The sequence below is a fragment of the Sturnira hondurensis genome, unplaced genomic scaffold, assembly GCF_014824575.4.
Source record: "Sturnira hondurensis isolate 20B ecotype Veracruz unplaced genomic scaffold, ASM1482457v3 Scaffold0006413, whole genome shotgun sequence".
Lineage (NCBI taxonomy): Eukaryota > Metazoa > Chordata > Mammalia > Chiroptera > Phyllostomidae > Sturnira > Sturnira hondurensis.
The window spans coordinates 8,494,190-8,566,278 of NW_028079044.1; the positions used below are offsets into that span (position 1 = coordinate 8,494,190).

At 39.7% G+C, this 72,089-nt stretch overlaps 1 long non-coding RNA gene across 1 annotated transcript; it reads left to right on the forward strand.

Annotated features, from left to right (window-relative positions):
- Window positions 1-14,515: 14,515 nt before the first annotated feature.
- Window positions 14,516-28,520, forward strand: LOC118988896 (uncharacterized). Its single transcript, XR_005066864.1, has 3 exons — window positions 14,516-14,583; window positions 23,077-23,081; window positions 28,509-28,520. It is a non-coding gene; the product is annotated as an uncharacterized LOC118988896 (long non-coding RNA).
- Window positions 28,521-72,089: the final 43,569 nt, after the last annotated feature.

Sequence of the window (72,089 nt, forward strand, 5' to 3'; positions counted from 1 at the left end):
CTCGTTGCTAGGAAAAGAAAGTATTTATTCTGTCTCTTCAAACCTGTATTTCCATGAAAAAAACCTTCCTTAGTTTTCCTCGTGTATGTGAAAGTCCACATTAATAAGCACGTTGGTGGGATTTTAAAATGTAACAGGGGTAATTGCTATTGAAATGGATGTTGGGAGACCTGGGTGAAGATGGCCCGGGTGGAGGCGCCTCGGCTGTTCTCTGCTCCGGCAGCGTGATTCTGTTGGAATTTCAAGTCTCTCTGGGGTTTTTTTCCAATCAGCCGCCTGGCTTAGAAACTCATGATGTGAATTTTTGATGGCAAAATTATAAAATAAAGTGCCCTTCTCTTTCAAAAATAAGTTTTTAATTCAAAAGTGATCTGGCTAGACACTTGTGTAAACTAATTTCGCATTCATGATGAATGAATGCAATGTAGACGAGGAGTTTCACCTGGCTCCTCATTAATATGATTCTATCCTGAGTTGGTGATGAGGTGGGACAGGTTCTGAACTTGCCTATTCTAACTAATTTATTCCAGAACGAGAACCAAGTCAAGTGTATCCACATGAGAACTCACCATGTCGCCTAGGAAAAGTGCATAATTATCCTGCAATAGTCCCTTACCTTAGGAATGGGACACAGATTCCAACGTGAGTTAAGTTATTCAACCTGGAGTTGGCTTTTCCCCAGCCCCTCCCTCCTTTGTCCAGGGCTAATGCAGACAAATGCGTTAATCCTCCCATCTTGAGGTTGGCAGTTTGCCAGCTGCAGGGACATTAGCTTCTCATTAGCCCCTTGTCATCTGCCCACTAATTCACATCCCACCCAGAACAAAAGTAAAGCCCCCCCCCCCCNCCCCCCCCCCCCCCCCCCCCGCCCATCCGAAACTTTGGCCACTTAAGGAAGGGATGTCGGTCCATGGGTTGGATCTCTTATGATTTTATGAGTCAGGAGTAGAAGAGAAATCATATCTTATATAGATTCAAGAGATTAATGGGGATGTTTGTCAGCAGATTATTTAATATGTAAGACATTGTGGGATATATACTTTCTATACATTACAATTCCAGCACCAACCTTTTCTTTCCTAATCAATTACAGATGGTCTTTTCTTTTTCTTCCAGAATATTGTCTTTGTTGATTATTATTATTACTTTAAAACAGTGTTACAAAGTTTCAGAGTAACAAAGAGGAGAGATATTTTGAGAAGTAATTGTAGGGTGTCTTGGGCGAATAGAAGACTTTACATTGTCATAAAATTCTTCACAAGATCAAACAGGTCAAGACCATCTGTGATGCAGAAAAAATTCTCATTAATACCCCCCTCTTTTTTTTTTTGGTTCATATATCTTTTCTCAGTCAATCTATGGTTGCAAAATGTGTACATTGGAGAACATGCACATCAGTATAAGCTTGACAGGTAAATGTCTCCGAATCTGTTTTTGTGGTCATTTTAGTCATTATTTTGGTCACCACATAAGCTAATTCTTTGGAATCAATGCACAGCTAACTGAAAAAAGTTGAGCATTCTGAATTGAGTGTCTTGCATTTGGCTTTGTCCTTGGATCTACAAATAACTGAGAAACATTTCTTTTAGACTTCAGATTTTCACCATTTCTTTTACCCACTCAAGGTCTGAGAGTTAGGCAATTTTAAAAGTAATGGTTAATTGTTATATTTTGTAATTTCCAGTTCAGTTCAAATTCTGGCCTGCCAACAAGCTTAGTTTCTTTTAGGGCTGATCTGATTTTGTACCTTGGATCTATGTCAATCTGTACCCTTCATACTTGATAATACAAATTGATTCTATGGAAATGATACCTTCCAAGGCACCATAAAATTTTAGGGTACATAATAGATTTATTTGAAATATGATGAAGTGGTTAACGTGGAAAGATGCCACATTTTTCTCAGATAATTGTTTGCATCCCTGAAAATATTCAGACAAGATCTGGTGCATTCGGGGTGATGTGGCCATAGACCCTGAAAATATTCAGAAGGGAAATATATAATTAATCAGTTGCAGTAGTTTTATTCCTTTCCCAAATACCAAAAGCTGCCTCTAGTCACTTCTTAAAAATCGCTTCCAACTATGTGTAATCCGTATGACTCCATGGCTCCTGTTTAGCTTTTAATATTTGTGCTGTGTGTTTATGTGTGTGTGTGTGTGTGTGTGTGTGTGTGTGTGTGTGTGTGGATGGGACCTGCGTTGGTACCTGTCCCATCCCCTTCTCTTTTGCATGGGCATTTTCATGCTGAACAGATCAAATCCAAGCCCTGCTCTTTTGAGTCTGCCTGCCATCTGAATTCCTTTAGGACACAGTCCATCAATCTGTGGTCCAAATTATATTTTTAAATAATAAATTTTCCCCAAATTAATTAAAGATAAAAATTAATTTCATGACATGTATGAGTTTCACTGAATAAGTGGTGGCTACTTAGTAATCAGCAGCATTCAAACAAAATCTGGTCCTCAGACATTTAACTGTACTGTTTTTCTAAAGGCACAGTCCCTCTGGTATCATACTTTGAAAGAATATTATGGTTTGGTGTGTATATATATATATATATGTGTGTGTGTGTGTGTATATATATACACACACACTAAGATATATAGCATTTCCAATACAGCCTATCAAATTCAGAAGTAGTTATCACAAACATACTTCATAACTCAGCAATGTATAAAAAGTTTTTGAATAATAGATTGAGATGACAGATGTCATAAAGATATGAAATAGATATAGTCAAACCTGGCAAAATTTGAGATGTGGTTTCAATCACAGTATTTTTTTGTTGATTTTTATATATGATCTTAGGCAATCTTAAATTAAGACAGGTGTCACCTTTAATTTATAGTTAGGTGGAGAGCACACTGACTTTGTACTCTAAGGATTTATTTAACTTAATGCTGTAATTGCTAGCAATATACTAGCTCATTATATTACAATTTAATATATTTGATGCCAGCTGTTATGGAGTTAATGGCAAAGTCGAAAGAAATGACATAAAGCACACTCTTACATTTAGTTCAACCATCATAATGTTACTGTTAAAAATTTCTCTTTGGCCCAGGAGTTCACTTTAGTATTGTTTCTCACTATTGCCATGATTGAAAAATAAGATTTTTTTCATGAAATATTACATTTGATATGTTGCTAAACATTAAACTTTTTAATGTTTAACGTAAAAAAAGAGCTCTTTTTTAATGTATGAAAGAAACCTCTTGTACCTATTACTTTTTTTAAAAGTTATTTTTGGTAAAGCTGGAATTTAAAAAGACTATTTTCTCTTTATTGTAATGGGGTATGAGAGGGGTCTGTGTATAAACTAAGAAGCAAATGTGCTTTTCATTGTGTTATGCATCACTCAGTATTTTCTCCTCCTGGATATAAGTTGATTATTTCCTGCTTATATTTTAATGGAGCCTGTGGTTCTTGGGAGAACAATACCAGGATAAAACAGCATAACTACTCCATATGAATTCAGTAGCAAAATTATGAAATTAGTGAAAACATATTTTTTGGATCATAAGAAATACATATAATATGTGCTGTTAATAGCTACAATGTTTACTAATTATTTCACACTTTTATAGAATATATCAGTCTTTACATTCGCAGCATCCCCATGTAAAACTATTGATATATTTGTATAACCTTTGGTTCGCTTATAAAATTGATCATTGCTGCAAAATTTTTTTGATCTGAAGTCTTGTAATTTATTTTTTTCTAAATATATCTCACACATGCACAAAAAGCAACACTTGATATATTTGTTAAAATTGAACAGATGTTAAAATGAGAAATAGGACAACAAACTGTGTTTTTAATTACAGAAATACTTAAAAATATTCATCTACCCTCTTTTTAACTGGTGCCTTGGAACTAACAATTGTACACAATTTGTGAATCCGTGTATTTAACTTGAGAAAAACTCACCATTCTTCACTGTGTGACATGTAAAAAGAAAAAAATGCGTCTCCAGGAAACAATTCACTAGTAATTTAGTCCAGCTATTTTCAGTACTTAACTTTTGTGGGTTTTTTTCCTGAAGTTCACCATGATATGACATTTCATTATTAGATTAAAAAAAAAAGTCACCCACCAGATATTAAAGGATGCAATTGGTTTCAGTTCAGGCAGGTTTTAACTGCGTTTTAATTAGCTTAAAACATATGCTTCCATTTATCGTATTATGTGGAGTACATCCTATTCCATTTAGCTGAGTATTGAGGACGATTGTACAATATTGTGCTCGGGCTAAAACAATGAAATACTAATTGGATCCAGTAAAATAACTGTAACATTTCCGATTCCTATTAGGCAGGTTACGTAAATTAGGCTAATATAAAATGGTGCTTAATAGAATTGCAAATATGGTGTGATGATACATTCAGACAGGAAAGACAGTGAAAGGGGATTTTGGAGGAAATCAAATACATTTGCATCACAATAAAACATTTCCTGCTGTGAGGTCTCTTGCAAGGCTGGAAAAAACAACACTCCAACACCACTCCCTCTTATTTACATAGGAATGCTATCCCGACCTCTCCCAGAGCCTGTGAACTGTTGTCTGTCAGTAACAGAGAGCGGCGTGCAGTTTTAAGTCTGTTGATGAATATAGCCCTTTTATTATTTCATTGGGCACCACATCTGAGTTCTTTATATTGCAATGAGGGAGCATTTCTCTTCATATACAGTATGTCTTTTTATGATTAGAATGCGCTTTCCAGGCTTGAAAAACCTACTGCAATCACTGGATTGGATTGATTAGCCCTATTTAAACTACATGTCTTGTGTTTATTTCCTCCTTTCTTTAAAATTATTAGCCAGTGGGTTGGATAGTTGTGACATTTGTGTACACTTTAATCATCCTGAAATGGATTACAAAAGGTCTAGATATTCCTCTTCTTCAATGTCTTGATCCCCTTGGACTTTCTGATAAGCTTGAATAACAGCCACGTATCACATTTTAAATGAAGAAATTTGAAAAACTGACATTGGGTGGAGAAAGGTAGAGTCATCCCTTTTCTAAAGCCCTTTTAAACCAATACTAATTTTGTCTTTGTTCGTTAGCCATCCCATGGCTTGTTTGTTTCTGGGTGTTTGAGGGGTCCAGAGCCCTTTCTAGGCTGAGCCGTGCTTCTAGGGAGCAGATTTTGAAGCCATCCCTCAAAGGAAAAGCTGCCCAATGAAGTGGGGAAAGGACTACATTTTTCCCTTGCAAATACGTTGATAAAAGAGCGTTATGTTGAACTCACAAGCACTCTTGAACCTTTCAGTTTGCTCCCAGTGCTCAGATCCCAGTGTTTCTGTGAAATGGCAGAGAGAGAGAGAGAGAGAGAGAGAGGGAGGGAGGGAGGGAGGGAGGGAGGGAGATCGAGACTATTCTGGGGCCCAGCATGCAAATGAGCAAACCATGTTAAGGAAAAGAAAATTTAAATCCCATCTATTGTATTCTAAGCAGGTTGCTAGCAAGCCTTTGTGGAGCTAGTATAAAAATGAATCTCATCTTCTTCCTGCCATGAAAACTAAAAACATACTTTATTTCCTCACTCACATCAGCAATTTTTATGCAGTTTTATCTTTAAAAAGGTTTTGTTTTTCCTAGGAGTTTAGTGTGCAACATTTTCATTCATGATACAAATTATTTTATCTGCATCTATGTCTCTGATTTAGACCTTAATCTCCCTGAGATCTTTAGTTGTAGAATTTGTCATTTTATTTATATTCATAGGTAGTTCTCCCTTTCTTTAAAAACGTGTTGGAATTAACACTATTTGCTCAAAGGAGCAGCAATTTTAAAAAGGCACAGCATCGTCCGGGGCATGCTTTCCTAGTGAAGTAAAGCAAGTTAAAAATCCTCTAGATTCAAATTCCTTTTGCTTTCAGCTTTCAGCTGTGAAGAAAAGGATTTTCATCTAGATATAAAAGATGGTAATTGTACAATAAGAGAAAGGTTCTGACCAATGGAAATATGCCTTGGGGACATGAAAAGAGGAGCAAAGAAATTGTCATCAGGCCATGCAAGTCAGACTTACTGAAGAGGAACGCCTGATGACCCACATGCAGCAGAATGGTCAGCTAGTCAACCAGGCACTTTGTCCAAACCAAATAATCCATTTGGCTGGCTCCCTCCACTATATTGACTAGAAAAAAATTAAACTGATTGATTTGTTTCAGCCTCATTTCATATATGGAGAGTGTGTAAATCTTTAGATCTGTTCGTTTATCTATCTCTATCACCATGACAACTTTTTAAAAATTCACGTATAATATAATTTCTTATCAGACAGAGGAGCTAAACCGTTGTCCAGAGAAGTTTTTTTGCTCTCAAATAACTTTAAATTTTTTAAAAATATTTGATTGATTGATTTTTTTTTAGAGAGAGGAGAAGGGAGGGAGAAAGAGAGGGAGAGACATCAGTGTGTGAGATACATGGTTGCCTCTCACACATCCCCAACTGGGGACCTGCCTTGCAGCCCAGGCATGTGCTCTGATTGGGAATCGAACCAGCAACCTTTTGATTCACAGGCCAGCTCTCAATCCACTGAGCCACACCAGCCAGGGCACCTTCTAAAAAACTTTGAAATTGATCATAGGAAGTTGCAAAAATAGCATAGACAGGTCCCATATACCCTTCCCCCAGATTCTCCCACTGGTAAGATTAGTAGTGAAAGAGTACCAGATATTAGACCTTGATTCAGCAACCTCAGTACTTGAGTTTTGGCTAAGGAAGAATTCAGAGCCAAGACTCAAATACAAGCAGCAGTTTACTTAAAAGATCACAGAGGTAGTTGAAGTGAGCCATGGAAGAAGTGAGCCAGCGGGGTTGCATAGGCTCAGGAAACAAGTTACAGGGGCCAAATAAGGGGCCTTAGAGCTTAGGAGAGAGAAAGCAAAGAGATATGCCTAAAAAAAGAAGATGAAAGGGCAGAGAGAAGGGGCGGGGACCCTGGGCCCTCAGTCCTCAGGGTTTCTAAGGGCAGTAATTTTAGGAGAGGTCCTAGAAGAGAATCTCAGTAGAATATTCATCAGCTTTCCAGGTGTGTCTTTTTAGAATCCTGGTCTCCACTGATCCCCTGGCACCAGGGCAAGGGATCAATAGTAACCTAAGCTGGTCCTGATGTCATCTGGGGCCCACCTGGCCTTGCTACTTTTCTGGGCCTGGAGCTGAAACACAACTGAGGCCTACATGTTATCTCTAGTTTGATCAGAAGTCTGTCTCTGCTCCACACACTGGAGGCTTCATTCCTAAGATTGTTCGATGTGGGTCGGAACCTCACTGTTTTGAGAGCTTAATGCTTTACGGAGTGATCCTGCAAGGACTTGTATGAGAGTCACATGAGGCTCTTCTGCAGCCCCCATGTTGTGGGGCTCTACGGTAGGAAGTGTCAGGGGCGGACAGGTCACCCCATGGGCCAGGTCCCACCCTACAGTTGTTCACTGCTAGGTACTTGGGGTTTTCGGCCCTGGTGATCTTCCATACCTGGCTCGCCATCCTTGCTCTGCTCATGCCTGCCTAACTGTCTCCTGCAGGAACATCTGACACAGTTGTAGTACAAAACCAGCACCAGGAGACTGAGATTGATATCCTCCATAGATGTTATTTAGATTTTACCCGTGTGACATGCATTCGTTTATATATTTGTGTATTTTTGTGTGCATGTATAGTTCTAAGCAATTTTATCAAATAACTCTTTTTAGCTTTGTAAAGAAAAAACCAAGTGGCCTACACAGTGATGAGATCTTACTAAATCTCCCATTATTTCAATACTGCATGATAGCCAAAAGTAAGTCTCATTGTTATGTTTCAGTTGCTTTCTTGTTTAATAAACGGACTCTTCATAGACATCGGAATAGACATTGTTTAGATTCAAAAGCAAAGCAAGATATAATTACAACCAAGAAAAACCCCGGATAGATAATTAGTACAATTTGATTTTTATCAGAACTCAGACATTAATTTTTAATTACTCTTATAATTATGATTTTTACCTTTTCACAGACATACACATGTGCATCAGGGATTAGCTTCCTGTAATCCTACTTTGTCTCACTGATCGTTCATTGTTGTTTATGCATGTGCACACATACAAATAAGAACACATTTCCACTGCGTAGATTCATAGAGTGCCAATGCCTTTGATCAGGCCCAGCAAACTCTTGCTGAACAGGGCTAGATAGTAAATATTTTAGGGTTTGTGGCAACTACTCACTCTGCCCTTGTAGCAATAAAGCGGTCATAGATAATACACAAATGAGGGAACTTGGCTATTTTCCAATAAAACTTTGTTCAGGGGCACTGAACATTGATAGTCATATAATTTGATGTGTCTCCAAATATTATTATTCTTTTAATTCTTGAGGCAAATGTTTAAAGTGTAAAAATCATTCTCAATTCCTAAGTCCTACAAAAATAGTCTGTGGCCTGGATTTGGCCAACCTTGCACTAAATAAAATATGGAATTTTGGGTCATGCTTTCATTGGTGTGTGTGTGTGTGTGTGTGTGCATTAGAAAATTTTCTTCATCCCAATCTCTAATCTTATTCTCACACCACTCAAGAGAGTAGAGACCCGCTATAGGGAAGAAGCAGTTATGTTAACATGAGAGAAATCTCTTTGTATGCCACTACAGTTACAGTAGATTCTTTTCTGTTTTATTTCTTTTCTTTTTCTTTCCCTTTTTCCCCCCCGTATTCCAACATTGCATTAAAGGAAACAACTCAAGTTTCTAATTTTTTCCCTATTTTCTTGTCATGGGTATATTAGCAGTACATGATGCATACTAATTATAAAGTTGGCTGTAACAAGAGTTCCTCTTGTGAATCCATTTAAGAACTGATTGTTTACTATCTTTTTCTGTAAGTATAAAATTTTAATTATGCCACTGACAGGAACTGTGCGTGATACAGTGCTCTACATTTATCACTGGGAGAAGGCCAGTTGCAGAGCTGTTTGACTTTGGAGAAATCCTGATGCGTTTGCAATGTTGAGCAGCAGGTGCCACATTATTATGTACAGAAAAGCAATTAGGAAGCATATTGGATGAATGGGGAGTGCATTAATATTAGCAAGTACATTTGTCAGTGGTTTTGATGCGAGTCTTTTTCTTTCCTTTATGCAACATTAAGATTGTGGCTCTCATAAATTCTCCCCTTAAATTGCCATCTGTTCCCTTGTCAGGCAGTAGTGAGGTAGAGAAAAGTTTTCTTGACAAAAAGAAAGGGATTTCTTTTATTTAAAGTAGAAGCAAAAGAGCCTATAGAAAGTCGCAGAATTGTAGGTTGTGCAGTTCAGCTTTGCATGTGTTAAGTAATTACCTTTGAATGTAACATTAACTGTGGAACCCTTTGATTTTTACAAGTTGATATTTTTTTCTCAGTCATTTCATGTATTTTAAAATTCAATAGGAAAGAGTTATAATTAGATTAACGCAGTGACAGCCAACAATTGTCCACTCGGATTAGGAAGTTTGAGGAAGGAGTTGCCGATTTTCCATGGCAGTGCATCTTGTTCGTGTTGCTGGCCGAGGGCCATGTGCCCCTTCTGAAAGGATTTGGGGTTAATCACTAGACTGTCACCCCTCTTTACCTCTAGACTACTTCTGAAGTAAACAGCACTCAATACGCTAACAATTGAAGGAAATTCTTGGCACAGTATTTACTATAAATACTGGATTTTATCTTTGTGACAAATTCTGAAGTATAATTATTATTAAAATTTCCAAAATCTTTATTAACTGAAAAGTGTAGTGAATAAGTTGACTTTGGTTAGTTGGGTTTTCTGGTTAGTTGAAAGGTAATGTAATTCCTATGATTTCAACTACCTTAATTGAAATGTTTTTCTTGAACACATTTGTTTGCTTTTTAACTTTAGCAATAGAGTTTTTAAAAAGTGCTTTTATTCACTTCTTCATTGTTCTTTACCCTTATGTTGGCCGTTTTCAAAACTGCCTCAGAAAGAAGAAAAATTGGACTATACTTGTACCTCACACAGATCCTAGCCTAATTTTTAAAAAGTGTATAGTATTGTTGACGTATCTTTCCTTCATCTTCCCAAAGTATTTTTGGAAGGAAATCAAGTTAGCATGTATTCTGGTTGAGTTCTCACTGATTACAAGGTCAGAGAAGAGGACCCTCTTGAATAACGTGGCCTTCCCACCCAGGTTGACTGCTGTCACCTGCATCCCAGTCCTGCTTATGGTGGTTGTGGCGTGGATGCCACAAATAGCGAGTTACACCCCTTTCTCTCAGCCTTTCTCAGGTCTGTAACTTGCAATTTGTAGCATCCTCACCACAGTCACCTTTAGACAGGTGAGGTCTTCTGGTTTCCTTTCCTGTCTGTTCCCAGAGTAACGAAGGTCAGGAGGACTAACCCACTGTGACCCTAGCTCACATGAAACTACTGTAATAATTAATGCTTGTGTATGCACTTAAAACAATATCGGCATATTCTCTCCCTGCAGCAGGTCTTGGTCTTCAGTTTTTGCTCTATTAGTAATATTAGTAATATTTATTTAAAATTTGGGTATTTTCACATTTTCTTCATCAGACATAACTGAACAATCTCTTATGTGACTTATTCATGGATGGCTAAGCTCATTTATTAGGCATTGTTTTTCAGTCTCTCAGAGGTAATCTTAGTTCCACGTTCTGGGGTGCCCATGTACACTCACTATCTTATATGAGGCACCTGGGTGGAAAAGAACAATTTTAAGATCTAATCTGAGAGTGATTATACCATGGCCTTTAATCTTCACGCTAGACAGTATGAGGCCCCATAACAAAAACAAACATCAAATGAAAGGAAGGACAATTAAGCAGATAATTCAGGAAACCACAACAGCAAGGATGAAAATACCCTATCATCATTTGTAATGAACTTTCACACCCATCATCTCATTGCTTTCTCTTAACAACACAGTCAAGTGGGCACAGCTCACTTGGGGCATAGCAAATGGAGAAATCTACCCTCTGCCAGGCTTCCAGAATCACTCTGGATGGAGGGGCAGGGCCAGGAGGCAAATGAGGACCTGCACATTCTGGACCTAGTGCTTTTTCCTGCCTCCCAGACTTCTCAGCTTTTCCTGTTTCACAATAGGAAGTCTTTTAACTCTACTTGATCCATTTGCAGTTCCCAGTTTCATCTGGTATTTGTTCAGACTTCCAAGTTACTTTGCCAGGGTAAATGGACACTGCCCTGCCTCCCTGACTTTGTGAGTTTTCTGGTTAAGCCAGCCTAGGTATAAGGAATTATCATCATGATGGGTGGACAAGAACACTGGACTGGAAGTTAGCAGTGCTGGCTGTTATATGGTTTAGTGAATAACTTTGGGCCAATCAATCATTTCACCAAACTAGACCTTATCCGGTGAGGGAGTTGGCTTTAGATATTTTCTAAGCCTTGATATCTTCTGGCTTGGAGATTTTATGTCTGTCTCATATCTTCCTGAAAGATCCTGAGCCCTTCATTTTCAGGGTGCTCAGTTTTCTGTTTCTGGAGCCTGTGTATGTCTGGGTGCCTGGGTTCCAGTCCCACTGGGGCTGTGCACCAGCCCTGTGGCCAAGAGTTAGGCAGACACTACCCCTGAATTCTGTCTGTTTACCTAATTAGGATGATCATCTTTCCTCAGCAGGCTGCACAGTGTTGTGTGAGGATCCAGTGAGATAAGAGTTGCGAAAAAAATTTGAAAACTTGTTTAAAAAGAATTTATGAACTGTCTAAATCAGCTGTCCCCAACGTTTTTGGCACCAAGGAACAGTTTTGTGGAAGACAATTTTTCCATAGACCAGGGAGGAGGGATAGTTTCAGGATGATTCAAGGGCATTACATTTATTGTGCACTTTATTTCTATTGTTATTACATGGTAATATATGATGAAATAATCATACAACTCACCACATGCTCACCCTTACCACAACTGCAACTGAGCCAAGTGTGCATTGTGGGAAACAGGCATGTAAGGAAGCAGTAAATAAAATAATGGGCAGGCCACACATGGACTGAAGTGTCAGATTGTGACTTCAAGCCTGACACCAGATGCAGCTGTACAATTGAAGTGCATCAACTCACTTGCCACTATAAAGCCTGCCACCAGATGCAGCTGCACTGTTACTTGCCACTCACAGATAGGGTTTCGATGTGAGTCTGCAGGAAACTGATTTATTATGGTCTCTGTGCAGTCAGACCTCTCTGCTAATGATAACCCGTATTTGCAGCGGCTCCCCAGGGCTACCCTCGCCGCCTCAGCTCCATCTCAGATCATCCGGCACTAGACTCTCATACGGAGTGGGCAACCTAGATCCTCGTGTGTGCGGTTCACAGTGGGGTTCGTGATCCTGTGAGAATCTGATGCGGCTGCTGATCTGACAGGAGGCTGAGCTCAGGCTGTAATGAGAGTAGTGGGAGCAGCTGTAAATAGAGATGAAGCTTCCCTCACTGGCCCGCCACTCGCCTCCTGCTGTGTGGCCCAGTTCCTGAAAGACCACAGACTGGTACCCGTCCATGGCCTAGGGCTTGGGGACGCCTGGTCTAAATCATCACCTTTCTATAGCAAATATTCGTCCCTCTACCTTTGAGTTCACCGGGCCAGTCTCTGAGTGGCAAGTGTGGAAAGGCATGTGATCTCAGCTAGGGCTGCGAGAGCCCTCGTTCTCTAGGGCATTAACTCTGTAGGCATCTAGGTAGTTTCCAAACCCAGCTCATTCCTAGAGCTAAAGGAAGGTCTACAGTAGAGGTGTCAGACTCATTTCCGCCAGAGCCCACATCAGCCTTGCGGTTGCCTTCGAAGGGCCGAATGTAATGTTAGGACTGGATACATGTAACTACTCCTTAACAGCTAAGTGAGAGCTCAGCGCTGCCACTGGGTAGAAACAAGGTGGAGGGCCGGATTCCACTCGTGCTTGCGGTCTGTGGTCTACAGGATTATATGTGTACATTTAAATCCCCTAGAAGGGAAGAAAAAGCATGACTATCCTTTGAAGAAATGTTTTAAAATATGAATGCCAGGCAGCTTGGGCATCAACTGGTGCACCCCGCCCCACCGCCCCACACTGAGCTTTGTAACTGGATGCCTGTCACTGCCTCCCAGCCATCCAGGCAGGCAAAGCCAGACCCACTTTCTGCCTCTCCCTGTGGGCAGGTCTGGAGCCAAGCTGGTAAGCCTTCTTGGCATATCTTTTGGATCTTTTCTTGGTTCCTTAATTATTTATTTATTATTATGAAGTCATCACTCTGAATCTGGGCAGGAGTACAAAATGGAGGGGGAAAATGTAAAAAAGAAAAGAAAAAGCCCAAAACTGGAATCACAAAAGTTAGCCAACCAGTGGTTTCCAGAAACCTTTTCCTTTATTTCCTCTGCACCAACCCCCCTTTTCTCCTTTCTCCTTTCCACATTGAGCACCCTGCTTATCTCACTGCCACCACCCTCCTACAGTGAGACCTCTTTGCAGGACTTTAATCAGGTGCACTTAACGGCCAAGTCTGAAACGCAGCTGACTTTTGGAGCCCATACCCATTTTTACCCCTCCATCCTTAGTGACCTGGTTTGTTGAATCTAATCTTGAGACAACTTGGCAGAACTCCCTTTGTCAAAACTCAGCCACCCCTTAAGCATGTATTAGGTACATTCATGTTTGGGATCATCAATCTTTTGTATTTGTGTGTTTTGGATTAATTTTGTATTTATCTGAGTCCTGGGTGTGGATTAATTTAATCTGAGTCCTGTATATCCAAGACAGTGGCATAGTTATTTCTCTGTCCCTTCTAATATAGGATTGCATTTGTCTGTGGTTTCTTAAAATGCTTCTCAGAAGATATATTTGAAGTGAGTAAGAGAAATAATGCCTTTGCTACACAGACATCAGTGGAACTGTCCCATGCTCCCTTCAGACATTATTAACTTAATTTACTTCCTTCAATAGTTTTCAAGAACCCCAATATTTATTGAACCTTAGTTTCATTACCTTGATACTGTGTACTTAATTCTGTGTAAGTACCGAGAAAAGGGTGAACAAATATAGATGATCCCTCTTCTAAAGGGATTTTTCAGTTTTGTGATAAGATATTCTCTAAATGTCTTAATGCATACGGGCATTTAGAGAAACGTAGCCAAGTGGTAAATTTAGATGCAGAAGAGAATACCCAGAGACATCCAGGGATGGTAAATAGTCAGTGTACTAGGGTTAAGGGGTGAGGCTTCATGGACTAGGAAAGATGTGAACAGGGACTTCAAGGATGTTTTGAATTTGAAAAGAAGAGGGAAAAGGAGGACAGGAGCAAATTTGTAGAGAGAGGAAGACACGTGGTAAGATTTGGAAGGTTGTAGCACTGGGCTCCAAATGGGGCATTGCCGGTGAGGAGAGTGGGTAGGAAGGCTGGGACCTTATTATCAAAGGTGTGAGGCTACCCGTAGAAATGGGCTGCTGGAAGTTTGGAATAAGGGCGCCATGAACAAATAGTGTACATTTGTTCTCACTTAACATTGTTGATATGTTCTCGGAAACTGCAGCTTTAAGTGAAACAACTTGTAATCAAACCAATTTTACCGTAGGCTGATTGATAGAAACAAGAGTTAAGTTCCTATGGTGTATTTCTGATCAGAAAAACACCAAACTTCTTAATAAAAACTCAAAACACTTCAAATATTGAACATTGAAATAAATGTGACCTAGATACACATTTAGGAAAGGTTCATAAAAACGAGTAGATGTTTTCCAACCCGCTTCTTCCAGCTCAAGGTTATGGGCCCACACCTATCCTGGCAGCTTAGGGCAGCAGGCAGGAACCCACCCTGGACGAGGTGCCCTTCCATCTCTGGGTGCCTCACGCCCACGCTTGCACCTGTGGGACAATTCAGCCATGCTGATTCACATAAACCAGCGTATCTGGAGAAACCCACACAGATGTAGGAGGACATGCAACCTCCACACGGGCTGTGGCCCTGGCCAGAATTGATTTTTTTTCCATCAGTGTTATAATGACATGAAGTTATTCAAGGACTTTCTATATGTATTTTTAAGAAGTCAGAATTGGCTAATAGTATATAGGAGAGATGGAAGTAAATAAATGGAACTCTATCAGACTGGGTCATCAAATTGAAGCCATTCAGTTGGGAGTCTGTTGGAATTGGTCATTGAGAAGAAGTGACCACCTATCCACCCTCGAACTGAACTACTGGAGCTTCTGACCCTGCCCTGTCCTTGCAGCGTCTGTTCTGCCCACTGTTCCCATTGGTGGAGCTGTTGGAGAAGACACAGCCTTGAGAGAGTAAGGTGTCATTGAGATCTTCTGGACTGTATCTGCGATTGAATCCCATTAAGTCCTCTATATAAACTTTTAAGATTCTGGTGGGTGGGTGCACAGAGATTTACTTGTCTTGTGGCTGCCTGAGACAAGCCTCCTACACAAGTTCTCTTGCTTGTTGAAACTGCCACCTACCCATGAGGAGTGCCCTGCCTCTTTCTTCTGTCTCCCCTTACCCTCTGTGTATGGGTGCCAGTTTTGAATTTCACCCGGGAAATGCCCCAGGTTGCTAACCAACAAGTTTGTATTGTTTTACATTTCTTAAAAGATAAACTGAGGCATATCACAAATTTTAAGAAGTTTATTGAGCAAAAATTTGAACTGGGCGCTGCCAAACCGGAAGTGGTTAGGCATGTTCCCAGGAAAAAGATTTTTATAGGAAAGATGTGCAAGCAAAGCAAGGAAATTGTTTCACTGGCAGCAGCTTAAGTAGTTACCATATTTGGGAAAGCCTAGTTGGCTGTCTGGGTGAGGATGGCTGTCTTTAGGTTTTGATTTCTTAACCTTGAGTCATTTGAGGCTTAGGTTTGGGTGTGCTTATGTGTATGTATGTGTGTGTGTGTGCGTGTGTGTGTGTATTCATTCAAACAATCTATAGACCCCATGATCATTTTTACCTGGAGGGTTCTCATTCAGTTTTCTTTCCTAGTCATGCTATCTGGGTTAATCCAGGTCAAGGGAATTGGCTACTTTTTAAGTATTTTTATATGTCAATAGCAAGCTCTATTCACTATGTATTCATTACTGTTCAATTATAATTAGTTTTTAGTTATTACCAGTACAAAGCTTATTTTTACTTTCCAAGGCTTGGGGAATTTGGTACTTTTCTTGTGCTGTAATATATCTTTACAAAATAAATTGTAGAAGAGTACCTATGTGAGTTTGCTAGTTTTGTCCTTTCGCTCTTAAAACTCATGCATAGGGAGATTCCATTCTATTGATGACCTGGCTCTGTGGCCCTGACCTTGCAAACCTGTGAGTCTGAGTCATAGGTCTTCTGTAGCCACTGTGTCTTACTCTTTAATCTCGGCTAATGTCTGATTCTGGCATCACTTTCTTTATGCTGTAGGTTTTTCCCAAATTGTGCCCTGACATTGACCACTATGGCCCCTTTGAAATGAGAGGCTGATTTGACACCTCTGATGTTAGCTTCGTCCCTAACTTTGGTTAACTCACTCTGCAAATTCAGTACCAAGACTCTGGGAACTTCCCCCTTCAGTACCCATGTCTTGGATTTTCATTTTGTCTATACAAACAGCCTTGTTCTGATTCCTTTCTCACTTATGCTGTATATTGCAAGATAAGCATATTCAAATTAAGAATTCCTTGTGATACAGTTTGCTTATCTCTGGGTTTAGAAAGAAATGCTCCTTGAAAAGCAAGAGAGGAGGCTTCTTCCTTCTCCTCCCACAGTTGCTCCAGGAGGGAGCAAGAGAGATCTCAGGGACTTATTTCTAAGAGCAACAGGTAAAGGGTAAACAGTTCATTATCAGGAAAAATGATGTTCACAAATACAGACATCAGAGGCTCCTTCTCTTTCCCTTGCCTTTTTCTTCCTTCTGTCTTTTATTGTTTTTTGTTTGTTTCTGCTTCTCTCAAGAGTTCTATTTATTTTTTTAATAAAGATTTTATTTATTTACTTTTAGAGAGAGGGGAAGGGAGAGAGAAAGAGAGGGAGTGAAACATCTACATCTATGTGCCTTTTGTGCCCCCTCTACTGGGGACCTGGCCTGCAACCCAGGTGTGTGTTCTGACTGGGAATCGAACCAGTGACCTTTTAGTTCATAGGCCAGCACTCAATCCACTGAGCCACACCAGCCAGGGCTAGAGTTTGTTTCTTAGATGATATGTCCCTTGATTTTTCCCTCTAGATACAGCTAGCTGGATGGCAACAGCAGGCCCCTAGGTTTGACACATCATATGCCAGACATACTTCATTATACTGAGAGGTTCTTTGTCTTTTCTGAGTCTCACCAAGCATGATAGTTTCCTCCTAAGAAGGGACGAATGCAAAGGAAGGAGTAAAGGGTCAGGTGAAGGGGTGAAAAAGTCCCATCCTGGCCACAAGAGTATCCTTAGTATCTCTTTGAAGAGGCTCAGAAACTTCCCTGCAGATGGTGGGGAGGTGAGGAGGAACCTGTGGCCTCTTATACATGTGGTTGGCCAGCTCCTGCAGGAAAAGTGGGGTGAGTGCTGTCCCCTGGGGTGGTGTGGCTCTAGTATAGAGGGAAGCATGGCTGGTCCAGTCACCACGGTGGCTTGGTGAAGGGCCACCTCTTGCACGTTTGCGTGCATCTTGCACGCCCTCGTGGACGTGGTGGATCTGTGAACTCTTGACAGACACATGTTCTTTTTGTGAAGGCGAAACAAGCTTTTCTCCTTTGGGAATGAAGAAAAAAATTACTACTTTTTTAGGGGAGTGACACATTCGATTCTTTAGGTAAAAAGTCATAGTTACATTTTAATTGTTTTTTTTTCTTTTTTTATCTCCTGGGCATGCCTACCCTAGGATAATACTCTTCCCACCAGTTTCTTATCCAGACAACAGATTGCACTCCTAGGAGAAGCATGCGACTGTTCACGTATCTCAGTGCCCTTAGTGCAGAGGCTTTAGGGTTTTTGTCCTTATAGCCAGAAAAAGCAGTTTTCTAGGTTTGTGCATGAGCATTGTTTTTTTAAAGGGGCTCATCAATGAATTAAAAAAATTTCTCTTTTGACTTTTTTGGGGAGTAATAGTCACAGCCTGATGTAGCAGTACTGGGAGGTGTGACCAACAGTTGATATATGCAAAGTGACATTATCTACACCTGCTGTTTTTCAAGGTCCTTTGTCAAATGATTAGTTCACCTTTGTTTTGATAGGTTCTACCTTTATTGGGAGCTTAGGAAGTGTTAAGTTTGAGAATGTTTATTGTTTCCTAATACATGCTCTTTATCAAAGTTTCTCTTCATTTTTGGTTACATTAATTATTATATGACATTTGGGATTGAATTAGTATTTCTAATCTTTTATCTAATTTTAAGGTAGTTTCTCTGAAGCAATAGAGGGGGCTTATTCTTTACCTAAAATTTAAAACATTTGCATTTCTTTACAGAACTGTCGCAGGGGCAACACCCTTTGGTCCCTGGATTGTTAGGGGGCAGATATGGGCTGGCATTGGGGAGAGTTAATGCAGCACATTTATTCAAGAAGGTAGTAGACAGATGAATGAAAAGGTCACAATCGCCAATATTTACTCAATAGGCTCTGGGGAATTAGCACTTCTATCTCCAACACACACACACACACACACACATGCACATGCACACGCACATGCACTCACACATAACTTTGAGCTGTAACTGAACTCTGGTAGCTTTTCTCCCCCATCGTCTTTCTGAGTTTGCCTGTGACAGTTTCTTCTTTCTAATATTTACATGAAAAGATTTCTAGTGAGCAGGAGGCTAGAAGAGGAGTAGGGTGTTTTCACAAACCAAGACTTTCCTCAGGGCTTCAAGAGTCTTCCACACCTGTTTGATTCCTGGTTATAATAAAATATCAATGTAAAGACAGTTTAAAGATCACTTGACTTTGATTGCCAGTACACTCTCTAATTAATATCACTCAGCCAAATACCTCAGTTGATTTTAATCCCAGGCTCTTCTGCTTATGCATGTCCTCTCGGAAGGGCATACCCACAGACCTCTGCACAAGATGAGCAATAGAGTTTCGTATTATTAACTTACTGTGTCTACACAGGCAAATCAGTCCAATTGCAAGGTGATATTTGCATGCATATAAGGGGCATTTTGAAACAAAAGAAACATGGGGGAGTTTAATTTTGATGTGATTATTTCATGATTACTTGTTGATTTCTATCAATAACATTATCAGGAACATTCAATGCCCCTGGTACTAGGATTAAGACATCCTGCCATCAGGTTGTGTAGAATCAAGGGAGGAAAATGGGCTCATCAAGAAGGGATGAGAATCAGACACATTAAGGTAGAAGCTAGACACTCAGGGACTATGAGAGCCTAGTGAGGGTGTCTATAACCCTGCCTGAGGTTGATGGCTGGGGAAGGAAGGCTGCTGGTAGCAGCTGACTTCTAAGTCTAGTATAGAAGGATGAATTTGAGCAAAGGAGCTGAATGAGTTGAGGGGGAGGGAGAAGAGAGAATAAATGGTATTGACAGAAGATACCAGTATTTGAGAAGCTATGGAGTCCAGAAAGCTCGAGTGCATAGGAAGGCAGTGTCAAGCAGTTCAGCACTGCTGAAGGATAAAGCAGAGAAAAGGAGGGATGAGAGATGTGGCCAGAGAATTAGGGAGGGGTATTATCTGACATGTGACAGAGTTTAGACCTTTTCCTCTAGCTGATGGGGTGCCAGGAAAGTTTAAAAGGGGACAGACACGACAGGACTCTCCCTTTTATCCCCACATAGTTTCAGTTCCTTCCAGCTTTGAAGAACTGCTGTGTATTTGTCAACCCAATGGTGCTGAAGGTATTTTTCCCCTGATGAGTGGACAAGCCGAATTCTTCAGAGGGATGCTGCCTGACCCATATGGCCCGTTGACAGTTTGACAGTTGACAGCTTTTAGCCAGACTTGACTCACTTAAGCTGCTTACCCATCCTGAGGCATGCACACGGCCAGAGCCTGGACTTCACATCATTCTGGCTGTCTTAATTGGGCACTAATTAAATGTTTTGGCTGGAAACCTCTCCTTGCCATGGCTGAATGGACTCATTTGAGGCCAATATTTCAGGGAAACATCTTGTTAGGCTGATTTGATTCCCTGTTTAAAAGAAAATGCACATACTCAGTTTGTTCCTTTTTATTTTGGTCTAAGGATCTATTGTATTTTTCCCCTTTTAGAAAAAACTAAAAGTTTTAAAGTATGTATATATATGTATGTATATATTCACATCCATATATACTATATATACTCACATGTGTATATACTATACATTCACATACATATATAATATAATATATATTCATACATATATACTTATACACATACAATTCAGAATAGAAGCTAGAAAGCACAGCATTATAGTAAGAAACTAGAGGTCAGAATTTATATTCAAGGTTTATTTTAAGCTAAGCATTTAATTTTATTATGGCTTAGTTTCTGTATTTGTGACAGAGCCACAAGAAAGACACAACAGAAGTTGGCCTTGATGTTTCAGGGTGAGAGTTAGGGATGAGGACTATTCATCTCTAATCCTAGGGGATTTATAAAAGGATCGGTGGATGGACCAAGATCTGTTTTTTTACTCTTATTTCGCTATTTATTACATGCTGATAAAGATTTCTTTCGCAAACCATTCCAAAAGCAGCGTGGCTAGCCAAGTGTCTGGGGCTCAGAGGGCCACCTTTCAGGCGACACTGCCGAGCACACCAAGAGGGCCTGCAGTGTCCACAGGAAGAGCAGTGGCGCAGCGAGTGTGTTGAAGTGGGAGCATCCGATGGATCCTCCTCCTGTGGGCCTTCCGGAGCTGGCTGGGGCTCTGTCGAAGGCATCGGTGTGGACGCCATTAACAGGAAGCTGCAATCATTATTTTTTCTAGAAATTCCTCCACTCGCTGAAATGAAACCTCTCGTGAACTTTGCTTGTCTGGTAAAATAAATCTAGCACTTTTAATTATCTTCTAAATAATCATGGCCTTATTGTATTAAACAAGGACTAATGTGAAAATTGGGATTTTTTGGAGGTTTAAATCAATTTCTAAATTATATAATTTCTATGAAGAAATAGAATTAGGTAACAGGGTTTGAAGATGATTTCTTCTCCAGAAAAGGAATCATAAAGTGTCTTCAGTTCTTTCAATTCTCCTAATATGTATTGAGGTATATTATATAGCCATTAAGTATAGGTTTACAAGACAAAACCTCATCAGTTAGCTGTTCCCGAATGTATTTGCATTTGATTACTAAAGAGTAACTTGTGCACAATCAACAATCGTAAAAAACAGCACAGTAAAGCACTGCCCTGTCGGAACTAAAGTAGCTGTACAGAGCCCCTTTGATTTGCGTGCCTCCTTAGGTCTTAAGGACGCATGAAAGTGTATATTGAACTTTCTAGTATTCTCTTGATTTAATGAGAAATGTTTGTCTTCTTGTTTGGCCACTTCCTTCCTCCTCTATATCCACTTCCCCTCCCCCTTTTTTTGTTCTGAGCAATGATTCTGTGTGTTCTTTTCCTATTTAAAATTTAAAGAGTTACATTTGGGAGAGGAACAATGTAGAGAAAGAAAACCCCTGGAGTGTGTCTGATGTGCTCATTCTCCTCTGTGCCACCATTTTTCCTCCCGCTGTGGGAGTGCTAAATGATAATGCCTGATACCTTACTGAATAAAGCCTGACACGGTTTCCAGCTGTGAGCATGTGATCAGTTTTTATGTTTGATTTTTGCACACAAGTATACTACTGCAAGCATGTCCACAAACTACTTCACAAATGCTTAAGGGAGGAATTGCTATTGAGTGAATCAAACATTAAACAAACACTGAGTGATTGCATTAAAAAAACAACAAAAAACTGCATTTATTTTAGAAAGCCATGTTTCTGTTCAAACCCAGAATTTTTTTAAAAAGATTAATGTATACTCACTGGTCAGGTGTAACCAAACAAGCAACCCTTGATGACTTTACTCTCAGACGAATTCTTGTATGAGATGTTGTCCAAATAGAAAAGAGATTATATTGCTCACTTTATTTTGCTTTCATTATTAAATGTGATTATAATTATGCAATAGGTTGATTCATTTGTGAGAAACACTAATATATCTTCTGTTATGTCATCTTAAAATGGATTTCGCAGGCTGCAATTTTAAAATCCATATTTTTCTTGAAGCAGGACATTGCACATATATGATCCTGGCTTCGGTGACATATTTGGCAATATTATAGTCTTATATGCCAGAGTATTCTATTTTAATGTCTTTCCTATACTAGGAAATACAGACTTCTTACTGTTAAGTTGGTGATATTCATAAAAGAGCTACCTATGCAAACCACTTATTCTGACTTACATAAGATGCTAGTAAAGTGAAAGAAATGATTAATATACCTGTTATTAAGCCTGTGAACCTACTACTGTCATTTGTGAGGTCTGTGGTATGCCGTGACATTTGTTGAACACTACAACTTATCATATCTTTCTTCCTGGCTTACTGATCAGTGTAGCAAAAAATGGGGATGAGAGTTCCTGAAAGAATACACTGGCAGAGAACGAAGAAAAGTTATTTGACTTTTAGTGATAAGATGGTGTAATCATCATTTGGGGTTTGATAGTTTCAAGATGGGAGATACATCTTTATGAATTAATAAGAGTGCCTAATTCATATTAACAAAAACAAAAAAATACTTTCGTACCAGATTCCCAGGTTCTTAAGTTTCACTGCTGTCCTTTTGCAAGTACCAGAATAGGAGAGGGGGCCACTCATATTCTCAGCCTGGTTTCTCAGGTAGAATACTAGATACTGAGAGACAGAAATATTGCATATAGAGGCAGTCAAAATGTCAAGTTTTTCAACAAAAGTAGGAAAACAAAATCAAACATTCTATTCCATAAAAAAATTGAGATAGTGTGGTGATAATTCTGGAATGACTCTGTTGGTGATTACTGCTTATTTTTAACTTCATACGCCTCTACTTTAAACACTAACTGAACATGGTAATCACTTGTTTTGTTGGAGAAATCCAGTGTTCCCGATTACCCTAATTATTGACAGTTTCTGGTTTTGTCCTTACTGTGGTTGACAGTATTAAACCACCTTAGATATTTAGTCATTGTTTCACGGAGAGTCATTACAATTCTGAGACACTAGATGAGTGAAGGAGAGGAATGGCAGTGAGTCATTAAAACTGCTGCGGAGATAAGGAAACTATTTACTGACGTTGCTTTCATGAACTTTCCTCATCCAAAGAACAATGCTAGTCACTCACGTAAACACTGAATCCATGAATTTCTGGGGATTGAGGAGTGCATTTCCAGTCTTGTTTTAGATTTCCATAAGCCTAAATTAAGTATTCTCTCTCTCTCTCTCCCCCTCTCCCTCTCTCTCTCTCTCTCTATACACACACACACACACACACACACACATATATACATATACATATGCACCACACAGACATGCCACACGCATGTAAATACATATTAAAACAAACATCTAAAATATATACTAAATATATTTAAAATGTGTGCATGTTAAATGTGTATATATGTTAAATATATACATATTCAATATAGTATTTTAAGTTAGCGTATATATGAGAGTTCTATAGTCATATACTCACTTATGTATCTATCCATCTATCTATGCAGCCCCCTTTAAAGTATATGAAATTAGTAAATGGCTATCTTTATTCTCTTTGGTATTTTAGAATTTCTTTTTAAATATGGTGCTTGGGGAGTGATGGGGCATTGGTGTAGGATTTGCCAGTGCTGAACCTTCCAGTACTGGTTGGAATATGGGGGGGAAAGGGAGGAGGGGGACTAGAGAATTACCAGATAATTTATAGCAACCGAAGCCACCTGTGTCACAAGCAGATTGGGCTTTGTCCAATCATTCCATATTTGTACACTTCAGTTTTTTCTTCTGTTAAATGCAGATGATAGTATTTCTTATCCCACATACTCCAAACTTCCATTTCCAAACAGCTGCCATATACCAGATATCTTACAGTTTATAGCCCCTGGAGGCAGAAAAAGGGAACGTTTCTTTTTGTGCATGTACCATTTAAAGAGACAGCTCTGCTGAAAACTGCCCCCAGTGGACATCCCCTCATGTTTCATTGGCCAGAACTTTGGCACTTGTCAGCTTTTCAACCAATCACAAGATGGTTGGGTCTTTTTCTGAGGTAACAAAATACAGGACGGTGGTCAGTTCACAACAATTAAGGACAGTCTTGTAAAGCTTTTTTTCTTCAGTTTCAAATAAGAAAGAACCTTTCAAGCCCACCAGAGTTTAACATTTTAAGGAGTGATTACAAATCTTATCTAAATCTTGTTTTATTTGGGAAGGTGACAGTGGCCTTTAGAATTTTTCAGTTTAAGTCATTCAGAAATTCTTTTGAAGTAAAAATTAATAAAATATAAACAGTCTATCACCACCTTCTAGGTAAATGCAGATTCCCAATCTGCTCCTACCACCACTGTTTCTCAATTAAACAGCCAAAAGAGTCAGTCCTTAGAATGGATTAATGACCTGCAAAATTCCATTTAAACATAGCCATTCGTGAGTTTTATTAGGGGAAAAATACAAACTGGTCTGTGGTCATGGATTATTACAGATTCACTCCAGACTGCTGAATTGAACTCTGATGAACCTGCGATACTCTCCATTAAACCTCAAAATGAGCTTTCTCTTAATTGGGGAGTAGGAAGGGAAAAGTAAACTAGTAGCTGGTAAATGCCAGACTTGTGAATCATTGCTTTATTTTGGAGGGAATGTGGCAACATTTTTAGATACTCATGGAGGTGAGGGAGAAGGAGTGAGAAAGAAGTTGTTTTTCATTTATTAAGCCCTATTCTGTTCTAGGCAATGGTATTCAAAAAAATCTAAATATATATGAAATATATGATAAAGCTAAAATATGACAGTAGCATTTTAGATAAAATTCATTTCAGGGAGGTTACTCTGACCCATGCCAGAGTAAATAACTAGTGGTGGGTCTAGGATCGAAACAAAAGCATTCTGTATTTCTTTAGCTAAGCCCTAGAAATAGGGTAGTGAAGAAGTCAGCCAGATCTTTGCCTTTCTGGGGCCTACAGTCCAATGGAGAAAACGAAATTTAAAATAATAATTAAAAATATACACAGTTATAAATTATGTATAATTTATGAATATACAAAATGTTTTCATAATAAATATTATGAAGAAAGTGCAGGGTGTTTTCATACGAGGGCATAATTTCCACTGTTGTTTCCTCTGTGACATCTGAGTAAAGATGTAAAGAATGAGAACTATCACAGAAGTGGAGACCAGAGGCAACGCTGCTCTCCCTGGGGAAGTGGCCCATGGTAAGGCCCCGGGTGGGAGCCAAGAACTGGCCGGTGTGACCAGGGCACAGCAATAGAGGGCTGGTGAGAAGGAGCTGCAGGACAGGCGAGGACTTGCTTTTCATAGAGCTTCGTCAAAAGCCGTGACATGAACTCAGAGTTTTATCGGAAGTGCGGTGGAATACTGTTGAAGCAGAGAATGTCCTGATAAGATTTACAAAATCATTCCTGTTGCCATGTAGGAAATGGATTGGAGGGCTTTCTTTTATGTCTAGATAACTCCATAAATATTTTAAATTATAGTTATACGTGTCTAATTCATGTTAGTTAAATGAATGAATGAATAAATGAATTTGCAAATCACGTGCAGAACAGTGCTTTGAAGACAAATTGTTTTTGGTAGTCACACGAGAGAGAGAGAATTACCTGATAAAATGGCCTGAGAAAATATTACCATGTAGTTTTCATGACAAAATAAAACTTACCTGCCCTAATTTGCTTCCCCCCCCGACTCTTTCTATTCTTATATATTTATTCCTTTTTTTCTACTCAAGTATTTATACTTCAAGAAACTTGGCTTTGTCTCAAAATGTGTTCCTTTTTTGAAAACCTTGGCTTAAAAAAAGAAAATTAAAGGTTCTTTTTTAAAAAAAATATTTTATTTACTTATCTTTAGAGGGGAAGGGAAGGAGAGAGGGAGAGAAACATCCATGTATGGTTGCCTCTCCTGCATCATCCCCTGCTGGGAAATGGCCTGCAACCCAGGCATGTGCCCTGACTGGGAATCGAACCGCGATCCTTTCATTCACAGGCCCACGCTCAATCCACTGAGCTAAGCCAGCCAGGGCTGAAAATTAAAGGTTCTTAATGCTAAATACCTAATAAGCTACCAAGGGATTTTAGAGCATAAGATTTTAGAGTGGAGGACACCAAAATGTGTCTTTATCCTACAATTTTTAGGATACAGAATTATAGCTGATCAGTCAGTATCGGTGTGCCTTTTAGTATATAAATGTATTTAAAAGTCCTAGTTCCTTTTCCCCTAAGCAGAAACATTAATGGGCTATTATGATTATGAGGGATGTACTGGTGTTTTATGAAGAAATTATTACCAGAAATATATGCATAATCACTTATATATCAAGACAAGCATTGATCCTCAAGATGTCCCCTTACATTCGGAGCCTTTTTAGAAGCCATCCGATCCACGTGTGACCTATTAACACAGTTTTAAAAACAAAAACAAAATAAAAAGCAGGTCTTCATCAAGGAAAGACAAGGTCTCTCCCTGCCAGACTTACATAGAAGCTAAACCCAGGCCATAGGGCACCTGTGAACATTTCCTTGTGAGCAGGTCTAAAGTGTGTGACCGGGTGGTCTTTGTACTCCACAACCCCTCTGGTGACCAGGCATTTGACCATGCTGTTTTCTCTGCCTGGAATGTCTCCTTGTCTCCTTATACTTACCCTTTAAAAGGCAGCGATGCTACCTTTCCAGGGCAGCCTTCCCTGAATTCACCTTTAAGTTATATTAGATTACATTCCCTTCTTATGGACCCTCTGAACACCATGGCATTTATCACAGCTGAAATTGTGCAAGTATTTGCTTGGTTATTTAACTGATACCTAGTTTGTGAGCTCTGTAAGGTTAACAAAAGTGTCTGCTTTTGCCCAATGGCATTCAGTGTATATGAATGCAACCAGCTGGAGGCAGTGGGTATCTCCAACAGGATCATAATAAAGGGGAATTTTAAAAATATTTGTTACCAAGATTAGGTTTATTGTCTCATTATTTTTTAGAACTTCATACCAATTCCTTCCCTTTTCAAATATATCAACTAAAATAATGACAATTGATGGCTTTTAGCAAATAGTTAGTTTCACTGTGACCCACATTTAGAACTTAATTTTACATCATACCCTGTACCTGTATGCATCATATAGATGAGTAAAAATTTTATTGCTATAATACTCTCATTCTAATGTTTTTTTTAAAAAAGCATGCTGATCATAAACCAAAAAATTGATTGTATCTTCCACTAATGGGTTGTGACGCAATATTTGAAAAGCACTTAAATTGTTTATCTAATTAGGATTTTCTCCATTACGAAGTAAGTGATTCAGAATTTAATATCTACCCAGTGACAATATCACACATGCTTCTTAATTTCTTCTTTATACTATTCTGTATCACCCGCATTTTTCTTTTTACAACTGAGTATATTGCACTTAAAATCAGAAAAAGATTAAGAAAATAAAGTTCAGTTGTTGCTTTGTCACTGCTATAATATGTACTTCTTTGATATTCTAACATTTTAAATCTTAGCTTCTCACTAACTTCTCAATTCACATTGGTCTTACCAAAGATTCTCCTTCTTCAAATCTTCACACGATCCTCCAACTTCCAATATGTACCCTGAAGAGCTATTATGTAAATCTAGCTTCCCAGCTCTTCCTCTGCAAGGGCTCACCCACTCACATCCAATATATAGATGCTCTGAAGACAAGGACCGTGGGTGTCACTTGCAATTTAGATGATCAGCTGTTAGCCAGGAAATACACTCATTCTATATTCCAGTATGTATGTATAGCACAACATGTATTGTATTGTTTGTGTTTAACATTGTTTGTTAGTATCATTATCAACATAGTAATGTTATTAATAGCATTGTCAGAAACAACAGCAATCACCAAGATAACAGCCTTAGCAACAGTGGCATTTACAGTATGCCATTATATTAATTATCACAATGGGTCTGACAAGCTGCTCCTAAGAATCCACATCAGTGAATAGTTTATGATTTTAAACTCAAGAGGAAAACTAGGAGCTACATCAATCCTATTATGCCCTTGCCTTCATGTACTTCTCTTTTTCTAAGTTAAAAAAAAAACCAAAGAGGATAAAGATAAAAACATTACCAAACCAAATTTATTAATAGAGTGAAATAAGTTGTTAGCTCTGTCATGAAGGAATATGACAAAGAGTGCGTAATTTTTTTGTTCTATAATTTGATCAGTGTCACTTGGCTGGGTATAAGTAGTTCATCAGAAAGAAGTGTGTGTATCCGATGAGGGGAAGCCGTGAGAGGCAAAGGACCCTTGAAGATTTAATATGTCCAACATGAATCAGTTGAGACAATGTCTTCCTCTGTTGGGGAAGAGAATGAACCATCACCTGTAAGTGAGTTTTATAATTTTGCATGTTGTGGATGTTATAGTCATGAACATTAGGGGTGGGGTAAAAGTTACCATCAGTGAAACATCCTCCTGATCTAAACAGTAGCACTAAACTTCACGAAAGGATTTTGTCCTTTTGTTTAAATTAAAAGGTTATTGTAATTCATGAAATGAACTTCTCATCTTGATTCTGAAAGCTTGTATATTTACTGATCAATAATGTACTTATTAATTCCTGTGTCACTGCATGGGTATGAATAGTCTATAATTAAAATATTCTACTGAGTAGGGCTTCCTAGAAAGCATTAAGTTATCTGTTCGATTATTAACAGATTTCACAAAGGATATTGTCTCATGGATTCTTCCTGTACTTTTGGTTATCTGGAATAATTATTAAACAAAAATATATTTAAATTTTACTAACTGCCTTCTTTCATGATCTGGTATTCAGCTAGCTTCTATCAGAAACCCATGACATTAATGGCCCTTAGAAGACATTGATATGTGACATGAAGTGCTGGAAATAATTATGGTTAAGCAACCATCTAAAAGTACATGACATGTATGTACTCATTTCTTACTTACAAAAGGATAATCCTGTTTTATGTTTATTTTTAGTGTCATGGCCTTAAACTTGATTAAGTAAGCTGTCTATTTGTATTGTTAGGTTTTTGTCTCTAGTTGTATCTTACGTTTATTTATTTAAAGTATAGTATGTAATTGTATAGGATTTGTTGAAGATATTTAACCTAGGGCTAACTCTTATTATGGCTAATTTGTAACTCATGGTTACTGAGGCAAATGACCTATCTCAGATCTTAGGAACCGAGTAAGATTGGACATGTTTCGTGTTGTGCTTGAATTATCAAATAGTACTTAGACACCTAAATTAAAAGGCAATACAAGGTTCTTTGCCAGACTGATATTAGAGAGTTGGATTCAGCTGAAATTCAATTCAGGCAGCATGGCTGTCGATAGTCACGGGTCTTTCAAGGAAGAAAAAGCGGCCACTGCTACATTCGAGTAAGTGATTCTTCTGAATGCGGTTGAAGCAAATAGTGAGGAGATGTTTTATCAGATACTCTTCGTAAAAACAAGCAGCTTAATATAATACCCTTGAAAAATTCCAAAGGAATTTTGGAATTGTCAGACGGAAGACACATTAGCAATGATTGTGCCCAATCCACTGGTTTTCAGGAGGCAGAGTGGGAACGGAAACCATCATCCAAGTGGAACTGGAAGGCCTAGTAGTTAGCGCTTTAACTCACAGTGGATTTCCAGACTTACCCTTTTTATTTTCACTTCCTTTTGTGTGGGGGACTGGGGGGAACTCAATGATCATAGTGCCGTCTTCTGGATATTTGAGGCTTGGGATATGTTCAGATGACTTTCCCAAGGTGTCTGGTTGGAGCCAAGGACTCAAATATCCCAACGTCTAGCTCTGACCTGTGCTCATTATTTTGTATAGCACCTAATATTCACATGTAACCTCTGTTCATGCATTTGTTCTATTAAAGCACTTTGCTGCTGGGATTCAAAAGGTGAGATAAAAAGTGGACTTGAACCCAAGGGATGGCATGGTGCATTTTTTCGGGGCTTAAATTCTTGAATTTCTAGGGAGGGACTTCGATAATTCTAATGAGTACTTATACTTACTATCGTTCTAAAACTGGACCCTCGTGGTGTGGAATAGAGTCTGTTTTTCTGAGACAGCTTGAGAGACAGCACCGATTCTCCCAAAGCCTCCAAACCCTCCTCTCAGTGTTTGGTCACTGCTATTAACAAAAAATTTACTGCCTTCTAAAGAACTGGGCAGATGTGAGAAGCCCTCATGGTCTCCCCCAGCCAGGGGGTTCCTCTGTTTCTGATTTCCTGGCTGCTCTTGGCCCGATCCTGACACACAACAAACCCCCGTTATAAAGGATTATGTGATGAGTCAACAAGCTTGTGAAAGATAGCCACCAAATGACGACTCCCAATTACGTGAAAAATTACTATAATCACCCCTGTTGTAACACCCGTCTGTTGGCAAAGTGGTCGATCCTCTTGAAAAGCTTTACAAGAAGGCCCAGTGTATTAAATAAAAATCTCAGTTCTGTGTATAATCATAAAAATTAACATTGTCACTTTAAAAAAATATCTAATTGGTGTCCTAAAGGGAAACCTACTAGGCTATGTAAAGTAGCTATTATGAAAATGTTTAGCCTTTTGAATATATTTCAGACAGTACGTGGGTTGCCAGATTTGTCAGCCAAAAATTCACTAAGCAGATTTGTCAGGGGCTGAGGCCATAATCTGTAGAAAAGACATTGGCATGGAGATGAAAGATCAAGAGAATTATATAGTTTTGTTGCCATGTGCCAAGGTTCCTTTTCCAAAGCAAGTTTATTCTGTGTGGGCTGTACCCAGAAGCAAGCAGCTACCTTTGTTCGGCATTTGAAACAGTAGCATTTCCTGCTGGGGAAGGGACAAAACCAGTTCATTCACACACTTGGGGTGGTCCGGCAAGATGTTTCTGACACCCTGCTCCTGGTTTCCTCTCTCTCTTTCTGCAGTGTAACTCTCCTTTCAGAGTTGCGGTTGGAAAATCAACGGCAGGAGAGCCATTGAGAGCCAGGAGAGCCACGAGTCCCCAGCTGCTGTCTCCCGGGGTGGGTGGCACAGGAGCTGGCAGACACCTTGAGCTTTCAGGGAGTGTGTCCCTCGCAGGAAGGGTAGAAACACTGCGATCAGGCTTCTCTTTTCCTGCCACAGATGGCTGGCTCGCATTTATAAAGCTCCCACTTTGCAATTTTACACTTAAAGACACGAGTTGGGTGCGAGACTTTTGGGTTCCTGTTCTAGCCTTCTGCTCTGAGCAAGCCAGGAAACCGCTCTGAGCTTCCCACTCCTTAGATAAAGGTAAGAATTAGGTGCTCTCTCAGCACACGTGCACTCTGTGACCATTCACATCTTGTGTAGGTTGCAACCCTCCCAGATGCAGCAGGAAAAAGTGTTCTGTATTGCTGTAATACATGCTTCAAAGTTTAATAGAATGGCAGAGTGCTTCTGCAGAATAGCTGGGAGTTGGGGGTTACGCTAAAAAAGCCTAGAAAAATGTAATAATGTGTGTATTTAAATATTTTATTTCTTTATTTTTAGAGAGAAGAGTAGGGAGGGAGAAAGAGAGGGAGAGAAACATCAATGTGTGGTTGCCTCTCTCGTGGCCCACAGTGGGGACCTGGCCTGCAACCCAGGCATGTGGACTGACTGGGAATTGAACCAGCGACCCTTTGTTTGGCCGGCCGACACTCAATCTACGGAGCCACGCCAGTCAGGGCTAAAGTATATTTTATTAAAAAAATAAAGTATGTCTTGAAGTTTCAGTATGTCATAGACAGGGATGTGCACACTGGGCAGATTTGGGTATTTACAACAGCCACCTCTAGTAATGACATTCTTGCACATGTACACTTCTGAGATGACTGTGGATGAAACTCGTGGTAACACTTCATAATGTTAATGAGGGTTTAACAGAGAAAGCCTAGTCCATAGATAACTCTGGGACACACAAAAAATTAATTTACCTGAATGGACAGTATTCATTTACCTGAATCACATACAATTTCTGTGGGAACTTTCAAAAGGTGCTTACACTAAAGCTTTTTTTCCAAGCCACTTTTAAATGATATCTTCATCACACAAATGAAATACTGCTCACAGAACTGCTGACTGAGAGAAGCGGCAAGCAGCCTTCCCAGACTTTATTCAGTATTCACATCCAATCACATTGGTAAACATAAATACATCACAGTGCTTATTCCAACACTCACAAGTTATCTATATAAAGACAAACAACCATATATTCTCTGAAATAGATTTTCCCCCATTCCTCTTTTTCATTTTGCATCCTGAATATTAACTGTAAAATTCATCTTTTATTGGGGCAGGGGGACAAGTACTAGACCCTTCCTGAGTCCACCCATCATTTCCCACATTTTCTTGAGACAGAGCTCACAGCCAGCAGAAATTCGAGGAAGTATCCAAAGGCGGTTTCACATGTGACACCTTGATTTCGGAGGTGAGAGGAAAGTGGATTTCCCCCAGGCTGGAGTCCGGCACTTCCCTCGTAGGAGCCCCACTCGTCCCCCTTGTCAGTCGCAGCAGGATGGGCGGGAGATCACCTGTGAGATGTTTCCGTGCTCACATAGACACTAGGGGGTGTCCAAGGACCAAATGTGTTTCTCCTTCCCTTTAGGCTGGTCTTCTCAGTACTCTTAGGTCCAGCTAACTTAAAGTACAGGAGCTAAAGGAAAATACATCAATTCCTGTTTTGTACTGAAATGAATAATGGGGGGGGGGGTTAGTTTTGTCACCAGGCCCCGATGATGCCCTTGGATCTCTGGCAGAGATCAGGGGTCAGAGTCCTATAAGCCACAGGTGACAGGCAGCGAGGTGCTCTTATCAAATGCTTTTTACCTCTGTGCTTGCCTCTGAATTTATGTGTGTTTGAAAAGAGGTCACCGGTTTCTCTTTCCTTTAGTCAGTTTTGGTCTGTCACACTGAACCAGAGGCAGGAGCATTGTGAGAAGACAGATCCCTGCCTTCTCGTTCTCTAGTGGGGTCCGTTTTGCTTTTTACTGTATGTAGATTATCTGTTGATGATTTGCTATTAGAAAACATTTGCCCTTGCTGCTGCAGACACCTTCAGGCCTTTGGGCATGGGTCTATGTATGAATACCTATTACTTCTTAATTATGATGGTTTAATACGATACGGCTTTCATATTCATCTCCCATCTCTCTTCTGCAATTCTTCTCCTGCGATTCTTCTCCCTTTGCTATTGGTCCCTAAGGGCATGTTACTGGCTCCTTTTCTTTATGGCTCCCTGTCTTCTCTTCATCCCTCCTGGTGAATTAAAAAAAGTGCATTTTAAAGATGACAATAATAATAATAAAGTCAGGAATTGCTTTCTAGCTAAATGCACTGATTGGAAGTCCTATTGAGAATAGCATAAACCTAATTGAAGTAGTCAACCCCTCCCGTACAGGTCGTGCTATGCTCTATTAAAATGAAGGTAAAACAAAGCTTGTGACATTTCTGCATTTCCCAGACTCACTTTTCCTAAGACATATCAATAGTATTGACAATGGTATTGCATTGTGCTCCCCAGTGACCTGGGCTGTCATCTGATGGTCTCGGATAATTCTTTTATAATGAAACCTTATTGTATCCTTTACCTATAACAATCAGCAACAACAGCAAAATAATGATTATATTTCCACAAGTAGGATTCGAAAATTTGAAATAAATCAAAATTGTAGCAACTGAGTAGCCTAGAACACTGATCGTTTAGATAATGTGGATACTTAATACCCACTTAGTGTAGCTGTTAAAGATGCTAATACATTTCCTAAATTTATGAAGGAAATATACAAATTGCTAAAGGAACGTCTAATGTGAAATTATCAGGAGAGTTGGGATTTGGTACAAGGATCTGTTATTTGATTTCATTTTGAACAGTTTAAGTAGACTCCTCGAGAGTCATTAGTTGGTCCTAGGCTTTATTACCGCAGTCTCTTATATTAGATGGAACTGACTATCAGATTTGATGGCAAAGCACTAGCAGCTGGGAAACTGCTCTTTCTCTCCCCTCTCATTTCCCAAACAATGTTTGCACTGATTAATACTATGCAACGAGACATGACGCAGAGATTGTGTTGGCATTGTGTTCTGATGACCCCACACATTGTGTGCGCTCTGTGGTTCCTTTTGCTGTTCATAGTTATATGGGTTTATCAGAAATTACATGTCAGGCTCCCAATGAGTGTAATTGTATACTGATTGTGTATAGTTTTTAAAACCTCATTATTAGCCTTGTATGCAAACCAAATAAAAGGAAAGTTTAAAAAAGGAAAAAGAAAATAGCCTCCACCGGACGTCATGTCAGAGCCCAGGTGTTTGGGCCTGGATGCAGGGGGGAAACAAAATGTTCTCTCAGGGACATCTGCTGCAGCCATGTGCTTGAAAAGGGCCCTAATGAACAGAGGGGGAAGGAGAGGGGCTGGGCTGTGGGGGGAAAGCTCTGCTTTCTTCTGGCTCTGTGCTCCTTGCATGCAGGATTCATTTAATAACAAGGCGGGGAGGACACGAGGGATGCCGTGTGCATGTAGGACATTTCAACTTTTATTAATGGGTGCCCCCATGGCAATTTTTCTGAGTTCTGACCCTCTCCTTAGAATCACCCTTTTCACGGAAAAACCAAACCAAACCAAAACATGTCAACGTAGCCACAAAGTCAGGGGGGAAGTAGACCCAGGATGAGTGATGAAATGAACAGTGTTTTCTTTCCCTCCCCGGTGCTCTGCTGTTCTGCCCATTCACACCTGACCATTTATTGGACCCGTCCAAGACAGTTATTGCCCAGGGCGTGCATTCTCTGGACTCAGGAGCAGGAAGCTCAGCAGGGAGTGTTGAAGTATTACTTACCAAGAACTAGAGCCATTGGCATTAGACTCGTCTCAAATGTGGGAAGTACTTAGTTCTCTTTTAAAAACCTTTCATCAGTATACAGTGGTTCAGTACACAGATGTTAGCACCAGTGTGAGGGCTCTCTAATTGTAATTTAAGTTATCCCTGCCTGAGGGCTCCAATCAAATTATTAGGCTGTTGCAGAGAGTCTGTGGCTCTTGGTTGCACCTTGCAAGGGGGTATTTTCTGCAATGATGAGAAACAGCGGTTTCTCCTGGGGAGCAAATGTACCATTATGGACTTATTAGGTCCTTGATTAGATACACAGCTGATAAGTGAATAGACTTTTCAAGAGAAAATATTGCAGTTTATTTCAATATGCCTTGCTCAGCCATTGGGTTGTGGAAAAGGAAGTAAATGAAATAGAACTAAAGGAGATATGCATGCATTTTCTTTAAAGTGGTGGTGAAATTTATTAAACAATTTTCATAATTGCCATTAGCCCTTTAGGCTTGAAAGTAAAGTCTTTTTAAATCTGTTTGTTTTGTTTGCATGTTTTTCCACCTCAATTACCAAGCTTGCTTTCTGTTGACAATTTTCTGACTGGACTGCCAAGACATAAAGAGTTAAACATTCAGAGTGACAATTAATTAATTAAGGGAGTCCTAGAAAGTTAACCTCTCATTTCCTTCCTGAAATTCATGTTTGTCTGATTTACTTTAATAGGTGACTTGCTATTGAACTAGTTTTACATACTTTAATTTGAAGATAATTACAGTACTATAATTCACATTTCAGATGCACATTAACTTTTAAAAAGATATTAAGATAGATAATTCCACCTAGTATTTTGCTTTTTTTTTGTAAAGTGTAACCTGAAGAATAATTGACTGGTTGTAGTAATATCTTCTCAGTCTTTCTGTTACGAGGCATTTATTTGATTTTAATTGTGGAACCATTGGTCATATTGAGTTCATTTCCTGTTCATGTTGATTTCATGAGGTTCTCCATTAGTATTCAATTGCACAGTAATTAGTCATTAGTTCACCGTGATGTCTTCAAGCATGTATACACTTATATTCTCATTTTCCACTGTTTCTGCAGTCATATTTGAATTCTCTCTCTCTTAAGGAAATGAAGGCTATGATAAAGAAGACAAAATGCTAGATCATGGATTTATTAGATTAAATATTTCGCCAAAAGGCCCTTAGTTAAGGCATGTAAAACTTGATGCATTGAAAATGAAATTAAGTGGCAGCTGCCTAACCACAATACTGAAGTCACTGAGATGTCACAGGCTGGGATCTGAAGCCTGTGTGGTCAGAGGCTAGATAGAAGCTATTTAGTGAAACTTCAGGATGACGCTTGACCCCGCTGTGCACCTGGCTGATTCTGATTAGAGCATCTGCAATTTCTGAAGAAAGGTCAGATTCCCAACTTGTAACACTGTTCCAAGAATGTATTGGATTTTGCCATTTTAACTAATTGTTTGGCTTTACAGATCTATTTTCCTTTACAAGAAAAAGTGTTCTTTAAAAATATATTATCAATGGATTAATTAATTTCAAATTTGCTGTTTTTAGCTCACATTTTATCTAAGGTATTCGTTCAGCTCCTGTGAAAAGTAAACATGTCATCTGTCATAGTCTGTCACGAGCTCATACTTTAAATCCTTTAGAAAATTGTTCCCATTTTATATTTGAGCTGGCTTCACATTGTTGTCCTAATTAAATTGGAATCTTATATCATTTAAATGTTAGACTTCAGAATGAAATTATTTTTATTCAGGCAATAATGGCTGTCCTCTCCCCAGAGCTCAGAAACCCTGCTTTCGGGCTAGTTGAGTCCACGTTCAAGGAGCCATGGGTGCTGTGTATAACTTTCTATTAGCACGCACTCCCTACACAAAGGAAGGAGCAGGAGGGATGGGGTCCCCAAGATAGAGTTTCTTCTCTTCCTCCAAACAGACCATTTTATAGTAGTTTATTCTTATGCCCATTTTTATTATCCAAAGTTACTTTAGTTCTTATAATTTGACTAAAGAAAAATATTTTATACAATCATGTACATAAATGCTCCTTAAACTTGAATGGATACATGCATCTCCCAGGGACCCAATAAAAGTGCAGGGTCTGACTCAGTAGGTCTGGGGTTTCTCGAAAGCTCCCAAGTGAAGTATAAGTGGCCAGTCTGTGCTTTACACTTTGTACAGCAAGAGTGTGAAACAATCAGTAGATAAATAGGGCTGAGTCAAAATCAGGATTTTAATGTAGCTTTTTCCAAGAATTAAAAAGTTGTTCTCAGATTTCAGGAATAATACTGCCAGTCATTATTTTGACTTGAAATTCTGCTAAAGTACTGTTGATTTACTTTTTTAAAGCTTTTTAAAACATCTCTGTTTGATCCCCTTAGAAGCAAGAGGAAAATGTGTGGCTTCCGATTCACTGTCCTGACTTGAACGTACTCAGTTGTGCTGTGCTTTCCCATATACGTGAAACTTAATATTTAGGAGTTAGCAGAAAGTATGTTCCTTCTGTATCTTTTTTGTTTGAAATTACCTTTAATTTTGTTTAAACATTCAGGTCTGAGGAATTAACTTTTATTTCTAAATTTGGTAGGGGCAATCTTTGTACAGAATAATATCCAATAAGCCAATGATAAGGGATGCTAATTTCAGTATCACAAAGCACTGTGGAAATCCCCAAATATTCAAGGTGGCTTAAGATAAAAGTGCACAGAGCCGGTGTTTGTGCGTGTGTGTGGTGTTTCATCTGGAAACTAAATTAGTTCCACAAAACAGAGTTTATTCATTTCTGTGGGAATGGACTCTGAATTTCATCTAGTCTCAATGAAAAATTCTTCTCTGAATTGAATTCCATACAGCCTTTAAAGGCCCCCAAATCTATTTGAAGAACTCTTTATTTATTATTATTATTATTTTGAAGAACTCTTTAAATTTCCTCTACATTTTGGAGACAGATTTGACGAAGAATGACTCTTATCCATTTGTAAAGCAGAAACTTCTTGGCCTTCATTCCTTTGTCTCTCTCATCCTTCCCTTCCCTTCTCTATTTTCTTTTTCAGTGTCTGTTGGGTATAAAATGAATGATAAGTACAGGGAAATTAGAAAAAAAATCCAAATTATGATTAGCCCATGAAACTTATTTTTCAAACTTTATTTTTCTTGCAGCGTGAAATCAAAGGAAACATTGCCCACATCTCAAATCTACACTAGGGAGCTGGCTCCCGTCGGTGATCCCAGTCCCAGTTAGCTAATGTGTAAACTTCGAAGGAAATACTTTGAAAAATGTTGATGTAATGCTATTTTAGTTTTTAGATACAATAGTTTTCAAACTCAGATAAGTCCAAGAAATTCAACCAAATGAATTAGGGAAGGAGAAAAATCGCACTAAACAATAACACACTTAACTCATCTCAGACTTTAGAGCCCAATAAGCCTTAAGTAAAAAAAAAGTGGGGTTTCTCTTCTGTAGAAGCCTGTGGTGGGATGGAAGTAACAAGGTGTCTCCAAAGAGGGACTGAGATTTCTTCTGTCCATCTGCATTTTCCTGCCCTTGCTGCAGGGAAAAATCACTTACTCTTTGGAAGCTTCAGGGGTTACTTTTGTTTGTTTTTCATTTTAATTTAGTTTTTTTTCCTGTAACTACTTAATGAGAATGCTGATAACTCCTAACTCAAAGAGTCCATTTGAATTGAATAAGTTAACATCATCCTCTCAAGCATTTGGGGTTTCTTGGCTCTGAAAATAAAGCCAAGAAAAAACAAAGAGGAAAAAAATCCTTCCTACAGCGTACAGTTTAATAGGGGGAGGCTGACAAGAAAGGAAAAAATGACGAATGTGATATATGCTGTGGAGAAAAATGGGCCCAAAAAAGAGAGGGATGGACAAGTGCTAGGGCAAGAAGTGGAAAGATGGCAAATGAAAATAAAGTCATCAGAAAAGATGACATGACAACAAAAGCCTTACTGAGAAGTGTGTTCGAGGCAGGAGGAACAACAGGTGCAAAAGTCCTGAGGCAGGAGCATGGCTAGAATGTGGAGAGAGACAGCAAAGAAGGCTAGTGAGGTTGGAGAGGAGGGTGTGCAAGAGGGAGGGAGATGAAGTCAGAGAGCTAATCCTGAGGCCAGATGACACAGCGCCTGCTGGGTTATTGTCAGGAAAAGTCCTGTTTTTTTATCCTGAGGATGACTGGAGGTTTGAACAGGAGAGCAAGGTGATCTAATTGCTGTTTTCAAAAGGAGAAGTCATTCCACTGTGGCTTTGGCCAGGGAAGGCATGGAAGTAGTTGGATTCTGCACGTACTGTACTGGCAGAGCCCACAGCGTGTGCTGTGGGATTTGGATGTGGACTGTGAGGAGGGAGAGCAGTCAGGAAGGACTCACAGGTATGTGCAGCACAGCAGAGGTTGGGGTGTCTCGATTAGTTGCTTGTGAAGCATTTTGGCTGGAAAGTTGCCCCCAGGAAAGCAGAATGCACTGTCAGCAACACGTGTTTTTGACAAAACCTTTTGCTGAGTGACTCTAGTTTCTCCATAATGAACACCTATATGTATTTTTTCCGTGGCCTGAGAAACTGGGAAGAGGAAGTTAGTATTTGCTCAGATAGAGCAGTCTGTGGCAGGAGCGGGTGTGGGGGAGGCAGGACAATGGTGAGTTGAATGAACGCATCTTAAAATCTGAGGAGCCTGCAGGATGTCCCAGTGAAGCTATGAGCTGGGCCTGGGCAAGTGTGTCCATCTGGGGCTCAGTGGAGAAGTCCAGGCTGCATATGGAAAACCATGAGGGGTCACCTGTACCCTGGAACACAGATGTGTCCATGGCGACGTGGGACTTACAGCACCTGCTACACACAGTAAGTGCTCAGCAAAGCTGAGTTTCCTACCTTTGTTTTTCTTTTACCTTTTGACTGACAGTCTCATACCTGACACTCATTTTTGTATGTAAGTAGCTCTAAACAGGGTCCAAGTGGCACATTATTTGTTGTATGCATGTTTGTGAGTTTTCTTCATCTCCTCTAAAGACCTATCATTCTACAGCATGGAGCAAAAGTAAGTTTATAGTTGTGAGTGTGCAAAACAGTTTATTCTTGTATTATTATTTATTAATTTTGTGTTATTTTCTATACAAACAACTGCAAGCTGTCTTTTGTCCCACCCTGTGTGTCCATCTGTTAGCTGTATCCTCTGCTTCTTTGGTTAAAATACCTTGGAACTTAACCTTCACTTGGAGTAAGCCATATGTCTTTGTACTTGCTCTCTTTCTAGAGAGTGTGTGACAATACTCATCTTCACAAGTATTTAGTAACAGACCATCTCAGTTGTGTGGTGCTCTCATGGAAACAAGGTGAATAAACTTTTGAATGGACTTTCCTGCCCTTACCCTTGAAGAACATTTAACCTCATGCTAATAGGCTCATAGCCAATAAAGGCTATTTAAGAGCTTCAATAAACACTGAGAAGATGCACACAGCTTACCAAAAGATGGTTTAGATCATACTCAATATTGACAGGAGTAACTGATATTTTAAGTTTTGTTTAATGTGCTGATTAAAATAGCAACTGATAGAATATTAGACCATCTGGAGATTCTTTACCTGCTAAATTGTGAGAGATGTAATAAAATTCAATTTTGTTTCTCCTCTCTATGGACATTGTTTCCCCACACCACAGCCCCCATTGCTCCATGACCGAGTGGGTCTGTAAACATGCTTAAGTTTCTGTTTTACTTATTGATGTCAGAGCTTTTGTGTTCAGTGAGTCCCTTTACCCACCTTTTACATGTTACCCACGGACAATTCCCAGTTCAGTAGTAGCACAGCAGAGGTTGGGGTGTCTCAGTTATTTGCTTGTGAAGCATTTTGGCTGAAAAGTTGCCCTCAGGAAAGCAGAATGCACTGTCAGCAACATGTGTTTTTGATAAAACCTTTTGCTAAGTGACTCTAGTTTCTCCATAATGAACATCTATATGTATTGGTTTATTTCTTTCTCAAAGGTTAATTTTCCTGTCCTATAGTTATATAGAAATCACTACTTGAAAACACAGTATTAGTCATGCATTTTAGTGATCATTTATTGATCAAGAAAATATCTATAGTACCAGCTGTTAGCTAGTGCTAAGGCAGTGATCATATGGCACATATAAATGTATCGAAGCAATGTGTCACCCACCTTATGCTTACAAAAAGTCAGAAATAGAAAGACCATGTATATAAAAAGAAAGTACCTAGAGAAAACTCTTTTGTTGAAAGCATCTTGCAGGACTGTATTATCCTTGTCAAATTTTATTTCAAATCAAAAAATAATAATTTAGGGTACCTTTTATGACACAAGTAAAATTAATTCTAGCTTGAATTGTATTTCTAACAAAAAGAACATTTTCAGAAAAATAAATACTGGCCCACCTTTCATTATGACCAAGTTCTAGTCAGGATGGGCTAATGGTTGTAGCAAAAAGTCCAGATTCTCAGTGGGAGAACATGACAAAGGTTTCTTTTCTGCTTCTTGAGAGTCTCATCACGATGCAGGTGCCTTTGCTTCACACAGTCATCAGGGACCCAGGTTCCTTCCACCCAGGGGTCTGCCCCACCTTGACTCCAGAAGACTGAGTGCCCTTGGCTGGTTCATTTCTACCCAGACAAAGAGGGTAGAGGATAAAGAAATTACATGGCAGGTTGGTAGGAGTTTTTAGAAACCAGGTCTAGAAATGGCATATATTACTTCTGCCTATCCAGTTTATCTATTTATCTGTTATCTATCTATCTGTCTGTCTGTCTATCTATCTACCTACCTACCTATGTAGAACTCAGTTATGTGGCTCCTTCTAACTGTAGGGTAGCTCAGAAAGGAGGTAACTTGAGTGTCAAGAAGTGAATACAGGTATGTCTTGATGTTAGCCATCTGCCAAAGACCTCATTACACTGACAACCCCGAACACTCACCATAGTGGACCGCTTTGTACCCTGCAGTTTCTCTTCCTGCTACTGCTGCTTCCACCTCCTCTTCCCTCCTGGTGTTCACCAAACTGTGGACACTGTAAGATGAGGGTTGCACTCTGAGCTTATAAGTGATGAAGAGAATAAGATTATATTTATTACTTAGAGAGATACTTACAAGTAACTTGTATTGGTCCCTTTTATCATTCTCTTTGAACATTGCCATTCTCAGTTTTTAGCTTGTTTTTCCTCTCTGTGAGGCCGACACCTATTAAAAAAGCATCCCAGCATGCCATGAAAGCTTGTGGAACTTATGGGGAGGAGATTCTGGCATATTGTCCTACTGTGTCTCTGCACAGAAACAGTCCCAGAATTAACGTTTATCGAACACCCACTGTGTAGCTAGGCTACACCATTTGGGAATATTAATCGTATTTCAACACCAGAACAATTCTGTGAATTGGGAGTTTTCCTAGTTGGAAGGAGAGGAGGCTGCTTTCCTAGTTGGAAGGAGAGGGTGAAGACCCAGGCCACTCCCACTCGAATCCGCATGCACTCACCGTATCCCTAAGTGCAGGGACCGCTCTTCCCCCCCACGCCGCTGCTCCCCAGTCTTCTTTACCAGTGGAACCCCTTGTCCAGGGCTCATGATGTTTGACCGTGTAAGACAGAAGTGATTGCTTATCAAAAGAGTCAAATCTGCTGTGTGTACAGACGTAGGCTAAACCGATAATCAAGACCGTGTACTCAAATCTGAGATTAGAAAACTAAAACAGACTTCTGTAAATCATATAAATGCAGTGAGAAAGACATCACAGAGATTCTATATATGTTGTTTTAAAAATGATTTAAAAAGCTGAATAAGAAAAATGAATGTAGTGCTGTTTCTCTAGGTATTGAGTTCATTTTCTAACACATTTTTCTTTCCCTTTTTCTCCTTCCCTCTCTGCCTCATTCACATTCTCTATTATTACTGACAAAGGAAACCACACACACACAAGAAAAACAGAATAGAAAAGATGAATTTTTCCTTTTCCATGGACTTCAAATAAAATAGACATGGTATCAACTCCTATAAAGATTTCCGCTTTGCTTCCATCTGCATATTTGATCTAATTATCCTAATAAGATTAGAAGACAAAGGCAGATATTACATTAATGAGTGAAGTTTTTAACTTGCGCAAGAAACATTTCCAATCCCTGTGCCCTCCACTCTCCTTTGAGCAGTGACTTCACACCCCTTGGTGCTCAGCAGGGGGAGCAGTACCCGCCATGGCAAAATGGATCTGCAGGCTTCTGCTTAAAATTGGTCCACGTGTGAATTAGCTCTGAGTTGTATTGTGTTTCTTATACTAATATAATATTGTTTTAGTGCTTGCCCCTGATTAAAAAAATACATAAATAAATAATTTATAATTTAATTAATAAGGTATAATATGCAAAGCACAGTAATTTCAAACAGCTTGTAATGTCTCTAATGTACTTTCAATTTTTTATTTTACATAAGGGCTATATTCATTATGTGGTTATGATAAACATACTAATGAATTTTATTACAGGAACAAATTTAAACATGTAAATGAGATCAAATAGTATTAAAATGCAAACGATGGGGAAACTTATTACAAACTAACCTTGCCAACATACATGGAATGATCTTATTTTGAAACTTTGCAAGTTGTAGTCTTTAAACAAAGGCAATGCCTTTTACAATGTTCCTGAACATAAGATTTTGTGAACTGCATGCTTTATTCTCACATGAACTCCTCAAAAAAAAAAAAGTTAACTAGAATCCAGGGTTTGCATGTAACTTTGGATGACAATTAAAATCCCTTTTCTTGTTCCAGTGAACAGTAATCTGTGCATAATTACATTCAAATGAGATATTAGCATTTTTTTGTGCTTACTCTTTGTTAATTGCAGAGTTCATTCACCATGGTGATGCTTTTGATGGAATCAGGCAACCTTATTGACCTGATGCCGTAAGGCATGTTGGGAAATTCTGCTGTATTCTTCATTTTTTTTTATTTTGGCATTTTGAGGAGTCCTGCTGCTTTTATTACATTCCTGACACTTTTGTTAATAAATCATTGCAAAGTTAATGAAAATTGCATTCAGGCATATCCAAAATAATTGTGTCCTTTGTCATGCTAATAAATTGAAAGATGTTGATCCAATGGGCGAATGCATGCCCATTATGGAGAAGTTTGTGATATGGGCGCCTGTTGCACTCACGCCATTTCCGGGCACATCGCTCCATGTGAGGTGTGAACGAGGAGAACAAACCTCCGTAGGTTTTATTTCATACTTTATACCGTGAGTCTTTAATTAAGTCAGCAAATGGGTGAATTATGTTTACACAGAAAGATAGAAGTATTTGTGTTATAATTTATGAAAGGTTGTTAATATCAACAGGAATCAGAAGCAGTCTGATATCAAACTCATGGAACTAGAAAAGCCATGCTTAACTGACCTTTGTCTCATGCTTGGGGATTTTCCCACCTCTGTGTGTAACCCACTTGGTTTAAAAATGATGATGATAATAATTCAACATTTGTTTCCCGAGGCTTCTCCTGGACTAATTTAGAAGGAAACTGGAGAGATGCTTTAAATTTTTGTTTTCTTTGTCGGCAAAGCATTAGACCTGTCGTTTACTCAGCCTTATGGGTGCAAGGGTGTGAGTGTGTTTGGGGGGTAAACACGATTACACTCACATGCACAGTGCCACAGGTTTAACTGTTCTGGGTGAGGAAAAGCATTCAGTGCAGGCATATTTAAACTTGTAAAGCATTGCATATATATATGGGTGTGTGTGTGTATATACACACACACACCCATATATATATGTTTTTTTCCTCCAAATTTATCTCAAGGAAGAACTCCAAGCAGTTGTTGTCTTGGGGAATTCTTCATTTATGCACTAGCCCATCATGCTGATTTTCAGTAGGTATTTACTCTGCTATTCCATCAAAAAACATAGTTTCCATAACAACTGCCACATCAGATGAAACATACAGCTTGGCATTTGAAATACAGGACTTCTTAAGAGATGTGCTTCCTGACACGTTGTGCTGGACTTGTGTTCCTTTCCTTCTCTTTTAAGCTAGCAAGATCTGTGTTTCTATAAAGGACCATCGCAGTTTTGCATAATTATTACAATCCATCTGCACATTTCCAGGATTTATATTAAAGTAATTAAAGCCATTTTGTATTAGTGGGTGCTGTGTGGAACCGGCTTGGATGCAGGAATCTAAAAGTTCCCACTTGCCTGCTTGCTGTGCTGTAATTTGGAGAACAGAACGTTCCGTAAATGAGGTTTGGGACTACTACATTTTTTTCTTTCTTTCCTTTCTTTGCAAAGTAACTTTTTTTTCCCTCCAGTGGAAAACGGAATAAAAGGTTCACCTAGGGACTGGAATTAATGTAGTCCTTCTGCCGAGGGTTAAAAAAGAACAAAAATCACAGCTAGCAACATTGTACAAACCCTAGTATATTTTGCTTTTTCTATGGAGAAATAATGAGCCTGTGTTTCTAAGGCAACTTTCTTCCAAAACGCAGCAAGCAATTTAATTTATATTCTCATTTTCCCCAGCAGTATTTGTTCAAGGTAAATGAGGGCCAATATTATTAACACCATTTTATGGATGGGATGATTGAGGCAGACAGATAATGTTGTGCAGAGCAGATAATGAGGCAGATAATGTTGTACCAGGCAGGGGCGAGGAACATCACATCGGGACTAATAAGTAATACCTGTTATATCACGCCCACAGAAAGAACTAACTGAAAGTGCAGTGTTGCTGTCGCTGAGGAAAAAGCATGTAAGTTCCATGAACTTTCAAAGGGACAGCTTGGAACAGATTCAACCATTCCACTCCACATGAAAATCCTTGGCATCTCCAGTGAGGTTTGCAAAGCACGGGTTTGAGTCTTCGTTTTCAGAATCTGTCTCATAAGGATCTATGATTCCTCTGGGGGTTCCGGAGGAGGAGGCCCCGAGGAGGCTGTGCCATCCAATTAAGGAGACAGCATACTTAACAAAAGTTAATCCGTGTAAAAAAAATCTAGGTGTGAAATTGTTTCCTAAATGGAGAGCATTCTTACCTTTTCTCCTTGAAGTACTCTTCCTTGTTATCAGAATGTCTGCAGGAGGAGAGGAGAGAGCCGGGTGGTGATGAGCACGTGCTTCCCCAAGCCACTTTCCTGCCAGACCATCGCTGCCACGCCTCCTAATAAATGGCTGTTAACTGATCTTCCTAGGATCCCTTCATAAACCTATAAGTCTGGCAGATGATGAACAATCTCTGTCACAAACAGGAACATCCACGAAACTTACAGGATACGGAATCCCGGCTTCTGCGTAGCAGTGGAGCTGAGATGTTAGGGTGTCCTAGAGCCCAAGCCTGTGTCCTAGTGTGAAGGACCAGGCACACAGACTTAGCCATCAGAGAAACCTGCTGTAAAGTGACGCTTACCTGCTGTGTGCCTCCACTCGGTTCCTTACTGGCGCTGAGCTTTGGCTTTTATTCTGAAAAGTGAGGATAATAAGAACTCACTCATAGGCTTACTGTAAGGGTTTTGGGAAACAATATTTGGAAAGTGCTTAGCATGTTGCTGGCATATAGAAAAGATTCAAGAAGTGGTAACTTCTAGGGTCATGGTCATCATGTGTACATTTTAGAACGTACCAATTTACATAATCCAGATCAGTGATTTTCAACCATTTCCATCTCATGGCACACATAAACTAATTAGTAAATTTGTGCGGAACACCAACAAATAAACTTTTTGCTGATCTGACAAAAAATAGGCATGATTTTGATTCATTCATCCCAGATGGCTATTGTTGTGTTGACTATTGTCATTTTTTTATTTGACAATCTAAGGCATAAAAGGTCAGTACCTGTGACTAAAACATCAGGTATCACATGTTTTAAAAATTCTTGTAGTCTTCCAGTTGAAATGTTCTGATCTAGTTTACTATTTTTTCTTTCTTTAGCAGTCTATTCCTCGAAGTTTTTTTTTCCTTTTTATGTGTGTATATTTGGTAAGAAAGAACTCAGGTTTGTCAATGCCATTACTATTAGGTATATGATGAAAGGTAGAAAACCTTTGCTGCATGTTTGGTTTCTATTCATGTCCCATCTCATTAAACTTTTGCAAATGCAAAGGTGTAGTGGAGGTAGCCAGAGTGAGTAAAGGGTAAAGGGACTTTACAACAAGATACAAGGAAATGGACTTCTCAACAAGCTCCAGAATTTAACCTGAAGGGAGTTCTCAAAGTTTGACAGAAGAACGTTGGGGAAAGAGGATTTCAGCTATATTTTGCACAGTAGCTATTGAAATTATGTAACTTTATCCAAAAAATAGTGTATTTTGCAACTCATTTAAAGAAGTTTTGAACTCCTTTGATGGGTTTTAGGTTCCACGAAGTTAACGATTGGCATTCAGGAGGGTTAAATTAGGGGTCATCCTACATTGTGGAGAGGGATAGAGTGGGATGATGGCTACAGGCTTGGGGACGGGAACAAAAGGGCACGTGGTGCTTACACTCTTTGATACCTTGCCAGTCTGAGTCCAGAAATAGATCGTCAAGCTGACTAGACTGCTGTCAGGCCCAGTGTGTATTGCATTTCTGATATTCTCAAGAGATTGTCCAGTAGATTATAGCCAGGCAGTTCTTCCAAAATAATCCAGGCACTAATACAGTATACATATACCGTCCTAGTGAACATTGCCAAAAATATTTTCACCTGCCCCATGGTCTGTAAGGCAAAATGCAATACAAAAAAAGGTTTGCAAAAGTTTTTTTAAGATTTTATTTATTGGGCAGGGGAGAGTGGTGGGGGGAAATGAGGACAGCTGTCATTGAACAATGATAACAAAGATTTTATTTATTTATTTTTAGAGAGAGGGAAAGGGAGGAAGAAAGAAAGAGAAAGAAACATCAATCAGTTACCTCTCTCATGCCCCCAACTGGGGACAGGGCTCTCAACCCAGCATGTGTCTTGAGTGGGACTTGAACTGGTGAATGTTCAGTTCACAGGCTAGTGCTCAGTCCACTGAGCCACACCAGCCAGGGCGATCTGCAAAAGTTTTGGTTGGGAATGGAGGAAATCTTGCTGAATTAATGTGCTGGAATTAAAAAAGAGTTCTAAAATCTGACCAGTGCACATTTTCATATTTGTTCTGGCAATGCAAAAAATAAGTTGCTTTACACCCAGATCCCCTTTCTGTTTTCTAACACATGTTTTTCTCATCCAAAAACTGCCCCTTTGGAGTGATTGACTTGCTTGACGCCTCCATGCTTTAGGACAAGCTTTATTGCCTACAGTCAGTTGCCTTTAAGCTGTGCTGGTGAGGCTGTCCCTTTTCTTGCACATAAAATCATAAAAGTCCAAATTATTTTTAGATAAATGGAGTTGCCAACTAACAAAAATTCTGATCTATAACTTTTTTCCATATAAATGAGTACTCCTAATGATTTTCAGTTTTTTTAAAAAAGACTTTTTTCAACCACATCTATTCTAGACAGAGGCTACTCAGTGTTCATAGCTTGGTGAAGGGCCGATAGGAACATTGGGGAACCGTTAAAGAGAAGACGTACGTTTAGCCTAGTGGAAAATACTATAGAGCTGCAGTTGCAAGGCCTGGGTTATAATCTCTCTTCTGCTACCAATTTCAAATTTACCTAATGCAAGTTACTTAGCCTCTTTAGTACTTAGTTTTTGTTTTTTTTTCACTTGGGAAATATAGAGAAGCTATCTGAAATATTCACCATTTCTAAAATTTTATAATTGTGTGGAATTTTTTTCATTTGTTGTTATTGCTTAGTATAATTATTGATAATAAATCTTATTGAACAAAACCTTCCTTGGGCTCTCCTACTATAAATCATGCAATAATTGAAACAAATCACTAGTACAAATTCAAAAGGAAAGAAAACCAAATTGAACAAAGTCTCTGGTAGATAATATCAATTATATCGTGTTGTTCCTCTGCTCAAAAGACATTGGTCGGCTCCTTTCTGGTCTTCATATAAGTTGATCCCAGCCTGCACCTCCAGCCTTACGTCTCCTTCTTCTGTCTCCAACACACTGTGAGCTCCAGACCAGTTGAACAGCTTGCCATTCTCTGATTATTTTGTGTTTTTTCAGTTCTTTTATGCTGCTATTTCTTCTGTTGATGGTGTTCTTCTATCTTCTTTGGAGCTGGTAAAACTCCTCTATTTCCATTTTGACTAACTTTGCATTTTTTATAATACTTATCACTTACTAATTACTTTGTTACATACCTACATCCCCTTGCTAAATTATGTATTTTTGAAACTAGTATCTGGCATCTATCCTAGCACTGAGAACAGTGTCTGACACATTACAGAGAACCAAGAAATATTTGTTGAATAAATAAGTAGCAGTTCAGAAAGTGACTAGTCATTCCAGATATACAGAACACACCGTTTTAGAAACCAGCAAAGTATCTTAGGATTGATAGGTCTTGTGGGCGAAAGATACCGCAAAATTATGCTGCAATTCTCTGTTCTGGATTTTGAGGGCATCCGCTGATGACTTGCCATCTTATCCTGGATCCAGTCAGTGCCATCAACTCTGTAGTGGTAGCTAGAAGGTCCAATTTTCACATTTTTCTCCTCTTCTTTTAATTTTCTGACTTATTGAGACATGAGAATTCCTGAAGGTTTTTTTCTGATAGTTCAGTTCACACAGTATCATATTTAAATTAATGTCATGATAAGCTACCACCTCTACAACCCAGGGAGGCAAAATTTTCATGTCTAGTTGATGGAGAAATTTTCATGTCTAGTGTGATAGACATTTCAAGACATTTCAGAAGAATTTTTGTAATTGAAATACACAGTTTTTAGTATTTTTTAAAAATATAAATGTGGTGACTTGACAACTGGGAATTTTTTGCTTCATATATCAGCATTGTATCCATGACTAGCCAGTGTTGAATATATTTCTTTTTGCCCCTTTCTCTAAGTTTTTAATGGCTCTGTTTGATCTGACACTTCACGGGAGTCCCTAAAACATTGAGACATGTGTAATTCATTTATCACAAGTGACGGTGCCGTGGACAACATATCATGTCTGACTCTCTATTAGATATTAGATCTGCTGTAATCTATGGGCCTTGTGATGAATGGAGAAAGGGGTACTCTGTCACAGGGCTCCATTCCTGTCAATCACACCTAGAAACTACATAGACACTAATTAGAGGAAACCTAAAGTAGGATGGAAATCACAAGCAGTTGAATCATAACCTCCCAATAAGCTTCATTGCAGAAGCTGCTGGGCTTCCGAGTGATCCGTTATGGTTTTATTCTTCTCCTTGCAGCTCGGAGCCTTGTGTAGCTGAGACACACTTTATTCCACACTGCCTACACCAATGCATCCAGGAATGTCTTCTCCAGTGCTTGGAAGAAACATCGAGCTGTGGTATTTTTTCTGGCTTAGATACATTCTGAAAGCTGTATTCTTGTGACTGAAGCAAGCCAATTAAATTTGTTTTCATCCATCAAAAGAGAAAAATGACTTAGTCTGGGTTGCTAGAGAGTTCTGTGAAAAAAACAGTATTATCTTCTTTGGGTTCTATAAAGTACTTTTTAACTTTCAACATGCATATCAATCATCTGATATCTTTTTCAAAATGCAGAGTCTGACTCAGTAGATCTGGGTGGGGCTCAAGTTTGACGTTTCTAACCAGCTGCAGTCCCCTGGCCACACTTTGAAGAGCAAGGTTCTAAAAAGAACCTGCTGAAACATATGCCTGAAGGTAGTCAGTGCCAGCCCCTGTGCTGAGCCCACTGAGGAGTCCAGGGTTGTTTACTGTTTAGAAAATTGTCTACTATAGCATGTGTCCTGCTTATTTCCATTAACAAGGACTGAACCTCATTATTGATCTGACCAGCCTTGAAGGGTCAGACTTCATCCCTGAATGAAAGGCTTCAGCACATCCTGAACTGTGAGCCACAACTGCAGGAAAACCACCCAACACAGGGGTTTAATTTCACCCCCTTCCGTATTGACCCTCCACTTGGGGAGCTAGTATTTCTGGCCCTGAGCCAGCTGATCTCATCCACGAATTAAGCTGACAGTTCCTTCCAGCAGTAAATGCTGTCTTGGAGCCAAGGCAACGTTGATTTATTTCTGCTCAAAAATCTCACTGGCCGCAATTTTACAGATTCCTGAGGGATAGCTTCCCCTTCTGCATGGGAACTGTGAGCCTCTTTCTTTCTTTCTTTCTTTCTTTCTTTCTTTCTTTCTTTCTTTCTTTCTTTCTTTCTTTCTTTCTTTCCTTCCTTCCTTCCTTCCTTCCTTCCTTCCTTCCTTCCTTCCTTCCCTTCCTTCCCCCCTCCCCCCCTCCCCCCCTCCCCTCCTTCCCTCCTTCCCTCCCTCCCTCCCTCCCTCCTTCCCTCCCTCCCTCCCTCCCTCCCTTCTTCTCATGTTCACTGATGCTGCTGGTCCATGGGCAAGAGCTGCTACACAAGGAAGCAGGATAAGTTGGACATTGACTAAGGTGGATGGACTTAGATGGAACCAGATGGGACCCGCATGACTGGTCGGAGAAAAATAACAAAGGCTGGTGGAGAGCAGAGTGAACACACAGGAAAATAGGGTTGAGAACATTTGGAACCTCTCCCGACCTGTGTTTTTCCCCATGGAGGATAAAGGCTTAGCCAGCAGGAGCACAAGAACTCCATAAATGGAGGAGGAAGAGAGCCTTTCTCATTCTCTGTGTTTATTAGAGGTTGCAAAGCAACTAAAGCCATGGAATCCTGTTCTAAATAGTGGTTCTGCAGAATATGGAGATGAATTCAGCAACTGGAGTATATGGCTAAGAGGAAGCTATTAGCTGGTGGTACCTATGAAGCCCAGTGAATTTTTACTGCTTCTAGGCCTGGGGTTCATGAACTCAGTTTCCAGGAATCCTTGAGCCTCCTGAAACCATAGCAGGCATTTGACATGTACGAGCATTTTTTTCTTGAGGTAGATTCCTTAAGTATCAAGATATCAGAGTCGCTTGTTGTTTGTAAAAAAAAAGGCTAAATAAAAGCACTGTTCTAAGGAGCTATAGAGAGAAGGAAATTTTGGCTCTGCCCTATGATATCCAATGTCATTCTTTTCTCCAAAATTGATCAGAAAAATTTTCATAATAAATTAAGGAGAAGAGGGAACCCAACTCCTGCAGTAGCAAGAATGAAGACTGACACTGGTTTGCTTGTCTGGAATCAGCCATCTGAGCTAAGGAGTGCCCAAGAGGTGATGGTGAGAAAGGACCATTGATATCTAAAAAAAAAAAATTCATGCTTAGAGTACTTTAAGTGACTCAGTCAGTATATCCTGGTACCGTTGGGATGAAAACCTGGGTACCCTTACTCTTCATCCAGTGTACATTTGCATTCATCTAATGTTTTCATTCAGCTGCCACACTCTCAAAAATGTGCTCCATTTCTCTCTCAGCGCTACATCTTCCGTAATAACCCTGAGGGTTTCATGTCCTTAGCATGTCCCCATGGCATGAAAATTATCAACACCTAGGGACTTTTAGTTTTTCTTCTTGCTCCACTTTACGAAAACATAGTAAATTTTAAAAGATTGTTCCTTATTTTCAAGATCTTTCCTCCTGTGCCTTTTAGTCAAAACTCTATTCTACTGTTTCACAATATTCAAAGGATGCAGAGGGTTGCCAACCGGTGCCTGCATCTCTGCTGTGTGTATTCTGTCCATGTCTGCATATTCTCTAGTCCCATCTGGGTTCATGCAGTTGCGTTATGCACTCTGACATCCATGTCATGTCATGTTTATCCAACTGTTTACTACTAGTCAAAATCAAAAGTTGTTTTCTCCCCAATTGTCCCAGCAGGGCCTTCCCAGCTTAGAGAAAATGAAGCTGTCGGCCATCAGTTTATACATCATCGCCAACAATAAACATGCCAGGATCAGAACCTGCATTTTGTTATCTGACCATTGTTGATGGCAGGGGGGAAAAAGACAGCTTGATTTTCATTAGCTAGACTGACCCCCCCGCCTTGAGGGCAGTGGGAAACACACACATTTTGACCGTAAGGAAACTGAGGAAACATGACATGGAGTCAGCGAGGGATTTTAGATCTGTCCCAGGGCAGTGATTTTTTCAACACACTGACTTTTGGCGTTTGTGGAAAATCTCAACAACTCTCTGGACAGAATTTTTATAAGTGTTGGCAGGCTGATCTGATGTGTGACTCAAAAATAGTGCTCCTATCATTTTCTTTTATATGCTCTGGCTTTTGTATACAAATGGTCTTGTTCCCTCAGGCCTGGGAAGGGAACTGCTCCCCACCCCCTCCCTTGTCTCACTGCACTTTGTATCTTTGACCTCTAACGGAGTGGCTGGCACAACAGGCTTGTAGTAAATATCCTCCAAAAGGAGTTAAGTATTTATATGGGGATGGGAACTGTTTTATTCGCCATGTAGTCCAGGAAGAGGAGCAGGCTTTGGAAGTCAGGCAGGTCTGAGTCTCAGTCTGAATGTCACCTATCTGGCCTCAGTATTCTCATCTTTATCATGGGTATAAGACCTTCCTCCTAGACATGTTAGAAGGAAGGGCATTAGCATATCTGTAAAACCTCAGCATTCCTTTTCCTTTGTTGGTTTCCTTTTCCTTTCAGTGTGTTCTGAAATGAAATATAGAGCAAACTTAATACAACCTTTACACGAGTCTTTCAGCCTTTCTTTTGAATTTTCTGTATGCTAAAGAAGAACGAATAAGGGCATTGGAATCAGATAGATGTGAAGCCCATTTTCGTCTTTATAGAGGGCTCAATTCAAACGAGTCTAACACAAGCAATGACCCAAGTAAGATACATTAGTTATACACCACCCCAGTATCTACAACCAGTGATTTCCTGTCTGTCTATTCTTTCCACTTAAGGTAATATTTGTGGGTCTAACAGAAGATGGAGAAAAGAGCCTTATTCACTAGAACACTGGGATAGTCTCAGGAGGGAGAAACTAGGGGAGAAAGAAGGAAAGAGAGAAGAGTGAGGCCGGGTGGGTGAGGGTTTTCTGAACAGCACAACCCTCTGTTGTACAGGGTGGGGTGAAGCACCATCACTGCCTGCTTGCAATCCTGCCTTATTTGCCCCCGTGGTCTGGGAGGCCACCATGGCTACTATTTCTTGGCTGGGGTTTTCAGCGTTAAGATTCAAATCTCTCCTTCTCTTCCTCTCTAGAACTATAATGAAAGCACCAGGAGGGTCTTGCTCCTTCTGGCCCAGAATAAGATGAAAGAACAAAGGAAACTTGATTATATGCCTGCAAATTGAATTTTCTTTATTGGGCCCATTTTGAAAATTGTGAAGTAGCATACTCACCTGGACTCAGGGCATTTCATTTGGACTTGGCTTAACCCTGGAGGGTGTACAGCTGGAACGCCACTGTGCAGACTTGGCAGATACGTTCTAAAGTGTGCGTGTGTGGTGTGTGTGTGTGTAGGTGGGAAGGATTAAGGAAACCCTTTCAACAAAGAAGGTTATTTAACCTTCAATAAGGAAAGTTAAAACTTCAGTTCGTCATTGCTAGTGGGGCAACAATGACCTCTTAGGGACATTTTCAATTTACTTCAACAAGTATTTGTTCATGCTGGACAACAAGGCCAAAGGATTCCCTGCTGTTCTGGGTCTGCTATTATGGTTAGGCAGAATCAAATTGCACAGGAAACAGTTTAAAAGAAGAAATACAAGGGGGGATCCCCCAAACCCAGAATTACCTTCTGGGGAGCGGGCCTCTTGTAGCACAGGCTTTCCCGGCTAGGTGAGTGTATCTGGGAACCCATCTGTATCAGTGCACCAGCCGGTGATATTGCGCTGGCTTCAGTGAAATTTGTTTGAAGACTCATTCAGTGTGTTTGCCCATTTCGTGATGGGTGATTTACAGGTGCACCTGCCTACCACCCACTCATGTTCAGCAGCTTTGATTAAAATATGTCATGACCCCCCCGTGCCCCACCCTTCCTAATCACCTGATCTCGCTCCAAGTGACTTTTTTATTTCCCCAGATGAAGAAAGTCCTCACAGGGAAATGTTTTGCTGATGTGAACGAGGTGAAACAAAAACTGTTTTGAGCAGCAGAAAAAAATGTCTCAATAGGTACATTGCATCAAATGGAGAGTACTTCAAAGGTGACTGAAGTTTAAACATGTAAGAATAAATACGCTTTTTAAAATAAATGAGTTCTGTCTTTTTGGGTCCCCCCCTCATATAGTACTCGATTGGCCCTAATTAAGTAGCCCATAAGTTTCAGTAGCTAGGCTCTGGTGTGGTCATTGTCAGAAAGGTCAATGACCAGCAGTGACTTCCTGGAAGTGGATTTCATACCAGGATAGACGAGGTCCTATGCTTTGTGGCATACAAAATCCGGTGCCTCCCTGCTTTTCTTGATTCCTTCTTAGCAGGTCCTCACATAGGCCTAAGAAAGAACTGCAGATCTTCTCATGTGCTATATTCCCTCATTCCTATGCATCTTTGCCTGTGTGCTCTTTCTGCCTGGAAGTCTCCTCTTTCCTCAGTGGTTCCTCACATTATTCATTCACACATAACCTGCATGAACCCTACTTTAAAACACACGCTATATGCTACCTCCTCCAGGAAGTTTTCCCAGAGAGCTGCCCTTTTTATCCTCCAAATGCCCCTAGACGGAGAAGAGCATTCCTCCTCCAGGTTACATTAACACTCTGCACACCTTTCACATACAGGGTGTGGCAAACCACGTTTATAGTTGTTCACATGGAAAATAACACAATAATTAATCAATAATAGTACAAGAATAAACTCAGTGTTTCATGTACTCACAACTGTAAACCTACTTTCGTCCATCCTGTGTAGTGCAATGAGGACAAACTCTGTGTCCCTGACCAGACTCTGAGCTCCTCAGTACAACTTTTCTGTGTGACTAACTGTCCCAGACTTGGCAACCCATAGCCAACTCAAGACTAGTATTCTGAGTGAGTGAATTAGATAGTACCAGAAAAATAGCCACGAACATCTCATTGCTACTTTAGCTGCATGTTCCTGGGAAGAAAATCTATGTGGCAAAGAGTCCCATTTAGAGAGAGTCAGAATCCCTAATGCCTGTCTCATCCCTGGAAATCATCCCTTTCTTGGTAGTTATTCCCATGTACCCAGAAGAAAAACCCTCTTAGCAAAGGCCACAGGTGAGCACAGGCCCTGGCTCTCCTGCTGGCAGCTGGCATGACCCCACATCGCCTCCAGGAGTGAGAATGCTGAGGCTGGCTTCTTCCAGGATGCATGAAGGGCCCTGGTGATGCTAACAGAGCAAAACCCCGGGTCCATTTGGGGGCTGACCTCCCTGCCATGTGCAGCGCATGCTCTGCTGGAGGATGGGTGCTGTGTTTAGTGTTCCATTTTCCCTGCGAGAGAAGCAGAGATGTGAGGCCAACCAGAGAGAGGTTAAAGAGATGTGGGAGCCTTACAGCTGGGGATCATTAACAACAATCAAGACCAACATAAAAAGGCAGCAGGGCTTCCCTCCCTCTTGGCCTTGGAAGCCATCTGGATAGAGGAAATTTGGTTTAAACTCTGCGAAGGGAACTTTTTAGTATCCTGAGATTGTTTGTTTTTAACTTCTCCATAGAAGTCCCTCAAATCCCTAAAAGCTGTCCCTCCGAACCCCCTACCAGCAAATCTGCATCCCTTTAGACCACAGCAGATGGTGACTGGTAGCATAAACTATGCACTTATTACCCTCCTTAGAAATATCGGGTATTTTCTAAGATCCCCGTGGATCTTTTCACACTTCCTGAAAGCCAGGATCCTGTTTGAATCAGAACTAGGTGGGATTCCTGACTCCCACACCCATGTAGCCCTGCTAGGGGCCCCCCCATCTGCCACTGACTGAAATGGGGGTGGCCTCCTGACTCTGGGGTGGTCTAACGATCTATGACATGGCCTGGCTAAATTACTCAGATTTTTTCCCCCTTAGAGAACTGGAAGCAGGAACAGAGAGAGTTTGTAGTCTTTGATGGACTTTGGGGGTGAAAGTCAAGGCTATATAGATAAACAATTCATGCTGGAATTGCTTTTCCAATATCACATGCACATGGAAGTCGTGAGTGGCTGGGCAGTGAAGGCCCGAGGAAGCAGCTGAGCAAAGGGCATGGGTCAAATGTACAGAGAGAAGTAAAGAGGAAACCTTATAGGCCTTAAATAATGGAGGGAGCAGCCTCAGTTACTACATTCTGGGTTGCCAAGTCAAGGTCTAACTCAGCGATGTTTCCTGTCCTCATATACTCTGATGTTTGTGATATCATTGTCTCCTTCCAGGAACTTGAGATGTTTCTTTTCTTAGAAGTGGAAAATGCTCCCGACGTGTTCCTGTTAGTCTTTGCCTGACTATGGAATTTATATTGATTTTTCTAAATCAAAACAATGTATTTAGATGAAAGGGATCTAAAGGTGGCCCATCAGTGACAGTCCTTACCTTCTTAATAACTACTTTAGCTCCTGCCCCTCAAACCCACTGACTCTGTACGAGCTCTTTCTCTGTCAGTCATCTGCAGCAGGCAGCAGTTTGGGCCTGATGGCACACTCTATTTCAGTAGTCTCCAATCGTTCTAGACACGGAGCACTTCTGTTGGGATTGCTGACACAGTGGCCAGCCAAATGTTCTATGTTTCTCTGACACGCACTCAGTGTCACTCAGGTATTGGGCGCGCAATGCAGGCATCCAGAAGATTTTTTTTTTAACATGGAAAGGTAATGATGCAGACTCCTATTTTCCTCATAGATATTAGTGAGTAAAAGAAACAACCCTAGTACCTTGTATAATTTGCTTTTGCCATTAGTTCTATAACACCAAGGTGGAAGCTCAGTTGCGCCCCTTCCGTTTGTAGTTGATATCCTGCGTGTCAGAGAGGCCAGCTCAGCGACAGGGGTCCAGGGCTGGGGAGCATTCTATGGCCTTGCAAAAATTGTTTTTTTCACCCAAATGAAATAACCTTATTATTCTAACCTGATTATAAATGAAATGTATGTTTACAGCACTTAAGGCCTTGGTATTATTGTTCTCTCTGCATAGAAGGCTGTTCTCTCTGCGATGGTCATGGCTGGGTCCTTTGTTTCCTGCAGATCTTTTTTCAACTATCACCCCTCTGAGAGGTCTTCCTTGTCCGTCCTAAGTACAGTGGCCCAGTTGTTGCTCTCAATCCCCTTTCTCTGCTTTAATTCCTTCATTGCATATATCACTTGTCGACCTTATATTCTATTTTTGTCTATTTATTCCTTGGCTCCCCCACAACACCGTAAGTCCATAAGCTCAGGAACTTTGTTTTGCTCTGGGTCATATCTCCAGTGCCTAAAACAGTGTGAAGGACATGGCGCCAAGACAGATACGTGGGATGAATATATCAGTGAATTGTAAAAATTTAATGACTTCATAAAAAATAAAGTAGAAAGTAAATATTACCCATACTTCCACCACCTAGAGATAAATGCTGTTCACATTTTAGTAGATAGCACTCTGAAATCTTTTAAAGAAGAAAGGGAGCATGCTGTTTTAACCTGATTTTTCTTTCATTTCTTTATCCTGAAATGAAAGTGGGTGTGTTCCCATGTTTCATCTGTGGTATAGCAGGTAGAAAGAGCCACATTCCAAAGCCTCACCCCAGACCAGACCAATCAGGGGATTCACGGCTGGAGCCAGCGTTCCAGGCTTTGGAAGTGGTTTGGATGCACAGCTGGGGTTGTAAATTACTGGTCTACATAGTTATTTTAATTGCACAGAATGAAAAGGTTTTTTTCCTTTTTCGTAAAGCTGGACCATTATGGGAATCTTAACATATTACCAATGTACTGATCACTAATTTGGGTTCATAATATGGTGATGTTAACACATACTTTCAGAGTACTTACTATTAAACTGCAGTATTTAAAGATTATATATATATATGTATATATTTCTTTAATTTTCACAGGAATTGTATGTTTGGCACATCACTATCACTATTATACAGATGAACACATTGAGGCAAAAAGAGGTTGAATAACTCACCAATGTCAAGTGCATGCAGTCACATAGTTAGCAAGAAACAAAGCTTGGATTTGAAACCAAGGACTATGGTTCCAGAGTCTATTCTCCTAACACTGATGCTTTAAAACCTTTCTGTGAATTCTAATATATATATATAACTTAGTAATTCAAATTGATTTAACTCTTCAATATAAAGGTAACTTTTACTTAGGAAGTTAGTATAATGTAGTAGAAAGATTGTCACTTTTGGACACATTTGGCCATTACCTGCCTAATGGTTGGCTGGCCTTGGGCAAACTTTAATTTCTCTAGTGTAGCCATATCTGAAAAATAGGAACAGAAATACCAACTGATCACCTGTAGAGAGCATGTGCATGATACATCCATTGCAGTGCCTGACACGAGTAGGTTTGACAACATGATGGCTTTCATGTCATCATTTCACTTGATCCTTGAAGACATGCTAGGAAGGACACATGAGGGGCTTTAAAAAGGGTGAGCTGTGCTGGGCTCAGTGTGTAATGCATTGCCTACAATTGTCTCCTTCCAATAAGCAGAGTAACTGCAGAGGTCTGATTCTGCTTTGACACATAATTTGGTGGGTGAGTCCTCTATTACATTACGGAACAAATGTCTAAAGTCTTTTTTCCCCTTTCTCTCTGTATATTATAGAGAAAAAGGCACACAAGGGTAGAATGGAGGTAGGAAGATAGGTGGCATATCTGCCTTTTCCGGTTGTCTTTATTCTATTTTACTAGTGAGTGATTTAATTTTACTTGCAGAATAACAGAGATGTTAATTGTCATGTCAGAGCTTTTACATGACAAGATACAGTTAGTTATTGAATAGATAAGGACAATTTCAATGCAGTACAGTTATGGTTGAGGTAGCACAAGTGAACGGTGACATTTTTTATTTAACTCCCTATTACATTAAAAAAATCAAGTCCTTCTGCCTTTTCTTAAGAAATTATCAGCCATCAGTCTTTTGAACTGTGAGGTTCTTGAGTTAAATGTCTGAACAATCAAATTATAAAGTATCCCCTCCAAACGAGGTTGCCAACTGAGCCTGCTCTTGCTGGGGCTGCTCAGAGTCTAACGGAGTGAAGTCTGAGGGGTGGCAGGAGAGAGAAGTGAGTGGGCACAGAGTTGGAAGGGAAGGTTGGAATGGAAATTATCTGCTGAGTGGGAGAGGTGACAGGGATGGTGAGATGGGAATTGAAAGACTGCAAGGCTATGACCGCGTGTGAAGTGGTGGTTTGGTTTTTCTCTGAGGAGTCAGAGCTTAGGATGCTCCTAGATGTGGTCAAAGTCTTGTGAAGTTCAGTCACATGTCTCTAACATTTTTTCTTCACTGTCTTTACTTCCTTACTCTTCAATACACTCTCCTTGGCTTTCCATTACTGAACCAGTTCAGCTCTCAGAAGGGCCAATAATAACCTAAATTCATGTGTAAATGAATTCAATAATAACCTAAATTCTCCCTTTACTTTTTGTGGCCCCTCAGCATGTTTTGGCATTGTATTACTCTCTCCTAGATGAACAAACATGTATTTCCTTTTTATTAGCTTACTCTTATCTCCATAATCTTTGAATTTTTGAGAGTTTCAAAGCTTTGTTTTTGTCCCTTTTTTCTTGGCAGGCTCTGTTTCTCCCCCAGGAAATTTTATGTATACTCATAGCGTTAAGGGTGTTTTATATCATAGAGTCACTAGAGTGGTGACTTGTAATTGTGTATCTCTAGCATGTAGGTCCCTTTAGGCATGTGAGATACTTCCCCACCCTAGGCCCTGTTAGCCCATGGGCAAACTCAGTCTCTCAAAATCTAAACTCATCATTCATCCCACCCCAACCAAAATCTTCCCCTTTTCCCTATGGTAACCTTGCATTCTGCCTCTCACCTCCCATCTCCAAACATTCATCATGTTCTGTGGTCTTAACTCCTAAATTTCATTTCACTCTGATCACTTCTGTGCTACAGTGTCCTTGTTCTAGGTGAAGCTACTGTGACCTCTTTCCCTTGACCACATGGCCTCTTCACTGATATTCCTATCAATCTAATACATTTATTTTCCATCTGCTTTTTCTTAAGGCCCGAATGATGGGGAATCTCCCTCTCCTGCCAGCTTGAATATTTCTTTTGCTCTCTCCGAGTTCAAGACCTGACAGTGCGCATGTTTCTTCCTGGGTGACAGTGTTCACATGTTCTACCCTGGATACTTCTATCTCCCTTCACATGCTACATAATTAATTGCTGCTTTTTTACTTCCCACAGGAAGTATTTCCTGACCTTCCAAGTCCTTCTGCTCTGTATCCCTATTTTGTCTGCTATGTATCTTCTTTTATTCAACAGTTATTTCAACACCTATCACAAAGCATGTAACTAAATATCTAACTGAAGAAACAGTCATAATCTTTTTACCATCCCAATGGGATGATAATATCCATGCAGGTGAAGGTCCTTTGTGTATTATTCTCTGATTTCATCCCAATGCCTAGTACAGTTCTTTACACATAGAAGGCCCTCAGTAAATATTGGTTGAAAGAATGAAAGAGAAAATTAGAAAGTGAATTCCTTTGGCGGTGTAGAAAATTTAGCAAAGAATCTGGGCAGAGAAAATATTCCATTACTAAATCTGGGAGGGGCAGTTTGAAGTTTTCTTGTCTAAACTTGTATGTCTCTATTTTTCCTTCAAATTTTTTTTTACCTGGTAAAATAGGAGAGATGATAGGACACTTCTTCTGCTGCAAAACGTCCCTCAGATGAGGGTGGTCCTGCTGTATTTATGCTGAATAGATCCAGTTGTATAAGTATTCTTTGCCTCTAAGGACGACTCTATTAGTTTTTCTTTTCTTCTGTCAAGAAAAGTGAGAAAGTTGAAAGATATTATATTTGTGATTGCTGAAGCATGTTCCTGATTACACCCAGATTTCTTTGTGCCTTTGGCTTAATGATATGTTGAAGGTGGGTGAGGGCATAACGTTCTGTGCAGGTGTCGGCGTGAGCACACCTAAGTAATTAGTGGGGAGTGTAAACTCTTTCTTTAAATAAACTGCCGTCTTTTAGCACTTGAGGGAGATTTCACCTTATCTTTCCTTCATTAACAAATATGGCTGTGGTAACCAAGGGCCTTTACCCACTTCATAGGCAGTGTTGACACTGGACACCATTGCAAGAAGGGGAAAATAATGTAAAATTTGGACCCTTAACAAACCTGTCACAAAATTACATTTTCACATATCTGACCAGGAAAAAAAAAAGAAAGCGTGATTCTATTCATTTCCAATATGGATTTTTCAACAGCTAAATAGAGGTGGCAAATAAATAGTAGCATACAACTATTTTATAAGCCATCTCCAATAATTATCACAGGAAGTCTTTTGTGTGGAACAATATTTGGGCGATTGGCAACTACGAAATGGTGCTACCCAGAGAGTTGCCAGGATGAAGACTTATTGGAAGACTGTTCAGGAGGTTAGGAAGGAAAGGAACAAATCTCTGTGAAAAAAACAGGAGCGGACAGTGGTTGGAAGAGTAGGGAGAGTGAAAGGATGTGGAGCAGACGGCTGCAGTTCCACAGAGGATTGAAAACCAGAGGTGGAATTTTGAATTGGATGTTCATGAAAGGAATTGATTGAGGATGCATGGAGGAGTGGGATGTAGTGTTTCAGAATCTTAAATGGGAGGAAATGGACAGGGCCCTTGTCCACAGACATCGATGCACTGACCTGAGGACAGGAATGAGCTCATCGTGATGCAGGGTTGAGGAGGCCTGGAGTGTTGCATCGGCCTGCAGTGAGGCCCTTTTCTCCTCCTCTCTCTTTCTGAGCCACCGGCAAGATCTCCCTTAACAATGTGCTGTATATCTTCTAACACCTGATTTGCTGCTCTTCCTGTTTTTAATTTTTATTGTTAGATCATAGGAAGGAAAATTGGTCTGATGGCTAGAAAGATATCTCTAAATTGTGAGAGTCATAGATATAGATTTAGAAACGTTTGAATTTGTTTATTCATCCAAATGCATATTGTATGCTTATGTCTTTAAGTATTTGAAAGCTTTCATGTTAAATAAGGTTTATGTAATGCGGAGGGGTGATTCTACAAACAATAACAAGTATACTTTGATGTAAAACAAGGAAAAGCTGTCCAAAATATGGGCAATGACCTGAGGAGTGCTGAATTCCTCACAGTTAGAAGTGTTCAAACCCAGGCAAGGGCAGGTTGGCAGGAGTGTAGTAGTAAGAGACGGAGGTTAGAGACCCTGGAGGAAGTGGGGTACACCAGCTTGTTCACCTGAGGTCCTGAGACAGGCCCTGCTCCCCAGAGAGGTTTTCTCTGTCACTTTTGGGTTTTATAATCCTTTAACTCGTTGCCCACCCTTAAAAGTTGGAAGAAGTTACAGATCCAGATTTCCAGCTTTTCTTAAAACATCTAGACGACCTGGCAACGGAGCACCAACCTTTCTAAATGACAAGTCTGCCAGAGGCAAGTTGCTGTGGTCCCTCCGAGACAGCACGGGGGTCCCCTGTTGGCCGCGGACAACACAGTTCCCCACTCATTGCTTCTCTGTCCTGGGTGAGCACTGGTGTTTTCTCACTTGGCTTATATGTTTGCCTATCCCGAGGCTGTCCAAGTCCATGAAAACTTCAACATTATCCTCTTCATTTCAGATAGTGTGCATTTTGAGTGGGGTATGTGTAAGCGAGTAGTGAGAAGATCCAGGGAGGTAGACAGTTTATACTGAGTAGAAACCATGAGGGTTCTATTATGATTGTGAGTTAGTGATAGCAAAGATATTTCATATTGGTAATCATGTATCTGATTGGGCCAATCCACTGTATTGCTTATAAAAATGACTTTTCTGAAGTACTATTATTATTTCTTTATGAGTAAATACATGCTTTTCTTTATAAGACATGATAGTTGAACTATAAGACAACAACGAATTACTACCCTAAATCTTACAAATCTTCCAGGAATGTTTTAAACCAAACTTTAGTGATTTCTGGAGTATTTAGATTCTGGACATCTATATTTTATAAGCCCCTAGGCTTAACAGCGAGAAGAACCAAACAAATACAGTAATGGGCAAAAGTAGGTTTATAGTTGTTTATATGAAAAACAATACAACGATTAGTAAATAAATAATACAAGAATAAATTCTGTGTTTTGTCTACTTACAGCTGTAAATCTACTTTTGTCCACCCCTGTATATTTTGTGTGGGAATTTGATATCCTGTAATACTTAAAAGTATAATCGAGGAATCAGAAACTTCAGGTCTTTTTAAAATTTTCCATGCAGCTCTATAGTTCCTTCTTTGTCTATCTCATTAGCAAAAATAGTGTTCCGGTGAAAGTAAAATTACCAGATTTATACAGATTTTGAAGTGGAATCAGATTCTAGATCTGGTCCTGGGCAAAGTTTTAGGCAAGCAGAAGATAAGAGAAGAAGAAATGTATTTCTCTGTTATTCTGTAAAGCTTGGACCAAGGTTGCCTTTCTTATTGTGAGAAATATACCTTTAAGGTTCCTCTGTGCTGCTTGTGATAGTTGCTCCATATGTCATCAGTAAATGTTGCCATAAAGGTTATATACTATATACATAGATAGTTTGATTAAAGAGAAGAGAAAAGCAAAGGGTTTTTTAAAACCACTTTTTTTAGGGCAAGATATGACATACGTATCATTTATAAATAAACCTTGAAATAGCCATGAGATATATGTAGCAGACAGTTGAGTAAACCTAGTCAATATTACGATTTCCACAATTGATTCAAGTAGGTAAAATTGATTTTTTAAACTATAACCCATTATGAGTATGCATTTAACCTAACCGAACTCACATCGTGGCATTTGCATTCTGTGTGGCTTGGATTTTTGGTCTATTGTCTAGCAAATGCTAAGAACAGGGACTTGGAGCTCTTTTTAGATGATGGGTGAGAACCATAAAGACACTTTTAAATAGTGGGAGAAAACCCTTTTTTCCCCTATTTTTAAAATTTAGACTAACTTATTGTTGTCTTTATAAATGATGATATGTAATGCATTTCAGAATTGTCCCTCTAAATTTCCGTTGACCACTGATGGGAAGTATGTCCTTTTCTGGAACAGAGAAGGTGAAATAGAATTCCACAACCTCTGTATTTGTCATGGAGAACCTTTGGTAGTTTATTGACTTTCTTTTCCCACTCATGTCCATGTCGTTGTTCTTGCTTTCTAGTTTCCTAATTGTGGTAACTCTTGCTTGAGGACTGGTCTTTATGGGGGTAGTAGCAGAATGTTGCTTGTTGTAGTCGTTATATTTTAACATAGCTCCCCAGTGATGCCTCAATGGTCACAGAAGGGCAGAGTTAATATTTTTAAGAACTGCTTGTCCTACCACGATGCACTTCACAGAGTCACAGACAACTGGGGCCAGAGGGACTCTCTGTAAGCATCTAGTTGGGCCTTCACAAACTGGTGGTCCACAGCCCTCACCTCAGCATTGTGTAGTTTGACTGACATAGTGGTTTTGGCATGTTTGTTCATTTGTTTGTTTTTAATTGGAATCTCTTCAAATGAGGCATGGCTCCAGACTCCAGTATTTCCTGACTCTTCACACCTACCTGCTTGACAGTATAAATGCTACCTACCTACCCTCGAGAGGTATTTATGTTTATAACCTGTACTCTATTGAATTAAATCATATGAAATTGTCATTTGTTTTAGATTTAAAAGATGCACAAATGTTAAAAACTCCTATAGTTGCCTTCTTATCACTAAGCATATCTATATGTGAGTAATCTATTCCAATTCTTTCCCGAGAGTAGGATCGGATAGGTAGGAAGATGATAATGGAACAAAGTGAACACCAGTGTCCAAGAGGGAAAGAAGGGGTGTCACTGAAGAAAACGTATGAGCACGTGTGCAGACAGAGAGAGAGAGACACATACAGAGAGAGAGAGGGAGAGAGAGAGGGAGGGATGGAAGGTGACAGAGAGGCAGGGAAGGAGAGAGAGAGAAATAAAGGAAACCCAGCCAGCAACTCAGAGGAGTTGAGTGGAATTTTCCTGAAATGCTGTTGTCTTTGTAGATGTGCTACTTATTTTATGTGAATTAATTGTTATCAGAATCAATATGCTGTAAATGATGTAAGTGAATTTTAACATTCTTTCATTTAACAGATTCCTAGTGTGACCATATTTAACGATCAGCCTAAAATTGGAAATGGATATTTATTGCGGGGCTCTAAGTTATGAGTTCATTTTGTAATTGAGTTGGGACAAAGATATGATTACAGTTTGTTCATTTTATGCACTGTGGCTTAAAAAATGCCTTTGAAATGCATGCATGTAGATGAAACTGCATCTGTGTGTCTAAGAGGAAAAAAAAGTCCTGTCTTTTTTATTCCAGAGTATTGGAAAAATGAGTTCTGAGAATGATTTTGGCAGTTAATAAAAGTAAAGAGTTACAATATTGTATTGTACTCTAGAAATTAGAGAGAACAGAGCCAATTAATTACAAGTGGCTGGTTTTTCAGTTTTATATTTCTATGCTTGTTATGAGATCAATAGGAATTATTTTCTAATTTTTCTAGTTCTAAATATGCCAGAAAAACAACAGCCCTAATCTAGTACAATAGTGTGAATGAATGATAACTATATTCTCAATAATAAAGGTGTACAACACCCTTAGGAATTTATACAACCCTAAAGCTCCATTGTCTCCTTACATTCCTATGACAACCACAGAGTGATCATTAGTATTGTTCCCGTTTCTCAGATGGGGAAATTGAGGTTTGGAAAGGGAAAATATTCTGCCCTGAAGTGGCAGGGTAAGATTAGAGTCGTCATCCTTTTTTCTCTAATTCTCATGTGTTCTTCCCCATTCACCAAGGGAGAGAGGAAAGAGCAAAGAACCTCCTGTACTCAGACTCTTTGGACCACTGACCAGGTCGGACACCAACAGAGGTACTCCTGGGAAACTTCAGAGGTGGTACTCGGGTTCTGATGAACAGAGGCCTCTCCAACCACCTGCATACTTGAATTAGCTGCAATGAAGAAATTACTGTACCTGCCTTCATGGCAGAGCAGAACTTATATCGTCATGCTATCCTGCTGCTTAAAAGGGTCATGCTCTATGCCTTTCATTATCTAGGGAAATATCACGTTATTAACCAGGGCCACTGAGGGATGTATATGAGAACTAGTGGCACAAATGTAGACAGATGATATTCCCCAGTGGTCTGCTGGAGAGAGCCTACTGGAATGCATTGCAGAATTTCAAGGCACATTAACGGAGAGACACTCCGTTCACTGTATCCCTTCTGTCCGTGAAGGAGTCAAGTGTGTAGGGAGAGAAGTTTAATTTCTATTTCTCTGTAGCCATAAAGTGACTTTTTTTTCATTTTGATAACGAATATCAGTCTTTGCAATTGAGAAAATTCAGTTAGAATTATTGAAATGATTGTACTTGGGCGATTATATGAAGATGGCTCATTTGTAAACAGATTCTTCTGGTGTTTTTCTCAAAAAGAATTTTGTACCTTCCTGTCACTAGGAGGAGGGCAGCTCTGTGACTGGGGGTAGCCTAGTAAGTGAGGGTGAAAAACTACTTTTTTGTATAACATATTCTTCCCTTGCGGAAACAGTGAAGGAGCTGAGAGGGGCTGTATTGGGGAGAGGAATTACGGAAGATAGCTTCCAAATGGTTTTATGATGGAGCTACACTTATTATGTAAAGGAAATATGTTTACAATACCAATGAATAATAAAAGTCTTTATTAGGCACACAATTATGTTATCAGTTTTATAAATATTTCCACCAGCTTTTAATTGGGGTGAAAACAAGAAAGACAAACAGCAGGACATTTGAATTTTATATATGTCACTTAAAAATTTGAGGCTTGGATATATTGCCATGTGTTCTTCCTGGGTTATTTATTGGTTTCTAAACAGCAAGAAATGAATGTAATAGATCTTATAAAGAAAACACACCCCAGGTAAATTTATTGGAGTGTTAGAACTTTTAAACACATTTATTTCCTGGAATCACAGTTTAATTTTGGTCTAAGTGAGGAGAACACTCATAAAAAAAAAGAACTGCCAGAAGGTCCTCTTTCTCTAGTTGGCTTTTTTTCTGGATCCTGGGTAACCATGAGATGAGCTTGCTTGAGTGCATTAAAATTTTGGTTCTGACATTCAGTGTAAGAGAATGACACCCTCATTTTGGGTGTCACACACCAACATTTTTTGGAAGTCCTCAATGTTTTAGGTCCTCAATGTTTCAGCCTGCAATAGAGAGAGACTCGACCCTCAAGGAAGCTGCAATGTAAAGGCAATCTGTCCGTTAGTGGTGAAATGGTTGCCAGGCAGAGTGACCGCGGCTCCTCTGCAGAGACGTTGTCTTTCACCTTGGCACTTGGCAATGAGAAGTTCCAGCTCTTAACTATTCGCTTTGGGGAAGAGGAAAGTCTTCAGAGTACTTTTGTAATTTAGTACATCCATTTAACATTTCCAAGTCCAGAATCTGTTTCTTCACTTGCCCTCACGTGGAAGAACTGTGCCTGCGTTCATAAAGCCGACAGTTTACCAACTTCTGCCACGGACACGAATCGTAGTAAAGAGAAACTCAGGGATTTCAGCAGAAGGCATTGCAACAAGAGGTGACCCAGGGAGAGACAATCTGGACTTTTTACTGTCCTGTTAGACATAAATTCTCTCTAGTATTTCATTGCACAGCACTTGGAGGACCTGACAAGGTGAGAAGACGAGATTTGTCATTTTTGTCTCTCCTAGAGTCCTGAAGTTTCTGACCAAGGTCTCAATTTCTTATTCTTCCCATGGCTCCCTGTGAGGTAAGCCCTCTGAGCCCTTACTGTGCTTGCACAAGTTTGAGGAGTGTCTGTCTCATTTCACAGTGGAGGTTCTCAGTGACAGCATGCTTCAGAGTGCTGCTTGTGTCCAGGAAACAAGTAAATAAACAGATGAAGTTCTCAATCTTTATTCCATTTTAATTGCCATAATACAATTAAAAATGGCTTTGAAACTACTTTTTAAATTTTTATGGTCTTCTTAAAAATATTTCCAGTTATGAAAAGAATCACTTGCCAGAGACTAACACACACACACACACACATACACGCGCGCCCACGGCAATCTAATGTTCATCACAAACAGACCTTTAGCACCCTGTCATGAGTCGCTGATACCGTAACGTCCAAAGTACAACTCTTCCATCGCTCAGTCCATGGACAGTGATTCTGATGTTGCATTTGGTGAGGGGGGCAGTAACAAGAATGTCTTACAATTGCTCTATACATTTTATAATATCAACTAATACTTATTTAATACAGTTTTTTTAAAGCTTGGGTCATAGTTTCAGACTGTTCCTTCTCTGAATATTAAAATACAGGGGCTTTTTTTTTTTTTACTGAGAAAGTCCAAGTCCAAGTCCAAGCACAGGCCAAACTGGGCCACTTTGCATGTGCGTGTGTTCTTGTTGTGGGCTTCGGCTTTCGAACACAACCTGGTGCTGCTAAATAGTGAGGTAGTGCCTTTTCTCTCCGTACTTATCCAATGACAGAAACCACTGCACTCACTCTGGAGATGTGTTTGTTTAACTACTGGAGGTTATCCCAGTGGCAAGTTCATCCTTATTTGATAATAATGAAACATAAGTTTTATGTGTTTGCTTGAGTAAGATTGCCATCTGGTAAATAATATGTTTTGTGAGTGTTTATAACAATCATGGTTTAAGCCAAAATTGACTTATCATGATTGCTGCAAATAACACTTGAGTGTCCTAACTGGTTTGATTTTTTTTCTTTGTTAAATTGAGAAAATGTATTTTATGAAGCTTCCTGCATTTATTTTTAAAGTATTTTGTGGATTTTAAAGCTTGAGTTTTGAAAAGCAATAATTACAGCTGATTACTATCTCCATACAGTACTTCTGCTCTGAAGTAGAAAAAAAAGATTGTTTATATAACATCATAAGTATTGTTTTATATATATATTTGGTTTTGCCTTCAACAAGTTAGAAGTTTATTCGTTTGTTTATTCCTTTATTCAATTCCTTTGTGAATTAAAGCACCCTAAACATTTTCACCTTGGTAGAATAGCATTTTAAGAAAGCGTGGCTAACAGATCAGCCAGGAATGCCTCAGTGCATTATTTCTCAGGCAGCAAATAGCACTAGATGCAGTTGTGGAAATGGTCTCTAACCCCATTCTCTCTCCTTGAAAGGGAGAAACTTGTGCCAGAAATTTAGTTCCTCAGACTAAATAAAGCTGAGATTGTCTTTTCTCCATGTCACATGTAAAACAGCTTCTTTAATTACCACAGGATTAGTTTTCAACATATCAGTTCAATTTGAAGACTTCAAGTGAGGTTCAGTGACTTGTTCTTGAAAATGTCAATTAAAATCTTTAACTAGTTGCTTTGCGTATGAAAAGGAACAGAAAGAAATGCCGGTGTAGACTAGAAATTTGAAATGAGTCCAGAATGAGGATCTATAGTTGGTTACTGATTTTTGGTTAGGAGACCAGAAGTTTGATTCTTTGTGCCAATCAAGTATTTTCATTCTCTCCCAATGTCAAGGTTATGGCACTTGGCTATGGTTGACTCTCTTGCTTTTGGGTGGTATGATCTGAAAGGGAACAGGGTAGGCTGAGAGTATAATTGAATCAACACAAAGCAGTGTTCTGTTCTTTGAAATGCTCTTTATATTTTTTTCTAATTTTGTAAGACTCTGCATTGTATCTTCATTAAAATGGTCTTCATTTATATATGTAGCATATGAAGATACGCACACACTCCTTAATTCCATCTTCATCTCCCCTCTGGATTCATATTCTTTCTGTTAGGATGTTCATTTTCTCTTACAGGTTCCACTTCCACTTACCTGTGTATTTGTATAACTCCAAATATACATTGTTGCTCCTCAGCTTGAGACCTCTAGCCATACACATAGAGTTCATTTTCATACCTCTTATCTTCTAGCTCTTGCTCTTCCCACTTCATACATGCCCATGATTGTGAACACATTGCCTCTAGGTTATGACTCCAAAACCCACTCTCTAGTCTGACGAGATTACCTTCCTGCAGAAAATCTGTCTCTCCTCTGTGCTGTTTGTTTCAGAGAAAAGGATTACCCGCACCCAGAAGTAATTGTCATCCCAGGTTCCTCCCATCACCTGATCCTCCACATCTATTAAGTAACCACAATCTGCTCTTAAGTAGCTCTCAAATCTATTTCCTCTGAAGTCTGCCACTTCTGCCTTAAATCCAGCCTTCATAATATCTTGCCTGGATATGGTAGGTACTTTGTAACCAGTTTCATCTTGCCATATAGCCTTTTAAATGCCATCTCACAATTCCCTGCCAAAATGGTCATTGAAAATGCAAATCTGAGTAGGCCCTTCTCTGTCTAATATCCATGACATTCCTATCACTGCAAAGTGACAGGAATGGAGACTAACACAATGATTGGCACAATATAATGGTATTCACCTGATAGCATTGTTTTAGGGATGAAATTAGATTGTTCACATAAAAGGTAAACATTAGGCATTAGTTACCATTATTGTCATTATTGTTGTAACAGTAACTGTAACAAAAGGGATGAGTAACATCTGTGGAGGAGCTGGTCCCGTTTGGGATGCAGTTCAAGCCCCTACCGTGGCACCAAGGGGCCGCTGTTGTCTGGCTCTGCCAGCCCTCCAACATCGTCGCGCGCTGTCTTCACAGACCCAGCCGGGCTCCCTGATTTCTGGACCCCCAGCACTCTTTCATCTTCTCAGCTTTGCACGTGGCACTTCTGCACGAAATGCTCTCACTTCTGTGCTTCTCTGCTTAGCGTATAGTTATTCATCCTTAAAATCTCCACCTAGGTAGTCCCTTGCACTGGGTTATGTATCTGTCCTCCAGGCCTGGTGACATCCTGGGTACAGCCCAAGCACAGAAGTTATCACATTGATACAAGGATTTTGCCTACTTCTCTGTCTTACCTGCTTCTTACTGATAGTGCCTTTTCATCTACATCATCCCATCACCTGGGACAGTGGCTGGCACAAGCTATTCAGTGAATCAACATTTTTCCACCAGAAGGTTTTGGTTGTTGTGGTTTGTTCTACTTTGAATTTTCTTCCTCTTGGATTGATTTAAGTGTCATTTTCATGATGAAGCATTATA